The 72,089-nt window shown below is 39.5% G+C and overlaps 3 protein-coding genes across 6 annotated transcripts; all 3 read right to left on the reverse strand.

The window, feature by feature from the left end:
- Positions 1-613: 613 nt before the first annotated feature.
- Positions 614-7,746, reverse strand: LOC112196139 (protein PUTATIVE RECOMBINATION INITIATION DEFECT 1). 3 transcript variants are annotated; one of them, XM_024336445.2, is made up of 10 exons: positions 7,089-7,743; positions 6,290-6,399; positions 6,012-6,187; positions 5,068-5,379; positions 3,685-4,648; positions 3,013-3,599; positions 2,885-2,895; positions 2,528-2,805; positions 1,762-2,431; positions 614-1,042 (listed from the first exon to the last, which is right to left on the reverse strand). In XM_024336445.2, exons 1-10 carry the CDS (start codon positions 7,584-7,586, stop codon positions 809-811), a joined length of 3,840 nt encoding a protein of 1,279 aa, XP_024192213.1. In that variant the 5' UTR covers positions 7,587-7,743; the 3' UTR covers positions 614-808. The 3 variants fall into 3 exon arrangements, with proteins under 3 accessions (XP_024192213.1, XP_024192211.1, XP_040373702.1); XM_024336443.2 differs by having other exon boundaries at positions 615-1,042; positions 2,885-3,599; positions 7,089-7,742; XM_040517768.1 differs by lacking the exon at positions 614-1,042 and having other exon boundaries at positions 2,105-2,292; positions 2,376-2,431; positions 2,885-3,599; positions 7,089-7,746.
- Positions 7,747-41,256: 33,510 nt separating this feature from the next.
- Positions 41,257-43,704, reverse strand: LOC112200521 (pentatricopeptide repeat-containing protein At4g14190, chloroplastic). Of its 2 annotated transcripts, none has more exons than XM_024341558.2 (3): positions 43,300-43,704; positions 41,880-43,056; positions 41,257-41,380 (listed from the first exon to the last, which is right to left on the reverse strand). In XM_024341558.2, the coding sequence occupies exons 1-2, from the start codon at positions 43,681-43,683 to the stop codon at positions 41,881-41,883; spliced, it is 1,560 nt and encodes a 519-aa protein (XP_024197326.1). In that variant the 5' UTR covers positions 43,684-43,704; the 3' UTR covers positions 41,257-41,380; position 41,880. The 2 variants fall into 2 exon arrangements, with proteins under 2 accessions (XP_024197326.1, XP_040373252.1); XM_040517318.1 differs by having other exon boundaries at positions 41,266-41,307.
- A 1,696-nt stretch (positions 43,705-45,400) lies between these two features.
- LOC112196367 lies at positions 45,401-51,472 on the reverse strand. The gene is made up of 5 exons (XM_024336689.2): positions 51,313-51,472; positions 50,971-51,165; positions 50,509-50,745; positions 46,822-49,647; positions 45,401-46,333 (listed from the first exon to the last, which is right to left on the reverse strand). Exons 1-5 carry the CDS (start codon positions 51,347-51,349, stop codon positions 45,666-45,668), a joined length of 3,963 nt encoding a protein of 1,320 aa, XP_024192457.1. The 5' UTR covers positions 51,350-51,472; the 3' UTR covers positions 45,401-45,665.
- Between the last annotated feature and the right edge of the window lie 20,617 nt (positions 51,473-72,089).

Genomic DNA, 72,089 nt, shown 5'->3' on the forward strand with positions numbered 1-72,089 from the left:
TTCAAATATTTTTAAATTTTAAATAGTAATATTAAATTTATATCTTAATATCTCATAAGATATTAATAAAATATTAAAATAACATGATCTACATGAAGAGTATCACCAAAAATAAAATTACATTATCAAAAATAAAATTATGAAGACTGCCTCTTAGATTTCTGCAAAAAAGTAATATTAGAAATCTTTAATATTTTATATTTTATATTTTATATTTTTAAAAAATAATAAGATATTAATAAAAAATAATATTTTTTTATTACTAAAACGGGTCGGATCATTAACGGATCGGATCGACCTAAATCCAAATCCGATCCGTTTATTAAACGGGTTAACGGATTCGGATTATTAACGGATCAACGGATCAAAATGTTCGATCCAAACCCGTTTAATAGCTACGGATCTGGAGCGGGTCCGGATCAAAATCCGGTCCATTTACAGGTCTATCTAATTGTCTATACTATTTTTTTTTTTTGCTCCATATATAAAGGCCATCCATACCCAAAAAACAAAGTCAACTAATAGGTGATAGAACACATACTAAAATTTAGGACCAAACTATGTCATGTTATGTCATGTTGCTTGCACACTTTTGAGGAGCTATTGGTCTATTTCATTGCCAAATATGCATATTTTGTTCACATACACTTTTGAGGAGTGAGGACCACTTATATATATTTTCAGTTTGAAGCTTTTTGTGCATTAGATATTCACAAAGGATGCATACTTGCTAGTGCCTCACTCTGCACCACAACTGATCCCAATAAGTATAGATACAACCAGAGGAAGCTGAATTAATACAATGATCTTAGATTCCATCCTGTACCGTTAAAGTTCTAAAGAAAAGCTCTATTTCTTCTAACAATCTCTTATTCCCAAGATGTGATCCCCCAGAATCCTTATCTAAAGATGACTCTGATGACATCAAACGAATGAGATACTCACAAACTTGTCCCAAATCATCCAGGTTGCTGATCACCACTCTATGCTCTTGCGCAACATCATCCTTGGTGTTGTCAGTGTACTTTTGTTTTCTGCACACCTGCATAATCAAAATAACTTCATCATCTCTCTTTTCACCACACTACCTGGCTGTCATTCAACTCCCAAATCATCAAATGACATTGAAATGAATGAACCTATCACCCACTTGTCATACTAAAACTAATTGGACAGAAGTATAATGACTCATTATTTTTGTGTGCAGTGTAAAAAGATGATAATAATAATAATAGTAAGGAGAATGAAATTCACACTGCCTAGTTTGCAATCCACACTCTTTTCCTTTTTTGGTTGAACTTCTTACAAAAAGACAAAATTTAAGTTAAAAAGGAAACAGTAATATAAAAAGCAAACCTTCATTTGGTTCTCTACTTCTCTTCAAGTGGCCCCCTTGTAAACTATATTGGCAATCTTAGTGGGTAAGGGAAAATCTAAGGTTGCATTTGGGTAGTGGAATTTTAAGTAGTTGAATTTTATCAGAGCTTTTCGTCATGGATTTATAAATTTGAAGTTTTCATTTGTATCCAGTCCAGATTTACATTTACTACTTAAAATACAGATGCATTTCAATTGCTCGAGGAAGACTGTGATTTCAATTTCACTCCCTAAATCACTGAAGTAAACAATTTTCTTTCAGCAATTGATGTAGACACATTTCAAACTAAGCAGCCAAATCTTAATCCCTGATTTTAAATCCACATATTCAAAATTTCAAACAAAACGTAAGAGAACAGAAAGAGCATGGTTAGGAATGGTCACCTGGAGCAACTGATTTAAGCTAGCAATTTGTTCCATCTTTAAGAACTCTGAGTTCAATAGAGCTCGAAATAATAGGACAATTTCTGTGCTCAAATTATTAGCCGCAAGGTTTTGAATTATGCTAGATATGCAAGTATCATCAAATACGGATCTCATCCACTTAGGAATCTTCTGCAGTTTTAACAGAGCAACTGCAACATGAATTGCAGGCTTGTGAAGATTAATGAAAGATTTTGACGCCAGGCACGGGACAGCTAAAGACATTGCGAGCTCTTCCGCAACCATCCTACTCCAAGTATTCTTTGCATCCACACTTGTCTCATGCATGTCCGGCAATTCCCACCCCATGATCATTGACAGGCACAGGCCACAATTCATAGCCACTCTGAGGTCACTGTAGAAAACTAAGCCTTCTAATACAGCCATTACAGAACTTAGGTACTTCGTGGCACATAGCAACTCCTCCCCTGTTCTATTCCTCTGCTCAGATATTCTGGTGAACAACTCCAACAGGCAGTATGAAGCAGCAAGCTTGACCACAGGAGATCCAAAATGCATTAGCCTGCACAGGTCATGGCAGTAGATGCCAATAAAGGAAAATGACTGCATCCTACCTGAGGGATCTAAGAAAACTTTCCAGTCCATAATCCCTGGTACAACAATGTGCAAACTGAAAGAAATAATAATATAGAAAACGAACGTTACTTTTTAAAACAACATTGTGCAAACTGAAAGAAATAATCAAAATTTAGTAGAAGAGACTGACCTTCTTAAAGTGAAGTAATTTAGAAGAAGCACAAATATCAAAATTTCTCCAGAGCTTGTTCCTTCATCATGGTCAACCAATGCTGGCCCCTTAAGACATGCTGCATGAACTGCACTGTTGATTGTAGAGACTAGAGAACTACTGAAAATGATGGTTTTTGAAGCTTCTGTGAGCACTGCATTAGCAGAATGGTGCAAAATCAAGCAAAGTATGCCAATCACCAAGAGACATTCATGATTCCACATGTCTGCAGCTTTTGTGGTGATACTGTTTATCAACTACAAAAGAAGGTAAATTATCTGATTAAATTCCTGTGGCAGCAAACAAACTAGAGTTAGAAAAAGTTAAGTTAGTCACCTTCACAATCACTGCAAGCCAACTTTCATCATCAGAAAGAGTATCATGTTGCACCGAGCATAGAATTTTAAAAATAAGAACCAACATAACTGCGTATATCTGTGGGGACTGTGTATAGGAGGACTCACAATAAAGAGTACGAGCTGCATTTCCAATACCAAGAAAGCATAACTGGTCTGAAATGGTTGGATATATGTCGACAATTGTTGCCATGAGATTGACTACAGAAATTATCTCTTGCTCTTGACCTTCTGTTTGAACAAGCTCTGTCAATAAGCACACCAAAATTGTGGCGCCATAACTATGTTCTTCTACTATTAACTCTGCAATTGCATTAACATTTAATATATGACTATTCTTTCCATGGGCAGTGCTTTCAGAGCCATTTGATGTATTCCTTCTGCAAAATTTCAGAAGCTGATAAGATAATGAGTTTCTCAATTTCTCTTGTTGAAAGAACCATTTCAATGATATTGGATGAATTCCTGCAGAAGACAAATCCCATTCATTTTCAGTTACTATCTGAAACAGGATTCTTTCAGCTTCTGGACTATAGGGGATTTGGTAGCTAACCTCAGCAAGACCCCTATAAAGGCCGTAAAGAAACAACAGCATCATCACTGTGAACGAATCAGTGGCTCCACTTTGGAGATCACTACTGTTGACCAAAATATATTGCTCCAGAGAGGCTAAAACCATCTTATCATCTGCAAGTCTGGGGAAGAAAATATTTAAGATGTGAAGAAAAAAAACGCCACTATTGTTAAATGTACTGTCAAACAATTAAAAGAGCGAGTTACCTTTCATCATGTAAAGAACTGATGTATAAGATCAGCAAAATGGCAGATTGACAAGAAGATAATTCCAAATTATGGGTGTTCCTTTGACCGAGTAGAAAAAGCAAATCAATGGGATCAGATGGCAGATATGTAGTAGCATCCCTAATGGGTTGCCCAGTATCAGTTCCCAAAAGCACATCCACCAGTGAACTGAGCATCAGATACACCCTCCACTTCATTTTCTCAGTAGGGAATAAGCCTAGACATCCAAATGACAACGTGAACCAAGTGCTCGAAAGTAGCGTCATTGCAAATTCTCTGGCTTGGTTATCAGAATCCTGAAGCAGTATCGAATGAAAAGTTTCCAGTACTCCAAGGATAGTTTCCTCTTCCATTTCACTTAAGGTGGTTACCAGCCAAGGCAACAAATGTTTTGTACACAAACTCAAAATCAAATTTCGTAGTTCTATTTTAGAGGAGTCAGTAGAATTTTCTTCATGACTATACATGTATGCCTCTTTAAGTAGGTACAAGGAATGCAGAAGTTGACCGGGATGTTTGTTGGATGTACTTAGACAAGCTAAGACAGCATATTCTAATGATTCTTTAATTGATGGTGCTAGATTCAAACTCACATGAAAAGATGGAGTTCTTATGATAGCTACAAGGACTGAACAGGTCATTATAAATGTCTCCTCAAGCATGCCCATATCCCCATCAGTATGTTGTTTAAGCATCTTTGTTAAAACAGGAACTAGTTCCTCTATATGAGAGGAGGATAGCATTCCGGGGCAATCAGAAATGCAGCTCAAAATAAGCTTCAGAGTTTGATTTTGAACCGGATGGAAAGGAACTTCAGCTACATAATGTAGTACTGGAACCAGAATTGCAAACCCAACAACAAGCCTCTGTTTGAAAGCTTGCTCAGCTTTTGATAAAATATCAAGTACCTGAAGGCAAGATTTGACAGCCGGATCCTTGCATTCTGTTTATCGACAAAGATTATTAGCTGAAAACTAGTATGCTGCAGAAGCACTTGATTTTTCAATAATTTTTACAACAGGTACAGAAAACATAGAATCTAAATGATGAGGTAGGGATTTGCGAAGTTGTCATGACAGATTGATAAATGGTAGTCGCAGTTAAGCCTTGCAAGAATACATTCAGTGACCAATTAAAAGCTAAAGCTATCTGGACTGGCAAGCTGCAAAAATTTTAGAGATTTAAGTAATTCATTTTGATTAATGATAGTCTTTAACCCCCTACTTCAAAGTTCAAACCAATAATTTATTGTTACTTGATGGCTGCTTATGCTCTAAAGCTACTCTAACAGCTCAACAGATATCAAGCAAAGGATAGCTCTTATTATTTATTATTATTGTTTTGCAAAGATACTTTACTAACCTGACAATCTCAGTATTTCAAACACATAATCTGCAATGCTTTCTTCAACTAGTACTTGGATTTCTCTGGATGAAGTGCCTTCACAGGACATATAGTGAAAGAGTAAATCTAGTGTGCTGATCTGGACTTGGCTGTCTGTTGAAAGAAGTGGGCCTTTGATGGCCTCAGTAAATAATATGTTCAGAGGATGCATATCTTTTCCATCTTCTGTTGCTTGCCCAAAGCTATCTCCTTCAGATGAACTCATGCTGTTTAAATCAAGGGCATATGCAGTCCCAAAAAGCCCTCTCCGAGCCAAGACCGTCAAAAGAGCTAGACAAGTGTATGGAAATTGTTAGCTTAGATGATGCAGGACCCATACTGACGCTGGAAGCAACAATACAGTGCATGTAAAATGATGAGTATTCCCTGCTGTATCAGAGTGACTTCCCCAAAGAGATATGCATGGCTTGAGAGGTTAAATCTTATAATTGCAACTAGGCAACAGGCAGTAAATCACAATAAAGCTTCCTCCGAGCTGCAACAACTTTCACCGTACAATACCAAAAAAAAAAAAGGACAGTAAAAATGTAGATTCTTAGTCTTTTATCATAATGTGAACAAGTTCTTGGAATTCATTAAGCTAAGATTTGAAGGATCATTCTTATGTAAACCGAACTCGACTATTGATGATAGAAATTGGATGGACCTTGACGTTCCCAGTTATGGTCAATAAGAAACAATAGTATTGTAGATTGTGGAGTTCCATGTTCTTTTGCAACATTCTTGCCTACATGATGATACATTTATGTGCCCATAACCAATGCATAATTAAAAAAAAAAAAATGAAAAAACAGACAAACTTGGAGGTCTCATGAACTATGCTTTAGATAAGGGGTAAGCAAACAGAAGAACCCAACTTTTGAGGAACAAATATAAAAGTATAAAAGAGGTTGAAAACAAACCTATACAATTCAAGCGGACATCATCACTTTGGGTCTTCATGAGGGCCTCCAGAGACAGGCGCACTAACTTGGGGCAAAAGGAAAATAAAAGATCAGATCCATCAGCATCCTCTGATGCATAGTGGAGAGCAGATACTTTGTACAGAAGAAACAGGATTTCTCCCCGAATCTCTTCACTGTGTCAAAGGAACAAAGTAGTGGTGAATTATAATTTGGTAACAGCATGGAAAAAAAAAAAAGAGGAAAATTTTCTCTTCCCATTGTTCTTCATTAGTTACCTTGGTAATTGAAGACCTGAAACAAGATTTGTAATGAGGCCATTTTTGTCTCTAATGTGAGCAAAAGGATTACTCTGCTGACAGTTTAAGAGAACTCCTAAGCAGTGAAGCTGCATTTTAAGAATAACCAAATTATAACGACAAAATGTTTCAAGTACATAAGATGTAAGTTTCACAAGAAATAGGTGAAAAAATTTGTTCCCAGAACCCTGTGGATGTATACACGAACCATTCCATTGCATAAACGTCCACTCACCCCCTTTGTTCCTTCTCAGAAATCTTCTCAAAGACAATGAGAACTTGTGATATACATGGGTAAAATACGAACCAAATCACAAGGATCAAGCTTCACATTTTGTCATGCCTCAAAAGTAAATAAACTAGACCATCCTCCATGTGACCATTGATAGATAATTCTTACCCTCAGAACTCAACCTGAGTTGTCAATGCAAATATCTATAGTCCAAACCCTCTATAGTGTCATTTTCATTGAAATCCAGAGAATATTTGCAGAAAAAGATCTACTAATTCATATTTAAGAGAAGCAGACAAAGCAATACCAACTCATCAAGCATAGAACCAAAACCAGGAAATTTCAGGATGGTGGTCCAGTCTAGGCCTCTATTATCCATGAGAAACACCAGAACCAAGTATGAATCATCCAATTCAAACACTGTTTATTACCGGAATCGAAAACTCTATCCATTTTTCTCAGGAAGCAAACACAATTTAAGGCATTAACAAGACCTCGAAATCAATTCTACTATGCAAAAACAAAGGGAGAATCGGATAGTACTACCGTGTAAACCTGACGGCGACTCCAAGCCAAGGCGCCGGAAGAGAGGCGATCGGAAAGCCGAGCGACGAACTCAGCAGCCAGTGAGGGATCGCCGGAATCGCAGAGACCGGAGACGAGATCCACGACTTGTCGTGCGATGCGGTCGTCGTCGAAGGAGGTTAGGGTTTGGACGAGCGGGGAGACGAGGAGGTGAGAGTGGAAGGTGAGGAGGGAGCGGAGGAAGGGAGGGTCGGAGAGGGCCTGGGAGAGCTGGGAGAGAGCGTAGGACACGTGGACGGTGGGAGATTGAGGGTTTGAGATGAGATTGGAGAAGCAGAGGAGGCAAATGGAGCCGCCTTGCTTGGTTTGGAGGACGAGACTGGAGCGGTGGCCCTGGGAGCAAGTCGTCGGCGGCGATGTTGAATTCGAAGCGTAATTGTCACCGGAGTCTTCATCTTCTTCTGGTTCTGGTACGCAGTAGTGTTGGAGGTTGTGTGACTGAGAATCGTCGAAGTACATTGTTGCCGATCTGAGGCGGAGGAGGTGTTTTGAACTTTGGCGCCACACAATTTGGGGGGTTTTTTGTCTTGAGAGGGAATATAACGGTGGATGAAGCAGTAATCTTTTTTGGGTTTGTTTAAAAATTACAACACGAATGCCACCACTGGTATCACCGCAAGTGGTTGTGTTGGTAAGAGCGTGTGGAACTCCCACATCAGGTTTGAATTTCACTGACATTGGTTGGAGTTATAATCTCAGTCTACTCTTAGTGGACATGGAGGAGGAAACATTTTGACATGACTCCGGCACTATTCAGTCTCTGAACATAGAAAGACTTTGAAGATACCGTATAATCTCGATAAAAAAATAAAAATAAAATTAAACCGGGAACTTTAGAAATCGAACTAAAAGTTGGAGCAATAGACAAAGGAGGCTAGCTATAATCTTAAAAATTAGTCATCAAGTTGTTGTGGCCAAAAGAGACTTGAGCATTTGTCGTGAAATTAGTCTATTAAAGAATATGGTTAAACACAACCACTGCAAGTGACCTAGTGATTCTTGCCTAGTTGAGTGTGCTTCCCAACCTAGGTTCGAACTCTGAAGCTGTCAAAGTGGTCAGGCACTGTGCTGCAATATTAGAGCATTTCACATGTGCCGAAGGGGTTTATCTTGGGTCTAAGAAGCCTTTGGATTTTCCTTGACAAAGTCAAAATATTTATATATATATATATATATATGTGTGTGTGTGTGTGTGTGTGGTTAAACACGATTGCTTCAATCTCTATGGAGTGGGACTTCCTATCCCCAACCGTCTGCCTATGCCCTTTTGGGAGGAGGTATGTACTATCTAATTAATTGAACCATGTTGTAGAGAAACTGAATTTGAGAGGAATTTGCTGTGTATTCTCATTGATAATAGGGGCCTCTTTATATAGAGGATTACAATGCATAGAATCTCAATCATACAAGGAAAGTAATTCTACATTGATTAGGATTCTAGATCATTTTAATTAAATCCTATTACCACTAGGTCAAGTAACCTAGAGTTTGGGCTAAACACAAATTAGGTTTTCCTTGAACACTCCCCCCTGTGTTGCCCAAACGCGGTGCTTCTCTCGTTGCCTCGTTAAAAACCTTGCTGAGTAACAAAAACCCAGTGGGACAAAAATAATCTCGGTCGAAGGGGAAAAAGAGCACAACACACCCTTCACGATTCGAGACGAACATGTAGACATCTCCCCCCTGATGTCTGCACCTCCCCCTGATGACTACGATCATGGGAGTTCAGATAATTTCCGCAAGCCAATTCTTGCGACATGTTTCTCGAACGTGGAATTGGGCAATGACTTAGTAAACAAGTCTGCCTCACTATCCTCAGATTGAACCTAGTTCACTTTGATCTCGAGGAGTGTCTATTGTTGCTGATTAAGCTTGGTTTTGTCGCTTTTGATGTAGCCTTGCCTCATTTGTTCAAAACAAGCAGCATTATCCTAAATGCTCGTAGGCTCATCTGTGGTAGACTTCAAACCACAATTGCTTCGAACATGCGTAATGATGGATCCAATCCATATACATTCATGAACCACTTCGTGAAGAGCAATGATCTCTGCATTGTTCGAAGATATAGCGACTAGGGTCTATTATGTAGACCTCCAAGATGTCACGGTCTTTTCCCATGGTGAACACTTAACCGGATTGGGAATGACCATTGTGTGGGTCAGAGAGATACCCAACATCAGCAAAACCTTCCAAAACACATGTCGTTTTGGGATGGGGATAGAGAACGCAGGCCAGCGTTGGCGGCGTTTCTGGTGTGTGATGGGTCCGAATCCATCATCTCTCTATGGGGATAGAACAAGCCCATATCATTTATACATCTCAAGTATCGAAATATATCTTTTACACTAATCCAATGGCGTTGCGTTGGGGCAGAGCTATATCTAGCTAACAAGTTCACAACATATGAGATGTCCGGTCCTGTGCATTAAGATAAGTACAAAAATGCGCCTATTGTACTAAGTAAGGCACTTCTGCCTCTAGCACATCTTCGTCATCATCCTTTCGACGAAGAGGATCCTTTTTAGGATTTAGACTATGGACGATCATGGGGGTGCTTGAAGGCTTGACCTTGTCAAAATGCCTAAGCATCTACCAACACGATGCTCAAGTTCTAAACCGAGACATAATCGTGTTCTCCCAAAATCCTTCATCTCAAACTCAGATTTCAAGTGTTCAGCGGTTTCCCTTAACTCTTTAAGGGATTCTAATGAAGATCATGTCCAACATGACTCGCGATAGAATTCGAAACTTGTTATAGAAACGCGTGGGCATATCCCTTCCCAATCAAGTAGTCACTTTAGTGAGCGTTTCAATCTTATTGTAAACGCGCTCCGTGGTCTAGAGCCTCTTGACTTGGGTAAATGAAGTTCACCATGAACCTTCATGTATATTCCGTATCTAGATCCCCATAGAGATACGTAGTGACCACATTTGTAAGCTGCATGTTCAGTTATTCGGAAACTACCAAACTGACAGGGTAGTGGAGTGCAATGACATCCATTACGAGAGAATATGTCTCATCGTAGTCGATTCCAGGGCGTTTTGTGAGAAGCCTTGCGCCATAAGGCGAGATTACCATCTCTTTTTCTCACTAGGCTTTCTAACGAAGACCCATTAGTCAACAGGTTTTATGTTAGGAGGTGTTGGCATCTCTAGCTCGAAAACCTTCCTCTTCGTTAGAGAATCCATCTTAACCTGGATCGCATCTTTCCATTTAGGCCAAATCTCTCTACGTTGGCATTCATTCATCAACGGAGCGTGGTTCGATATCATCTGACTCAACAAACTCATGCGCAACAAAATACGCAACTACATCACCAATTATGATGGAGTTTCTATCCCACGTCTCATGTACACTAGTGTAAGTTTCATAGAGCTCTATATTCTCAGGAATAGGTTCTGACGTTGAGGCGTCCCCCAACGATAACCATAACCTGGAAGATACTCATGAGATGGATTTTGAGTGTCGATGATCAAAGGATTGGAATGTGCCAAAGTATCCTTCGAACCCACAGACCTCCCAAGCATCCTAGCTGGGGCCATGGCCTGTAACGCTAGAGTGCCACTCTCTTTGGCGTTGGCGCCATGCCTACCTCCGTGTAGGGTGGCGCTATGTCCTCTCATAGGGACGTCCTTCCTTGCAGGCATGTTTGCAGCATATTTGTGTGATCTCGTCACTTTAATAGGGATCGAGATGAGACATAGTGGGGACAGGCCACGACAATTTCTGTCGTTCCTGTTGAACATTCATGTTCTTATCTCCCCCGAACGACTGGAAGATTGTCTCATCAAAGTGACATCCGCAAATCTAGCGGTAAGGAGATCGCCTAGCAAGGGCATTAAGTGGCGGACGATGGTTGGAATCTCAAATCTAACTTAGTTGCCCATTCGTCTGTAAGAACCTATCATAGCGCGCTGTGGCGGCGTAATGGGCACATAAATAGCTCACTCAAATGTGCGTAAGTGCAAAATACGTGTACCCAGTCACTAGCTGTAACGCATAGGGACATTGAGTGGCGGTAGGTCGTAGACGAATTAGCATAGCTGCATGCGATATTGCATCACCCCAAGCGGATGTAAGAAGATTGGTGCGCATTACCAATGTTCGAACTACCATCGTAGTCGTTTCCGCGAGACCAATTGGGTGTGTACATGGGAATGTGATGTCCAACATCAAGCCCATTGCAATATCCATCGAAAGTCTTTCGATGTAAACTCTCTAGCATAGTCAAATCCAATTGACTGAATAGGATGATCTGGGGAGTGAGCCCATTGTCATATGATATGAGCTAGGAGTGTAGCGTAAGCACCATTTATAGGTGGACAATGGCACAACACGTGACCAGCGTGTTTGCGTGTCAACCAATATCATGAGATATTTAAGCGTCCGCAAGTTGGTTGAATCAATCCACAAAATCCCTACGGATTATTTGTAAGAACAGAATGAGTATTGTCATATCCTTTGCAGAGGACGGTCTCAGTCCTAATTTCCCTAAGGAACGGGCTTTGTAAAGATGTCCGTGTGAAGTCTTTGTAGACGGATCATCATATCATGACTAGGATGATCGATCCTGTCGTGACAAAGCCAATATGTGTCTAAATCCGAGAGATCTTCTCTCATAACTTTTATTGGATTAATAGCTCGAATAGTGACATAGAGTCCACTAGAGAGACACATAAACTTATCTAAGATGCGTCTTTGTTCGCAATCATTAAAGGTATTGCAAATGAACTCATTTCCGTTCTCCACATGCATTTTCGCATGGAATTCGTTGGCTATTCATAGGGTACGATTTGCCCTAAGAGCGTAGAGAGTTTCTGTGACAACTGTAATCAAGGTGCCATTTGGCAAGTGGAACTTGGGTTATTCCATGTCCTTGAATTAATATTGATGGCCTAGCCATCGTAGTCACAAAGTCATATGCTCAGAATCAAAATGGAGTCATAATGAAAAGAACTCGAAATTTTATTCATAAGCCAACGGAGTACATCATTGTTTCTATGATCAAAGAAAATCTAATCCAATAAAAAGTAATATGGCAATCACCTACATCTCTTGGAAAATAAAAAGACTTAATCAAAATCGCCAGTTTCTGGGTCTTGATCCTTGTAGTCTTCCACCCTTAGATCTAGATCGCCATCTTGATCTTCTTGTGCCATGTAATTTGCTTCCCTTGCTTCACGATAAGTCTTGTATGCATTTGCAACATTCTGGGGTACGGTACATGTTTTGGCCCAATGTTTAGTTGATCCACATCGAAAACAAACATTTTTATGGTCAGGCTCCCTTGATCGAGGCGCCATTGGGGCGCGATTTGGACGACCTATCCTCTTGGTGGCGTTACCACCATGGTCGGAGGCTCCGCCTCTCTCTCTCTTCACACGTTGACCTCCACGGTTCCGTGCACGCCTCTCTTGGCGATTTCCTTCCTCTTTAGGGCGAACATATGGACCAGAATGTCTAGAATAGTCCATATCCTTAGGGTTTCGCTCCTTGCGTCCTCCATTGGGAGCGCGACTATAGTTAGACTCCGGAATAGGCTTAGTTCCCACGGGTCTAGCATTATAGTTCTTCACAAGGATATTATCGTGCTTTTCAGCTACGTTCATGGCGCCAATGAGCTCATGAAACCTTGTGATACGTCCTGCATTTACATCAATCCGATAATTCTTTGAAATCATCAGTGCAGAGACGGGGAAGGTAGAGAGAGTCTTCTTGATCAACATCGTATCAGTTATGGCTGGGCCACAAAACTCCATCAGGGACTTGATACGAAGAGCTTCCGAGTTATAATCAAGCACAGACTTGAAATCACAAAAGCGGAGGCTATGCCATCGCACTTCTAAATCAAGAAGCAGGGGAAGCAGGGAGTCACGAACGTTGCCAAATCGCTGCTCAAGTTCTACCCATAGCTTTCTTGGGTCTTCCTCATTGAGGTATTCATTTTGGAGCGCGTCATTCATGTACCTTGTCATGAGAATTATGGCTTTAGCTTGCTTTGCTTCAAAAGCAGTAGCTTGCTCAATGGAGACCACGTTCTGACTAGGCTCTTGGATGGCTTCCAGAAGTCCATCAGCCTTAAGATGTTGGCACACATCTCGGACCCACCTATGGTATCCTGCGCCAGTTGTCTCTAGTGGAACAAAGTTCAACTTGTTCAGGTAACTCATCCTGAAAAACAATTAGGGTTAGTTTTGGAGCAAAAAGGCTACCACAAAAAACTATTAAATTTCTGAGCGTAGTCGCTTCCAAGAAATTAGGAATTTTCTGAGCGTAGTCGCTTCCAAGAAAATCTGATTCCAAGAGGGGTTTTGGATTAGATCGAAACAACGATGTATGTGGTCGATCGTTTTTTTCTCAACAAAATCTAAGTTTGGAGGACTCTACAAGCTCCAAGCTTGGAGTGAGCACAAACCCCCACAGTTCGGCCTTTGGTCTCCCCTATGTAGAGAAAGGGGGGTAGAAGAAGGGATGTCAGAAGTCCCTGAGAAAAGAAGAAGAAATTAAAAAAAATTCAAAAACGGGAACTTTTAGAAAAGTTTACCTTAAAAGATGGCTGGAAAAGTCGTCGCCGGAAGTTACTGTAGCTGACCGGAAAAATCGCCGGAAAAGTGCCGAAAAAATGGCCTGAAGTTGGCCGGAAAAGTCGCCGGCGATCGTTGACCGGAGGGTTGACCGGCGTTGACTGTGGTTGACCGGCTTGCTGACGTGGCACTGGTGGCTGACTGGATGCCTGCGTGGTGCTGACGTGGCAGAGCTGTTTGCGGCTTGGCTGGGGCCTGCTGCACGTGGGCTCAACTATTGGGCTGCAGCAATTGGGCTTGGGCTACAGCAAGTGGGCTGCACAGGAGGTCCACCCCCCCCCCCCCCCTTTTTTTTTTTCTTTCTTTCTTTCTTTCTTTCTTTCTGCCGGTTCAGGTTAGGAAGATTCCGGTGGTGAAACTTCCGGTTCCGGGTTTCTGGGGTGGAGATGTTGCAGGGGGTCGAGTATGGCTGCAGGAGGTGGTGAGGAAGGCTTTGAACCAGGCAGAGGGACTTTTGCTACTTCCGGTGGCCGGTTCGGTGGTTTGCCGGCCGGTTCAGGGGGTGGGGCCGCCGGTTCAGGACTCCTGGAGTTGAGATCTTCAAGGTGGGCGGCGGTGGTTTCTGGGATTTGAAGGCTACGAATTTAAGATTTCAGGGTTAGGGCTCGTGCTGATAACATGTTGTAGAGAAACTGAATTTGAGAGGAATTTGCTGTGTATTCTCATTGATAATAGGGGCCTCTTTATATAGAGGATTACAATGCATAGAATCTCAATCATACAAGGAAAGTAATTCTACATTGATTAGGATTCTAGATCCTTTTAATTAAATCCTATTACCACTAAGTCAAGTAACCTAGAGTTTGGGCTAAACACAAATTAGGTTTTCCTTGAACAAACCACCAATTATCATTTTCTATATACAAGTGTTATAAAAAAAGGAACAATTACTATGTTCCTTCCATAAAACTTGAAATTGACACTAATTATCTGGATTAAAAGCTTTTTCAACATGCTGTGACCAAATGTTAAAGCCTATTTCTACAAACTACAAAGTAAACCAGCTTTCAATCCCCAAAGCTTCTACTTGAAGGATCAGGCCCGACCCTGAGATGAGGCCCAAGAGACAACTCACTCCAGTCCAAAATATTATTTTTACACCTTGTTAAGATGTTACATATATATACATATTTTTACATCCAGTTAGGCTGTTATAAAAGAGAAATTTTAAATACACACCATAACTACTTAGTGCACATCTCTATTATTTTATATTACACTTTAGATTTAATGACTACAACAGACATATCTATGTATTAGAAAAAGAAGAAAAAATAGTCATCCTTTCAAAAAAAAAAAAGTCATATTTTCCTTATATTATTCTATTTATGTATAAATACTTAGATCAACACAATAAATGTGAGCCCCGGAAAATTCAAAGGTATTGGTGAGATCGTTTAAGGAATTAAATTTTCGATCTCGATGGTTATTTAAATATTCGAGAATAATTTTTGAAATTTTCACAAGGTGAAATTCTTGATTTAAGGGTTTGAGAGTAAAGTACATGATACGACGAGTTTGTGGGAATTTACGGGGAATTTTTTGGATACCCTAGCTAATTTCTACGGATTTTGGAATTTTAAGGATGAAAGAAATTATTAAAGGAAATAGAAAATCATGTGGAGTGATCTAAGCCGTTCAGGATCTCAGCCCTTGGATTCAAGTTGGGTTTGGCTATAAATAGCCTTTGATCAGATCGAACGATTCAGAAGAATCAAGAAGAAACCAGGCCTCTCGACTTGCGAAGGAGATCGGCGACCCGAAAAAGACTACCCGACCGGAACTTCAGCTTCTGATCATATCACGACAACTGACCACCGGCGTTTGCTTCATCTCGATGACATCGACTCACCTCTGGCCACGAATCGTCCATGCACAGACTGTGGAGAGAGATTCGAAGCTTGGAAGCTAGAAGCTTTTCCGGTGTTCCTCTGCTTTTCTGGCGACTTCGGCATAGTTTAGGTCGTCTGAGGTATGAAACATAATCCTCTCAGTGAGCGCTACGTATGGGTATATCTATTTTTCGATTTTGGTTGGGTTTTGATGGATTGACGTTTTAGATGCCATCGGCCCCCTCTGAGACCCCAGACCATGGCAGCGATTTCAAGCTTCTGGGTTGTTTCTGTTGGGTGTGTGGATCCGATTCCACATAGGATAAGGATTTGTTAATCCTTGATCAAAGAGGAGTTTTGATTGTTTCCTACCTGCTTACATAATCCTACTTGGTAATGGTTTCTATGTCTATTAGGAATAGGTTTCCAATGTCTTATAGGGTCTGGTTAGATATCTATAAATAAGGGCATAGAATGTAGTAGTAGATCAAGTCTTTGAAGCATTAAACAGAGAGAGCAAGTGAGGTCTTGAGAGTTGGTGAGAACTTCTTGTGAGAGATTCTTGTATTCTTGTTCGTGTATTCTTCTTCTTCTATAGTGAAACCCAAGCAGCCCAGGGATGTAGGCAAAGTTCTTTGCTGAATCTCTTTAATAAGTTCGTGTTTGTTTTCTCGATCGTTTATCTATATTGTTTTGCACTTGTCTGCTTCCGCAAGAGGAATTTTAGGTCAAATTCTTAACAAAGTGGTATCAGAGCTTAGGCTCTAGAGTGGAAACAATGAGCATAGAAGACATTGAGAAGAGGGTTGATAAGTTCGATGGTAATGACTTTAGCCTATGAAGGTCACAAATCGAGGACTACTTGAATATGAAGAAGCTTGCTAAGACTTTAGAGGGCAAGCTCCCAAAAGATATGAAGGAGGAAGAATTTGTCAAGATGGATAGGATGACCTTTGGAGCCGTTCGACTATCGCTTTCGAATGATGTACAGCAATTTGTTATCGAGGAGACTACGTTGAAGGGGATGATGGATAGTTTGTCCAACATGTATGAGAAGCCAAACGTCGTTCAACAGTTGTACTTGATGAGGCGGCTGTTCACTTTGAAGATGGGTAAGGGTATATCTGTTCGCCAGCAAGTTAGGATTGTTGGTGATATTATCGAGCAACTAGCATCGGTGGATGTTAAATTCGACGAACACATCAAAGCTTTGGTGTTGTTGACTTCCATGCCTTCGGATTGGGATGTGACTATGAACTAGATTTGTAGTGGAGCTGGGACTACGAAGAAGCTGAAGTTTAATGATGTGCGTGACCTTCTTCTGAATGAAGAGATGCGAAGACAAAATAACCTTGAAGATCCTTCAAGTTTTGCGCTCTCTATAGAAAATAGAGGTAGAACGTTCAACAAGAACTCAAACAACAATCGTGGAAGGTCCAAGTCTAGGGCACCTAGAAAAGGCCGAAGCGTGTCCAAGTCAGGAAAGTGGTTCGATGTGTGTTGGCATTGTAGGAAATCTGGACATGTCAAGAGAGACTGTAACCAGTGGAAGGAGATAATGAAGATGGCAAACACAACTGAGTTTGATTCAGATGCACTTGTACTAAGCGTTACTGAAGCACCATTGGAGTCATGGATCATAGACTCTGGAGCATCATTTCACTCAACTTCACAACAAGAGCTCATGGTGAATTACCGACATGGTAATTTTGGCAAAGTGTTTCTTGCTAATGGTGGAGCCTTGGAGATTGTGGGAAGGGGTGATGTGAAGATTTCGCTAACAAATGGTGGAACATGGACCTTGACCAATGTTAGACACATACCACAATTGAAGAGGAATTTGATCTATGTGGGTCAGTTGGATGATGAAGGATGTCGCACTACCTTTGAGAAAGGTACGTGGAAGGTGTGTAAAGGGGCTATGGTGTTAGCTCGTGGAATCAAGACAGAGACACTTTATATGACCTTGAATATTGTTGCTATTGTTGAGAATAATGAAGGCACTGCAATCGTTGAGAAAAATGAAGATGCATACTTATGGCATCGTAGACTTGGGCACATCAGTGAGAAAGGTATGGATGTACTTCAGTCAAAGGGTAAACTACATGGTGTGGACTCAGTGAAGATTGGGCTTTGTGAAGATTTCATATTTGGGAAGCAAAAGGTTGTTAGTTTCTCAAAGGGTGGCAAGGCACCAAAAGATACAAAACTAGAGTTGGTTCATACTGACGTGTGGGGACCTACACCGGAGCTTTCGTTAGGTGGCTCAAAGTACTATGTGACTTATATTGATGACTCCACAAGGAAAGTATGGGTTTATTTCTTGAAAAATAAATGGGAAGTATTTGATACTTTCAAGAAGTGGACGGCGATCGTAGAGAATGAGACCGGGTCGAAGATCAAATGTCTGAGGTCGGATAATGGAGTGAATACTGTGGTAATGATTTCAAAGAGTATTGTGCAGAGAATGGGATTAGGATGGAGAAGACAATTCCTGAAACTCCACAGCAGAATGGAGTGGCTGAACGCATGAATAGGACTCTGAATGAGCGCACAAGGAGTATGAGGATACACGCAGGATTGCCAGACATGTTTTGGGCTGATGCGGTTAATACTACTACTTATTTAATTAACCGTGGACCATCAGTACCATTGAATCATCTCCTACCTGAGGAAAAATGAAGTGAAAAAGAGATAGGCCTATCTCATTCAAGAGTGTTTGGTTGCGTGGCATATGTTCACATTGAGTCCGGTGCGAGAAGCAAGTTGGATCCCAAGTCTCAAAAGTGCATATTCATAGGCTATGGCGGTGACGAGCTTGGCTATAGGTTTTGGGATATGCAGAATAAGAAAATTGTAAGGAGCAGGAATGTCATCTTTAATGAAGAGGTGATGTACAAGAATAGGCAAGCTGCAGAGCCTAAAAGTCCTGTAAGAAAAGATTGGCAGTTTGCAAGGTTGGAAGAATTGTCCAATGAAGATGTGTCTACGGGAAATCTTAGGGAGGAATGACAACAACAAGAAGCTCCTGAGGTTGCACAACCTGAAAACAAGTTCCTAGTGATGAGCCAGTGACACCTCCTTTTGTGCCAAGAGTATCATCAAGAAGTACTAAAGGAATACCAGCTGATAAATACTCGCTTTGTGCTAACTATTTGCTGTTAACTGACTGTGGTGAACCCGTGAATTATAAGGAGGCAATGCAACATAAAGATTCTGCTAAGTGGGAGGGTGCCATGCAAGATGAGATGGACTCTCTCATGTCCAACAATACTTGGGAGTTAGCTAAGTTACCAACAGGTAAGAAAGCATTGCATAATAAGTGGATTTACAAGATTAAGCAAAAAGTTGATGGGAGCAAACGTTACAAGGCAAGGTTGGTTGTGAAAGGTTTTCAGCAAAGGGAGGGAATTGATTTTGATGAGATCTTTTCACCGGTTGTGAAACATACCACAATCCGGGTGGTGCTTGGTTTAGTGAAAGCTGAAGGTCTGTATTTGGAGCAGCTAGTCGTCAAGACTGCTTTTCTTCATGGTGATTTGAAGGAGGTCATATACATGAAGCAACCACAAGGTTTTATAGCACATGGTAAGGATGACTTGGTATGCAAACTGCAAAAGAGCCTTTATGGCTTGAAACAAGCCCCAAGACAGTGGTACAAGAAGTTTGATGCTTTCATGTGTGGGAGTGGTTACACAAGATGTCAATCCGATCACTGTTGTTACTTCAAGAGGTTTGACAAATCTTATATCATTCTTTTACTGTATGTGGATGATATGTTGATAGCTGGAGAAGACTTCAATGAGATTGAGAAGTTGAAGAGAGAGATGTCAAACCAGTTCGCGATGAAGGATTTGGGTGAGGCGAAGAAAATCTTAGGTATAAAGATTATCCATGATAAAGTGGCTGGTACTCTGAAGCTTTCACAAGCGGAGTATGTTGAGAAGGTGGTTAAGCGATTCAATATGGATGAATCAAAGGATGTACGAACACCATTGGCGGCTCACTTTAAATTGTCCAAGGAACAATCACCCAAGAGAGAAAAAGAGAGAATATATGAAGAATGTACCTTATGCATCTGCAGTTGGATGCTTAATGTATGCTATGGTGTGTACTAGACTCGATATTGCTCATACAGTTAGAGCTGTGAGTAGGTACACGAGTAATCCAGGAAAGCAACATTGGGAGGCTGTGAAGTGGATCATGAGTATCTTCGGGGTACTATTGATATGTCTCTTTGTTTCAAGAGATGTAGTGCTGAACTACAAGGATATGTTGATGCAGACTAGGCAGGAGATCATGATACTTGTCGGAGTACTATTGGTTATGTGTATACTGTGGGTGGTGCTGCCATATCTTGGGTCATAAATTTGCAAGGGCAAGTGGCCCTGTCTACAACAAAGTCCAAGTATGTAGCAGTCTCAAAGGCTGGTAAGGAGATGGTGTGGCTAAAGGGTCTGTTGGAGGAATTGGGTAAAAAGCAAGAGAATTGTGCATTGCACAGTGATAGTCAAAGTGCAATTCACTTGGCAAAGAACCCTGCTTTTCATTCAAGGACTAAACACATTCCTATGAAGTATCTCTACATATGAGAACTCGTGGAGAATGGACTGCTGCAATTGTTGAAGATTCAAGGAAGTGAGAATCATGCTGATATGTTGACTAAGTCTGTGTCAATAAGTAAATTGAAGCTGTGCTTGGCTTCAGTTGGTCTCAAAGTTTGAAGAAGGAGATGTTGGCTGTGATAATGGGTTTTGTGTTGGCTATGATTGAAGAATATTGAAGAATGTTAGCTACTGGCGTAATCGGCTCCAAGTGGAAGATTGTTGGGTGTGTGGATCTGATTCCACATAGGATAAGGATTTGTTAATCCTTGATCAAATAGGAGTTTTGATTGTTTCCTACCTTCTTACATAATCCTACTTGGTAATGGTTTCTATGTCTATTGGGAATAGGTTTTCAATGTCTTATAGGGTCTGGTTAGATATCTATAAATAGAGGCATAGGTTGTAGTAGTAGATCAAGTCTTTGAAGCATTAAACAGAGAGAGCAAGTGAGGTCTTGACAGTTGGTGAGAACTTCTTGTGAGAGATTCTTGTATTCTTGTTCATGTATTCTTCTTCTTCTATAGTGAAACCCAAGCAGCCCGGGGACGTAGGCAAAGTTCTTTGCTGAACCTCGTTAACAAGTTCGTGTTTGTTTTCTCGATCGTTTATCTATATTGTTTTACACTTGTCTGCTTCCGCAAGAGGAATTTTAGGTCAAATTCCTAACAGTTTCCTATGTCTTGGAGCACCATTTGAGGTTCGGGGGAGCTAAGTTTGGCTTCTAATAATGCTCGGGTCCTTGCTGTACTTCAAACTGAAGGAGAGGACTAGGATGCGCTCTGCCCTCTGTTCGAAATTCACCAAGCACAGTGGCTACAAGTTTGCTTGCTCACAATGTCTGTTAGCTCAGATTAAGCCACTCTGATTGTCAAAGGTAAAATTATAGTTCTTGGGGTGAAACTGTGCTTTTGGTGAATTATTGTCGAATGGTTGGATGGGAGTTGAATTGGATGTTTGATTTAGAATTGGTTTATACTTATGTGTTGGTTGGGAATTGAATGATGCTATGATTGTGATTTTGGACCAAGCACATGTTGTGATGTTTGCTGGGATTATAGTTCAATCCTCGCCTGTGTTAGTTTTGAATGGTGAAGTTGTTCTTGTTACTACTTAATTGTGGAAAGAAATTGGGTCGGGAAGACACCACATGTAACAAATAAAAAGAGATAGGTATTATTAAGGAAATGCTCAACCCAGGATTTGAAGAAAATGGTATTAGTACTATTTTCGGTAAGAATCCGGAGTTAATGGGTGCCCTTAGCAATTTTGGGCACACTTAATGAAAAATGGAAGGAAGTCAAAATGGTTAATTTTGTGATTGGTCAACTTGGTCAAACTTTGGTCAATCCTGGTCAAACCAGGAAAAGTGGGTTGGACGATTAGATAATCGTCGAGATTTTAATTAAGTGTTTAACGAACCATTAACGATTATTATGTCGGAATCTCTGACTCCAGTTACTTGAGGAACGGAATGTTCGTGAATTTTGGAATCCGGGTAGGGGATTCGGGGCCTTTCTCTGTTAGTAGTATTCCTGTTTTATATAAAGTGATGCATGATGCATGTTAAATTATATGGTATGGTTATGTTTAAATGCAATGCATACTAACCATTTCGTGAGAGATATCGTTGATGGCTTGAGAATGAAAGGGGCACTGACTTCCTTGGGTTTGATCCCCTAAACCTCCGGAGGGTTAGCTACACCGGTCGAACGGTGCACGATCGTAATGACGACCCGATTCCGTGTGTGTAGCTAAGTAGCGGACGCTCTCGCTACGCTTACCTAGTTATGAATTGATTTGAGGTAAGGTTGTGTAGTTGGTCTATGGGACCGGCCATCAGGTATTGTTTTGGGCCCGTATTTACTTGAAGTTCATGCATCAGATTTTATATTGGAAAATCATTTAAGTTTGTCTTTCTTAAAGAAAATGCATTTACATCTGTTTTATACTGGCACCACAAAAGTTTATTTAAAGGTTTTCAAATCTAGCCGGGGTGAAGCCCCTGTTGAGCAGCGAGGATGAAAATTCACCCCTACAATAGTGTGGATGCAGGTACTGTAATGTCCCGTATCTTAAATTAACCGTTTACCAGTCATTTGGACGGTAAACGACAATTACTTCAACTTTTTACTCTGTTTTGATATTTTTAGTGGCCCTAAAAGTTGACTTTTTGTTCGGGTCAAAATTTGAGAAAATCTCCTTCATGAAAGTTGTAGAGAGCATTAAACCGAGCGCGTGCATATGTGGTACATAAAAATCGGAATTCATATGCAAAAATTATGCCTTAAAATGTGGAAATTACTGTTCACGGTAACTTTCTATATATAGAAAGTTACTGTGGTAGATTTTCATTTCTGGAAACCTACCCCGACTTTCTCTCTCTTCCTCTCCCTCTTTCCCCCACGTCGGCCTCTCTCCTTCTCCCCTTCGTTTTGCCGCCTTCCGGCCACTAAACGGCGAACCCCAGCGACGGTCGACTCATCTCCTTCCCCCCTACACGCCTGTGGTCGTGGGTCGTCATGATTTGGCCAGAAAAGTGAGATATCTGGCTGAGATGATTACTGTAGCAGATCGAAGTTTCTGGTGATTACTTCCGATTCCGGCCATCTCCGGCCACAAAACCAGGCATAGTAGAAGCGCCTCGAGCCATTTGTCATTTCCCCTCAAGCTTCTAGCTTGAGCGAATCGAAGAAATTTCAAATCCTAGGGTTCTTGAATTTTCTGGAAATTTTTCACCGGCCAAATTGGAGCTCTTCCAGGGTGACGTATTGAGTTACTACTTAGTGAAGGAGCCCTAATGCTTGGTCGCCTAAATAGTACTGTGAGTGGACTTTTGTTTTCAAATAATGATGCATGCATTTATTTCTTAAAGTAATGCTCTAGTTATTCATCATATTACATTTTGAGCATATAATTGTTTTCGGATTTTGATTTTGATTTATCTCGAGGAATTACTTTCATTTATGAGTTTCATGAAGTGATTATGAATTATTCCGGTTGTGATTTTCAGATATTAATTTTGTTATGTCCGGATTCAAAATTATGATTTATGTTGTTTTTCAACAAAGTATTTTTCATGGTATTTTCTAAAATGGAATATTAGTTCATTATTGAACTTCCTTGCTTATTCATCATTGACCCGAGACTATTTTGGCGTGTGGGACACGCCGTTGATTTATTGTTATTCTTATTTATTTATCGACTTTTGGTTTTGGCATTGGGAATGACTTGATGATGATTTCGGAATTGGTTTTGTTTCGCTTTACGGAGATTATGTTTTATTATTATTTCTTGCCTATTTATTTTGAACTTGAGATTATCTTGGCGTGTGGGACACGTCATTGGAAATTCATTTGCAAGAGATGGGGAAGCCTTATGTATTTATGGATTTACTTGGTTTTCGGATTTATTTTGCCATACTTTGGGTGATTATTTATCATGCTAGCATTGATATGTCCGCCTTTGTGGCGAGGTGATGGGATCACCGAAGCCCGTCAGCCTTTGTGGCGCTGGTTACTGTCTTTGTGACAGTAATGCTGAAGCCCAGTATCCTAATCGCTACACTTAGTGGCGTGTGGGTATATAACGGGAGTATATGGGAGTACTTTAGCCTGCGAGGCTCATTCGTATGGCTATCTTCTTCCCCTACTTTTATATTATTTCTGGGCTAGCGGGGTCTAGTCCGATGATATGATACTCAGCGGGTTTGATTTACCGTTTCCAGTTTCCTGTTTCCTGAATTTAAGAAATAAAATTTTATAAACGTTGCATGCATCGAGGTTTTATAAATTTAAATAAGTGGGAAAGTATCAAAGCTTATTTAATTTAAACTATCTTGATTATTTATTTTGTCCACTCACACTAACGTATTTTAAATTACTTTCCCCTGGGCCCTTCGGTTTCAAATGCCCAGTTTGCAGGCTACGTTAGTTGAGGTCGGGCGTACATAGAGTCGAGGCATAGCCAACAGCATTGCTTCCGCGTACTCATTCTATTTTGGGCTAAATACAAATTATTACCCTGTGCTTTAGATCCAAAATCAATTCAGTCCCTGAACTTCTAATTTCATCAAAAACACCCATGCACTTTCAATTTTGATCTAATAGGTCCAATTTATTAGTTTTTCAACAATTGAGTTATTTAACTTGTTAACGTGGCTCATATATGGCCTATGTTTTATGATGTGGTGTCGAGGTGGTCTGCATAGTCAATTTAGGAGTAAGTCCTACTATTAAAAATAAATAGTTTTTCAACAAATAATCCAACTATAACTTGAACCCATAACAGAATATTAACGAATTGGACCTATTAGATCAAAATTGAAAGTGCAGGGGTGTTTTGATGAAATTAAAAGTCCAGGGACTGAATTGATTTTAGACCTAAACCACAAGGTACTAACTAGAATTTAGCCCTTCTATTTTTGTTTTCTTTGTTACCTAGTGGATTAGTATTGCTCTGATAACCTGTGGGATTATTATTGTTTTTGGGATGAGACTGATATTTGTGAAATTGAAGTTGTGATTTGGGGAGCAGGGTGGCTCCAGGAGAATAAGGATGGATTGCTTACAAGTGTAAATGTTTTTCTACAGGTTTTGGGTAGTCCATTTTTAGGGGAAGTTCCGCCAAATTTTTGGTAGAATTTCTTCTAAGGTGGGCCCCGCATGGCCACTTCGGATTTCAGGGTGAAATCCGGGGCGGGTCCTGTCAGGTACTGTGCACTGGTGACAAGATTGACGGATGGAGCCGGTGTGCGGAGTCAACTTCGGTAAATGGTTGTAATGGGAACAGTTTCCGAAGTTTAATTCCATTTCTTGATTGTTTAGTGTTATCTCAGAAGTAGTTGATTAATCATTTATTCTAAATTCAATACTCGGATATATCGATTATTTCTTGACTCCTTGTTAACTCAAGCTTTAGACGAACAAATATTTGAAATAAAAGTTTTAAAGTTTTCACCTCAATATTATTTTAAAAGTTTTCCCTTGAATTTTGGCACCAATAAAAAAAATTCACCATGCATGGGCATGGGCATGTTGATGATTTTTGGTATAGTAGGAATTGGTGTTGGCCACCGACCACGGACCACCGTGGAAGCACCCAGTTGAAATAAATTTCTTCTTCTTTATTTATTGAAAACGCGTAAATAACTAAATATTCTCAAAAAAAAAAAGAAAAAAAAAAAAAGAACTACATATGGAATTGTATTTAATTAAATAATCGAGTCCGCAAGTAACTAGGAATCCCAATGTCGGTGGGATATGGGAATCCGAATGTCGGTGGGATATGGGAATCCGAATGCAATTTGGAAACCATCATTTCTATCTATATATAGCCCCATTTTATACCGAGAGAGCGTAATATCCAGTTACATCAGTCTTCATCTTTCTTAGTTTCTCTACTTATATTCTTGTTCAAACTAATCAAGATTGAACATGGCCATGAGAATAGCCAGTGACTATTGGGAAGTGGTGGGCGACGCTCTCTGTGACGTATGTGTCAACCCAGATTTTGTGGACGTCGTTTCTGAACCAGAAAACGAGGTGCTATTCACCACCAAGTTCTTGATCGATATCCAGGCGGTGATCAGACGCGTCACCTCCTGCGATGCCGAACGACTCTCAGACTTGGACGACGTCATCAGCCGCACGAGTGTGACTGAGGCCTCAATTGAACTCTACTCTTCTAACTCAGACGAAGAAGCTGCAGTCTCCAACGCACTCCGAGAGCTGAAGGTACCACTGAATGAACGTGTCCCCATGGTGCGGAGAATAATGTACAAAGCCTGCGAGATAGAAAATGAGAATAGGTGTTATGGAACCAGAAAGATTGCTCATATGTCGGTGAAGATCGATCTTATTGTTGTTGATGATGATGGTGGCGACACAGATGAGGATGGTATTGTGCAGTGCTGTCTTGTTGGATCACATCCTTACCCGGATCCTTCCATGGTAGAGCAGCTACAGAAAACTGGGGTTTGCCCTATGTGTGATGATGATAGGGAAGTGTACTGCTTGAAAAAGATGGAGAATGAGGGGATTCTATAAGGTTTCCAATTCTATAGGGATTCTAGCAAACTTGATAAACAAGAACTAATTGATCATTCTTTGTGATAGATATGGGATTGAACTAACTAGCTTGGTTTGTAATAATTGTATTTTGTTGTGATTAATCTGATTCTTCCAGTTATAATGTATTTTTTCGATTTATTTTCTTGAATCTTTGTTTCTCTATGTAGTCATACACAATTGAATACCGATACTACAATGCAAAGGAAAAATGGGGTAACTGCAAGTTTGGTCAATTGAGTGAATTATTGTAGCTCCTTCCTCTAAGGAGGTGTTGATACCGAAAAAAAAATCAAAAGGCCATAAAAGAAAAAAACATGAGTGCTTTTGATTAAAAATAAAATGAAAATAATAATTATTAAAAAAAGGAAAAGAAGCACGTTGCCTCTTGAGCTAGCATTTTACACATTATCTACCTTCTAGTTTTGTTCAAATTCTACAACAAAACTATTGAAAGAAGTTGAAAACAAGTTGAAGTGCACACGTACGTTCAAATAGAAATGGGAGTGTAGAGCCATAACAGATACCACCTCTTTATGTGGATTATTATTGTTTCCTATCTATCTCTAAAAGAAAGGAAGTATACAGCTAGCTAAAATATATCTTGCCTGTGCAAGTTGGTGCCAAGGTGGTGTTTGAGACTGATTCAAATTCAAAGTCACATCTATCACTCCTATAAAAGATACTATACATCAAAAAGACGTAGGAGGAAGGACAATAGAAAGAGACCAGGAAGAAGCAGAGGGAGAGAAGCCTAGAGAGGAAGAAAGCAAGGAAGAAGAGGGTGAGACTTTCCACCACCGATGTGCACCTTTTCCTTTGCTGTTCTCAATTGATGCAGGTCTCCAGCGATACCGTAGGGTATCAATATCACATATGCTCCGACACCGCGTGCCTTAGGGTGCCGATACTGTCGTTGAGCTCCAGCACGGCATGCCTTAGGGTGCCGTATTATCCTCACAGCGTGCCTTAGGGTGCCGATGTCGTCCAGCTCCACCACGGCGTGCCTTAGGGTGCCGTATCATCCTCAAGCTCCGACACGGCGTACCTTAGGGTGTCGTATCGTCGTCGAGCTCCGGCGATACCTTCAGGCACCATGTTGGCCCTCCAAATACCAGCGATGGCCGTTGGTCTTTAAAATCCTAGCAGCGGTTCCTTGTTCTTTAAAGTTCCAGCAGCACCACAAAACTCTTCTGCTCAAAATTGCCTTGACAAAAATCTGCAACAAATCCGCAAGGAATGTCAGTCAAACAGAGTTCAAAAGCACCCATCTCTTCCAATCTTCACCGACAGCGAGGAGGGAAAAAAAAAACAAAAGCATAAAGCTTTCTTGTCAAAACAGCTTGCTGTTATCATATTGCGTCCTAAAAAAATCTGGGCAAAAGAGTCCCTGAAACTTTGACTCTGCTGTCTTGATCTCTAAAACAATCCTGGTGGGTTTTCTCTCAAAATAAAAGTTAACATATGACCAAAAAGCTAGAACAATGCAGTTCAACCTGCCTATTGAAAGATGACGACAAAAATCACCTCTTGGGGAAGATAGTCCAAGACAAGGGGGAAGCTTATTTAAACATGTCTTTGTTACTGCCATGAGTGAAATTAAAAGCAATTGATAAGATAAGAGCCATTATATTTGGCTACTTGTGGTGGTGGCGTTATCAGACAGTTGATGGTGCAAATGCAATGCAATGTCATGTTCATAAAGACCAAAGGCATTGTTTGTATTTAATTAAATAATCGAGTCCGCAAGTAACTAGGAATCCCAATGTCGGTGGGATATGGGAATCCGAATGCAATTTGGAAACCATCATTTCTATCTATATATAGCCCCCATTTTATACCGAGAGAGCATAATATCCAGTTACATCAGTCTTCATCTTTCTTAGTTTCTCTACTTATATTCTTGTTCAAACTAATCAAGATTGAACATGGCCATGAGAATAGCCAGTGACTATTGGGAAGTGGTGGGCGACGCTCTCTGTGACGTATGTGTCAACCCAGATATTGTGGACGTCGTTTCTGAACCAGAAAACGAGGTGCTATGCACCACCAAGTTCTTGATCAATTTCCTGGTGGTGATCAGACGCGTCACCTCCTGCGATGCCGAACGACTCTCAGACTTGGACGACGTCATCAGCCGCACGAGTGTGACTGAGGCCTCAATCGAACTCGACTCTTATAACTCAGACAAAGCAGCTGCCGTCTCCGACGCGCTCCGAGAGCTGAAAGTACCACTGAATGAACGTGTCCCCATGGTGCAGAGAATAATGTACAAAGCCTGCGAGATAGAAAATGAGAATAGGTGTTATGGAAGCAGAAAGATTGCTCATATGTCGGTGAAGATCGATCTTATTGTTGTTGATGATGATGGTGGCGACACAGATGAGGATGGTATTGTGGAGTGCTGTCTTGATGGATCACATCCTTACCCGGATCCTTCCATGGTAGAGCAGCTACAGAAAACTGGGGTTTGCCCTATGTGTGATGATGATAGGGAAGTGTACTGCTTGACAAAGATGGAGAATGAGGGGATTCTATAAGGTTTCCAATTCTATAGGGATTCTAGCAAACTTGATAAACAAGAACTAATTGATCATTCTTTGTGATAGATATAGGATTGAACTAACTAGCTTGGTTTGTAATAATTGTATTTTGTTGTGATTAATCTGATTCTTCCAGTTATAATGTATTTTTTCGATTTATTTTCTTGAATCTTTGTTTCTCTATGTAGTCATACACAATTGAATACCGATACTACAATGCAAAGGAAAAATGGGGTAACTGCAAGTTTGGTCAATTGAGTGAATTATTGTAGCTCCTTCCTCTAAGGAGGAAGTGGATTTTTTTTTTTTAATCAAGCCCACGAGGCGAAATTGTATATTCATCACAAACCAGAATAGGCCGTTACATACCATTCCGCTGTTATTTAAGGACATAGACAGACAAGAAGGTAGTGGACCAGTGGTAGTACCGATAGTGGTACGTAGAAATAGACCCACTCATTATACATTCAAAACATAGAGATAGCGGAGATTCTCCTTTGGTACTACGCTGGAGGCGCTAGAGATCTAGGTTCCTAATACAAGGAAATTATTGAATTTAGACAAAACTAAAAACATAGGGTTAGGCCAAGGACAAAGCCCGAGTCCAAATTAAAAGCCCAATGGGTAGCTCAAAAGGAGAAAGCCCGAACCCCAAGGCCCAGTAGGATTTGGAACAAGCCCAAAAACGACATCATCCATAGGCGTCCGCTCGCGCAGCAACGCCTGCCACCACCAGTCCACCATATTCATGCTGCGCTGACACACACCCCAACCAAGCCGCATTGGCCCGACCCAGCATACGACATACCATCGCACTTGGCATACTTCGCTGCGCACCCCTCCAGAAACGAAAGTCGCTGCCCGAAGCATCCAGATAATGACCGCCGCATAGCTCCTCAATTAAGTGAACAACTCTGACTGATTTAGTTTTTTTTTTTTTTTTTAGTAAACTTCAAGAAATTTATTGATTAAGGCAATCGATTACAATCCGATGCTATAGCATCCAGAATACTTGCTGGAGCTTGGTCTATCCATACAAGAGAAGTATTGCATTCATAAGCAATGGCTGCTAACCTATGTGTCACAAAATTGACAGTTCTAGGAGCAAAGGAGAATTTCAAATTATGCACAAACTTACTACGTACACTGTTGTATATCGAGCAGCAGGTTTGCATTTTTATTTAGGTCAAAGTCCTCCTCTTCAATTTGTTGGATCGCAACTTGACAGTCACTTTCAAGGCATACATCATGGAGGCCTCTTTGCTTTAGAAAGTCCAGGCCTTCTCTAATTGCTAACAATTCCAATTGCTTTGGAGATGAGACATGCTGCACATACTTAGAGAAAGCAGCCACAAAAGAACCATCACTTCGTCTAATTACTCCACCAATACCTCCAATATCGTTAGAAGGCAAGAAAGCTCCATCAACATTGATTTTGAGTTGATTGCTAGATGGTGGAGTCCAATGTTTACCCGGTTTGGCAACTTTTTCATGCAACTGAGTCTTCTACGCTTGTAGAAATTATTCATACCAAGTGCATGTGGTAACTACAATCTCATAAGCACTTGTGAAAGTATTGTTCCACAACTTACTGTTTCTATTTTTCCAGAGAGCCCAAATTAGCATAAGTAGCTTCTCCCATTTTTCTCTATTTAGATGGTGACCCTGATACAAAAGCCATTCTTTGAAACTTCCTGGCAGACAACCAGCAATTGGAATATTTGCTGCTTCAATGGCCTCTTGCGCAACAGGGCAGTGACACAACACATGGCTGTTTGTTTCCAACGCCTCACTACATAGTAAGCAATTGAAGGGACCAGTATACCCCTTGTAACTCAAACTTTCTTGAGTAGGCAAGATATTGTTTGCAGCCATCCATAAGCAGATTTTCACTTTCCCAGGAATCTTTGTGTTCCATATTTTCTTCCAAAGAGCCTCATATGGATTTCCCGATGAGGTAGAAGTTAGGAACTCTCCCATAACCTGCTGTCGAGCAATCCAATATGCTGACTTTACAGTATATCTTCCATTCTTCTCTGGCTGCCATCTATATCGATCTGCACCTGCACCTGCACTTCTACTTAATGGAATGCTGAGAATTTTTGTAGCTACTTCAGGTAGGAAAGTAGCATGCACAACATTCTGATTCCAACTTCGGGTTTCCCTATCGATTAACTCAGCTACCTTATTGATGGTAGTATGAAGCGGCTTCTGAATGAGGTAACAAGGACAGTCAAAAATCCAGCTGTCCTTCCATACATCTACATGTTCTCCAATCCCCACTTTCCATTAAATACTAGCTGCCAAGACAGAACGACTCTCTAATATGCTCCTCCATGAAAAAGAGGGGGCATCTTTAAGTTCTGCCTCCCAAAAAGAGTGGTTTGGAAAGTATTTGGCCTTGTAAACTTGTGCAATCAGTGACTGAGGATTTGAGATTAACCTCCATGCCTGTTTAGCTAACATAGCTAAATTGTATGCATAGAGATTTTTAAAACCAAGTCCTCCTTATTTTGTCATGCAAAGCTTGCTCTAACTTTTCCAATGAATTTTCCTTCTCTGATCAGTGTCCCCCCAAAAAAATTGTGCACACAGTTGATGAATATCATCACACAATGTCTTTGGAAGAAGATAGCAATTCATAGCATAAGATGGCATGGTTTGTGCTATAGCTTTAATTATAATTTCCTTACCTACAGAACTGAGGATTTTTTATTTCCATCCCAAGAGCTTTTTTGTCAATCTCTCTTTGATGTATGAAAAGATCACAGTCTTTGATTTGCCTACTCGTAGTGGTAACCCCTAGTATCTATCATGCTCTTCCACTCGTTGAACTTCTAGCAAGCCAGCTAGCTTATCTTGCAACTCTGGATGCACATTTCGACTGAAAACAACACTACACTTTTGATAATTAACCTTTTGTCCTGATGCCAGCTCATATGTGTTAGAATATGTCTCAAGACAATACATTCTGATTCAGTTGCAACTCCAAAAATCAAGTTGTCATCTGCAAAAAATAAATGGTGTAATGTGATGCCCCGGAAATTCGTATTTATTTCCGAGGATTTTCCGGAATTAGTTTTATAACTATTGGACGGTTTCGTGGCTCGTGGATGGAGCGGAAGTGTTTCGGGCGAATAATTAATTGAAGAATATGGTTTTAGGGGGGTTGCCAAAGGTTGACTTTTTATTCGTTGGGATTCTCTGAAAACTTCCTTCACGAAAGTTGTAGAGCGCGTCGATACGAGTTCGTGGACATGTGGAACTTGTAAATCGGAGTTCGTATGAGGAAGTTGTGGCTATTGGAAAAAGTTTCCGTTTTAGTATATAAAGGGAAAATCAGAAAATTATTTCATTTTCCTCATTTCCATTTCCGGAAGATATTTTCCTCTCTCTCTTCTCTCTCGTCCACACCTTCTGAGTCGAAGTTTTTCGACTGACCCGACCCGAACCCGGCATTCCGACCCGACTTTTCCGGCGAGCTCCGGCCATCTCCGGCGACGAAACTTTCCAGACGGGATCGTCTCCGCCGTCTGGTGGTCCCTGTGGTGTTCTCTAGCGACGAGATCCACCGTGTACGGCCCTGCAAGGCTGTACAGTTAGCGTTTTCGGACCCGGCCGGAAAACACAACTCCGACGTCGGCAAGGCTTTGAGTTTTCTTGGTTGAGCTCAGAACAGCCTCGCCGATCGATCCTTGGTGGTTGTTTGGATCGATTCACGTGAAACTTCGATCAACTCGAATTGGATTACTGTTCACGGCTTGTGAGGTAGTTTTCGATCCCTTAAGCTTGTTTTCTGACTTCGATCCAGTTATGAAAGTTCACAAGCATGCTTAGATGAAGCTTTTTGATGTTGGGAGTTTTGTGAAATATTGAGTTTTTGGCCGGCGGCGGTGCACCACCGTCTGTGGTGGCGTTCCGGCGGTGTTCCGGCCACTTAAGGAATTGGTTTTGGTATTATATATGTTCTACTCGTTGATACGAGCGTTTCGATATATAATATGCAAATTTTGGAGTTCGTATGGAATTGTTATGATTTTTGCAGTTTCATACCGATCGATTTATTCGATCCTTGAGGATTCGAGCGTCCGATCGACTTGTGGTTTGGTCACATCGATCGTGGACGTATTCCGGGGACTTTGGGAGGCCTCGGATATGGTTTCGCCTCATTTGGCGTCACCTTGGGAATTTTGGTTCGATTTAGGGTTTCGAACCCCTTGTGATTCGTTGACTGAATGAGAGCTGTAATTCCTTAGGTACGTGACGTAGTACTCCTTGGACGGCTATTTTGTGGATTGGCTGCCTTGTCCTGAATTGAAGACGCAGCGGGAGTTTCGAGGTGAGTAATCTCACAAGGTTCATTTGTGAACGAATTACATTTATCGTTTGTTGGGGAAATCTCACGATAATTGTTATGAGTGTGATCGATATGTGTTATGAGCAGGATCGATGTTTGTTATGAGTATAATCGATATTTGTTATGAACAGGATTGATATTTGTTATGAGCAGGATCAACATTTGTTATGAATATGATCGATATTTGTTATGAGCATGACTACCCTATTGTCTTGGAGTTATTAGGTTAACTACGACTATAGTTGGTATTAGTGGCATTTCTGAGTGGATGACTATGTGTGTCTATATATATATTATGGGGTATATATATATATACATATATATTCATGTATTAGTGACTTCGTGGTGAATCTTTGTGATGATTGTCATGAGAAGCTTATGTAGGAATATTTGTGTAATGAATCGATGACATCAGTATGGTGAATCTTTGTGATGATTGTCATGTAAAGCTTGTATAGAAATATCTGTGTAACTTGTGTAGGAATATGAGTAGGATGGTTGAAATCTATGTGATGATCGCTATCTATGTGATGACCAGCGAAATCTATGTGATGATCGCTATCTATGTGATGACCAACGAAATCTATGTGATGATCGCTATCTGTGCGATGAGTGGCGATATCTGCGTGGCGATGAGTGGCGATATCTGCGTGAATCTATGTGATGATCCTTGAAATCTAGGTGATGATCAGTTGGACGATGAATATCTGGGTGATGATCGGTGGAAATCTAGGTGATGATCACTGTGATGATTGCTCGGTAGCGGAGCTGAATTGTTATTAAGTTAACAAAGATCGAGAGGACTGTTGTGATGGTTGGGGCTACCTACAGACGTCAGAGTGTGGGACTTCGATGACTACTTTGATTTGAATTGCTTGACTTAATGTGACCTCCTGAACTAAATTATATGCAGGGGTTACTATGATTTGTTTGGCTTGTTTTGATATGTGATTGCCTTGTTTCTTCTTGATTGTATTGATTGATGGTTTGATTTATCTTAAGAGCATAGTGGTGACGAATTGTACTCTGTGTTAAGGATAGGAAGGTGACTCTTTGATTTTCACCTTTGATGTCATGTTGATGACAAAAGCTCCTAGGGGGGAAATGGGAAACGAGTGTGATTATGAAATTCGCCGTAGTGCGTTAGGATGGCGTCAAACATTGCTTGAGGAAGTCTTGTTTGACCGGAATTTGTGTAATTGGATGCTAGGATTGAGGTTATGAGCAGGAGGCTTTTGTGAAATTTGTGTAATTGGTTTTGAGTTACTCATACGAGCTTCATAAGCTTACCGGGTTTTGTTGTGTGGAAACCCGGTGCACTATTCAATGGAATGGTGTAGGGGTTAATCCTGCAGGTCAGGGAAATCGTGGCTGAAGCTGAGGTGGCGCTTTTGCAGCTTTACGGTAGGAAGCCATCTTTGTGACTTTACCGTTGATAAAAAAACTTTCGTTGTATAGTTAACTCTGAGCAGCATTTACATTTTATTTTGTTGTTGACAATTTAATTCGTAAGCATTGTAATATATAACTCTATGGAGCGAGTGTATGTTAACTTTGGGGGTTCAGGGCATCAGTATGTACTTGGTTAAAAGGAAAAAGATTCCAGGTATTTTGTATTGATGACTGAACGTTCACGCATGTATAATTATGGGATTATATATATTGATTTTCTTGTGTGTAAAATCAGGGGCGTGACATGTAAAGTAGAAGCCCCATGACACATTTTGAGCGCTTTTAGATGAGGCCTCTCCACTGCCTGCAAGATGAGTGCTGATAATCCTTCTGCACACAAAATAAATAGGTAAGGTGATAGAGGGTTACCTTGCCTAATGCCTCTGGTAGGAGCAATTGCTTCAGAAGGTTGTCCATTAACCAAAATAGAATACTGAACAGATGCTACACACTTCATAGTGATGTTGATCCACTACTCCTGAAACCCTAGCTTTGTTAACATTGCTCTCAAGAAATCCCATTCAAGTCTACGATTTGTAAACATTGCTCTCAAGAAATCCCATTCAAGTCTATCATAAGCCTTGCTTATGTCTAGCTTAAGTGATAAGAAACCCTCTTCTTGTCTAAGTAGTTTATGCATGAAATGAGCTACCTCGGTGGCCACTAATGTATTATATGTAATCAACCGTCCCGGTACATATGCGCTTTGCGACGGAGAGATGATGGAAGACAATATTTGTTTCAACCGATTGGCAATAACTTTGGAGCTGATTCTGTATAGTACATTGCATAACCGATTGGCAATAACCAATTGGCAATATTTGTTTAGTATATTTGTTTCAACCGATTGACAATAACCGATTTGCCTCCGTTGCTTCAGAAATTTTTGGGATGAGACACAGATGAGTGAAGTTTGCTGACTACTGCAATTCTCCTGTCTTTAAAAAAGTCTTCACTCCTAGACATACATCAGTAGATAGAATGCTCCAATATTTCTTAAAGAAAAAACGGGGGACATGCCATCAGGTCTAGGGCTTTTGGAAGGATGCATTTGGAATAGAGCATCTTTTATTTCCTTCTCAACCAAGATTCGAAAAATCACTAGGCGCTAGTCGGGCGGTGGGTAGGGGAGGAGCGCCCAGGCGGCCAGGCGGTTTTGTATTTTTTAATTTTAATTTTATTTTTATAGGTTTTATATTTATGTAATTGAAAATGTATGCACTTAAAAGAGTAATAAAATTGCATATAGAATATTCAAATGTTAAAAGAGTCCTAAATAAGCATACATAAAACAATTGCAAGCCTAAGCCTCTAACTCTTCTTCTCCATATCCTCCGGAAGATGCCATCGAGGAAGCCCTATTAATAAACAAACAATGAACAAATACAATTTAGCTTCAAATTTTCAATGCTTCATTACAAATTACAAACTACAAAGTGGCAGAATGCATTAACATGGCACAATAGTGGCAGAAACTAAAATATGAACACGTAGCAACACAGAAAAACCCACCACAGCAAGTAGAGTGTATGATAGTTGTAGGATTGTGGTGTGTACACCTTGATAAAAGCTTAAGGCCCTCAATAAGGCAAGCAGTTCATGTTCTGAACTTTGAGGCAGAATTGCCAAATCTTCCTACAAATATGCATGTTCCTACGTATCAGGTACCTACACCGTCAGTCAGGTCCGGTGAACCGCTCATAACTACAAGTCTTTGAAGAAGGGAGTTGAACAATATAGGAGCACCATCCAATTTTGCAAATTTGTATACAGAATTATAGATCATTCTTTGGTCTGCTATTTATTTTAAGAGACCTGATTGTTTGTATGCCCTTTATGCTTGAAAATTACTCATTTCATTTCATCAGTTAAACTTTATTCACAACATTCTCCCTTAAAATGCAGACATCTCTTCCTCTATGCTTCCTTAAGAGCATCATATATGCATTCCTATGGCCAATCCAGTGCAAAACAAAGCTTTAGACGAAAGTTATTATCTAGTACAACACTGTTCTCAACATAGGGTTTAGTGAGCTCCCAATTCATATATGGAGTAACTTTAACATCAACAGCTTCTAGAACTTGAAATATAGCATTTAGATTTGTGCCCAAAGAGGTATAGATACCTTTGAAATGTTGCACTAGAATGCTTTGTACTGCTTCAGGTTCAGTTTGCCACATACCTGCTTCATTGTTTAAGCCTTTGATCCTGTTTTTGTTTCTTATATTTGATGCCTTGCGATAGAAAAAGGCTGTATTTTTATCCCCATCCTTCATCCAAAACGTCTTGGATCTCTGTCTCCAATACTTTTCTTCCTGTGCAAGTAACGCACTATATCAAACATGCAGCTGCTTTTGTTCATCATACTGTTGAGGAGTGTATGGATGGGACATGATGTTCTTCATCTTCTCCTGTAGTATCCTCATCTCTACTTTATTTTGTGAAACATCTTTCTTGTGCCATTTATACAACTGAGTACTAGTAGTAGTGATCTTTGTCTCCAGTTGTTTCATTGCATTCCCTGTTAGAGGTTGTGCCCAACATTGCCTAATAATGTCAATACACTGGGGATATTGGTGCCAAAATTCCTCAATGTACGTAAATTCCTCACTGGGGATATTGGGGATATTGGTGCCAAGATTATGACAAAAATTACAACGCTGCTTAATGACCTATGTTTCGTAATTAAAATTGTTTCTTCATTGTCTGACTCATTATCTATTTCTCATAATCCCAAATGTACGTAATAATAATATTGTGTGCTGAACATGGAATATGATAACATTTTATAATATTGCCTAATATATGTCATATGATAACATTTTACAATGTTAAATAAATTTCATGTAAACCTCAAATTATGACAAAAATTACAACGCTGCTTAATGACCTATGTTTCGTAATTAAAATTGTTTCTTCATTGTCTGACTCATTATCTATTTCTCATAATCCCAAATGTACGTAATAATAATATTGTGTGCTGAACACCCAAAGCTACAAAATTTATCCTATGTTTTTTATTTTTACCCTACCCAGCAAACGTTTATGCTACCAGAAAACTTCAAATCAGCCACAAAGGAACTTCTTTTCGGGTTCATCTGCGCGCATCCACAAATAATAGTTTCTTGCTCCTTTCGATTTTGTCTATCTCATTCATCTACAAAACACAATAGACAATGTGTAATTTTGTATTTGGTGTGCTATCTTTGTCGGTAGAATTATACCTTCAACTTATGATATTAATTACTTTGATCATGCCCATAAAGCATTGGGTTATGCATGTTATATATCAAGACCAGCCCTCAATATGCTTCGGATTAAAGGATTATGTTAGAGGTAATAATCTCAAAAGAAAAAAATGGAAGAAAATAAATATCAAAGAGAAAATATGAACGTTGGCCAAAGTGATGTCAACTTTTGGTCTTCAGGAGATCCTTTCAAATACAAACAGATTTCTCCTGTCTACATTGTCTCAAACTGATCTGGAGATGGAAACTTGTTTGTTGGGTTTTGTATGGTTGACTTGTATAGCTATGCTGGGTATATTAACTCAAGGGTGAAGTTTTTTTTTTATTGGTCTGAATTTCACAAGGGTAAAGTTGAAAAATTCGAGAATTTTTTTTTTAAAACAAAATATAGAGAAATTTTGATAAGTTTTAAATACACACCCCTAATTACTTAATACACACTCCTTACTCAATACACCTACCATTTAATTTCTCATTCTAATATTTTACTAAATACACAACCCCAATTACCTAAAATATCCTTAAACTAAAAAACCATGAAATATACTATTATTTAACTACATTAAGATTACTATTTAATTTGATTAGTATATATTAACATATTAGTGTTTATTTGACCATATTAATTACTTGTGTTAGTCATTGGGAAATCCATAAGGATTCATTATTGTTCCCTTCATATAGATGCTTAGAAATAGGTTTTGTATTATTTGAGTTAGCATCCACCAAACACCATATTGATCAAGTGTAAAATTCTGAGTCGAACATTCAACCAAAACTGTATCAATAGTTTCTCCACAATGGCGGACCTATGAAATTAATGTCATTGGATGGTCAAACAAATTAACAATTACAAAATTTTATACCTATGATGTTTTATATTAGATAATAAATTGACTAATCATAATTTTTAGAAAAAAAAATGAACTAAAAGTGCGAGTAAAGCGATTTGTTTTAAAAATTTAATGCCATTGATTTTAAAATTCTAAATTATATGGTTTCTCACCCCATTTAATTACAATTTATTTAAGAAAAATTTAAATTAGATGGTTTCTAACTTTATACTGGTTTTAAATGAGGATGCATGTGTAGATATTTATTGTATTTATAATTATAGAATCATATAAGGAAGATATTGTTGTAAATATTATTATCTATGTGGATGTCCATGTAAATACTCATTAGTTATGTATTTTGACGTAAACCCTACCTCTATATAAAGGAGGCTAATGTGACTAAATGAGAACACTTCTACTTCTCCCCAAACTATTCTCTCTTCATCTTCTTCCTACTTTATAACACGTTATCAGCACGCTTGCTCTTATTTTTTCTCCTAAACCCTATGATGATTTATGAGTTTTTTGGTGCAACTTTGTTGTTTTTGACCATAACTTATAATCTACGGGTTAAAATATTTAAGGTTCTATATGATGACACAACCACTATAGTTTCATCAAATACCTCGATTATTTATTTTTATTGATTTGGATCTCTTTACATGCTGCACCTGTAATCTATTTTTTCTACTGTTCCATATACCTTGTTCATACAACGATTTCGTTGCCAAGCATATGTTTAATCATACATGCAAGTTGAATGATTCATATTTATATACAATTTCTAATTAAATATTATTTATTTATTATTCTATTTGTTTGTTTCATTAATAGCTATACCATACCATAGTTACATAATCATGGAACTTACAAATTCGTTTTGAGATTAGGTTTCCTCTGATCATAAGCCCCAGAAGCCCACGCATGTTTGGGCATAATTGATTTTCGCAGTTTATTTTAATCTCAAGTATGTGACTGTACACACACTTATGCCGGTGAAATTTTTTTTTTTGGATCTGCACCATAACTTTAGGCTTATCTCTGTTGATGCCAATTTTTTCGATTGTTTTTCACCAAGTATAAACTTTGGGTAATCCAGGTTATAAGAATTTCCAAAAATCCAGTCTTTCAATTGAAAGAATTTCAGGTATGTATTTATCTATTTTGACCATTTGATTCACCTTCTTCTTTCATTCAATTTGGAAAATTTATATGGTGAACTCACACCTATATCTACTTGTGAATTTTCTAATCAGAGTAGATTGAGACCTGACGTCTCTTGATTCGATTATAGAGGGCCTGGAGTTCCTCAAGAGTTACATATTCAAAATTGTGACATGAAATTTTCTCAAAGCTTCACAAGGGTCAGAAGTTCCTTAGAATTATACAATGATCAAAACATAAATATGATGCAAATAGACATATATATGATGCAACAATAAATATGAAGAGAGCATGGCATTCTTAGTTAAGATTTTCCTAAAACTTGTTCCAAAAGTACTTTACCATTTTAACTAGTCAACCAGAATTTCAAGGTTTAAGCTCTGGAATCTATTTCTCAAACAGAGAACTGATGCTAAGGTGAAATTCACAACCAGTGATGCTTAGTGTCATCCCCTTGACTTGTTGCACTACTCCAAAAGATTTCTCATTTGGAGAAATACACAATGATCAGTCTATTTATACCAGTCATCATACATGAAAAGAGTTCCAATTATTTTCCACTGACCAAAAAGATATTAATCTTTTGAAAGTTAGGAAAAAAAGAAGTGTCTAGTTTTGTGACAAAAACACCACCTTAGCAATAAATATTAGGTGTTCAAGAGGACTCGAGGCATAATGACCTGTATGTAGTTGAAACTGAAGGCACTGTAAATGCAACAATGACTTCTGCAGAAATCTATATGCTACAGTTAACAAGAAGAAGAACCCTTTTTTGCTTTTCAGTTAAGAGGAATCAGTGACAAATCTTCATTCTGAGGTTACATTTATATGGCAGAAGAGGGGTTACAATCCTGTTCAAGTGTTTAAATCTTCATAACTTTTTGCTTTACAATTCTAGCATTGGGAAGGCCATAATCTTTATAGAGAAGGAAGGCAAGTTGCTTACTTGTTTTTATCTATAAACAATCTCCAAACTTATTAAACAATGCATAACTATACACTGATTTCGACTCCATGCTACAACAATTTCAAAATATAAAAAAGCGGGAAAGAAAAGAAATGGAACCCATCCTATAACTAAAATTCATGAAGTTATCAAAAAGTTTATTAAGCATAACATTGTAGTCCTCAGTCCTTCTCTAGCAAACAAAACAAATATGGCATAATACCCACAACCTTCATCGTTTTCTTACAAGCCAAATAACTAACTAACTATATATATATATATATATATATATATATATATATATATATATATTCATAATATCAAGAATCTTAACTTTTTCTAAGCCACGAGCAGCAAATTCAATAATTCTATCGAAATTTAGTTCAACCATTTAAAGCATCAAATAGAAACCATTACAAACAGATAAAATTGTTAACATTTCCTTATAATAACATGTATATATTTAGGTGATATAAGAGTGATTGTAACTTACAAGAGATTACTGCGAATGTCTCTGGGTTAGATAAGCGGCGACCTCCTTCATCTGCATAAAATTGCAGCCAGTAGTCCCAAATTGAGCCTTCCTTTGTGCCAAACTTATGAGCATCACTATATAGCTTTATTCCAAGAAAGACCAGTTGTCATGATAAATTGATTTATGCAGAATTTATTCCACCACCTATTCAACTTTCAACAACAATAGTAGGAGGATATCAAATATGCAATCAAGGCAGAAAGAAGCTGTATATTGTGGGATACATTAAAAAAGAATGGCATATGTCAATTCTGCTTCCAGTAATGTATACTGTTAGCTCATTGTTACAGGTGTGGAGTTTAAAACCTGCTGCAGTGGTACCTCCAGCAGAGTTGGATTATACTCGATATACCTAGATAGTGTCTGCTATAGTTGTCATAAGCCACCATTAAAATTAGTACTCCAAATAGATGAGAAAAAATGAAATTAGGCAGCAAATTCTCCTCCACACAATGGCAACAGACAGGAGAGAGAAGCTGTTCAATTAATCAAATCCATCATGAGGTTCTTTCAAGCATTTCTGTACAAATGTCTGTCCTTTAATCAGTACACTAGCAAAAACAGTATCTCTGATGCACTACCTTATCTTGACTTCATTAAGTCCCTCTTACTGAGGTTACACTGATTGTCTTTGAACACTGAATCAATGAGATCTTGGTAAGTCCATGTTTTCTTTTCTCTAACTTCAGGTTCAAGAGAGGAGTATGCTGCTTCACAGTTCCTGAGGAAATGCCCCTTCCCAAATGTAGTAATAACAAGAGGATCGGTGTTCATTTCAACTGCTTTGTAAAGAAAACCCTGCTTCCTCCATGCATCTAAAATCGCAGACCCATCATAGCCAATCCTAATTGCATCAAATAGAATTCCAACAGTGATCATATCGGGCTCCACACCATGGGTTAGTGATTGGGAGAACATGATTCTCAGGCGGGTGAAATCTTTCATCTTCAAATAAGCTAGCATTATTATGTTTCCCACCGTTGCATTCCATGGGACACCTTTTTCTTCCATCTCTAGAATGACGGAATCCATACCTCTTCGACTCAAAATACCAGCATGAGAAAGGAGACGCACACACCAAACGAGATCAGTCTGACCAAATCTCGGAGAAAGATCAACTCCCAAGATCTCTAATCTGGAAAACATATAGTTCTCAATATAAACTTCTGCAACTTTCTTAATCAAATCCTCCTTTAAAATTGCTCTCGAGTTCAAAACTCTTCTATAAAACACTTCCATCTTCTCCAAGATCCCAAATTTTGCATAAACTTCCAGCATTGCAATCAAAGTAGGAGCCTGCAAATCCATTCTTTTTGAAACCATGGATTGATATACTCTTTCCATCCTTTTCAGTAACCCTCCACGTGCAAACTCTCGAATAAGCAAATTATAGGTAATCTGGTCTGGTGAACAGCCATTTAATCTCATTTTCTTCAGACACATACCCATCTCATCATACATTCTATATTTTCCATAAGCTTCAATGAGCCCATCATAAGTATCAGTGTCTGGGGCCAAATTCGTTTCTTTCATCTCGTTAAGGAAGAGTTCAGCATCATCAAAGTTTCCATTTCTCGAAAGACCGTGAATAATTGAATTATATACTTCCACAGACAGCCTAAGACCATGAGTCTTCATATCCTGAAAGCACAGCACCGCCTCTTCAATCAGGTCCTCCTCAACTAACAATCCTATTATCTTGCTGTAGTTGAATTCATTAATCCGCGATTTCTCAATGTTCCTCCATATATCAAATAACTGTTTAAAAGATTCCAGAATCACAATTTCAATGAGAATCACAAGTAACCAAAACCAATTTCCATGAAATAACCCAAAACAGATATCTGAATATTTCTACTAAATGTTATTTCTTGGCAACCAACTATCAAGACAGTCTACTTGTGTAAAGATAAAAGTAAATATGCAAAAACTGTAAATTTTCAACAATCAACAGAATCTCACAGAGCTTTTAACCGAGTAGAGATAGAGAGAGAAAAACACCTGCAAGATTTCCTTGGGCCTGGAAGCATGTATGAGGAATCTGATGACAGCCCAGAATTGGTCTCTGGTCCAATCACCATCACCTCTAAGCACTTGCAAAGGGCAACACTCCTTCTCCATGAGAATCTCCAGTAAGGCTTTGAGCTTGTGGTATTCATGGGAATGGAGGGTGGCGTGCTTTGGGGAACTGGTGTTATGCGGTGGTAGTGGTGGTGAGAAGAACTGGGCATGGCAACGAGAAAGAGTAGAGGGGAGGGATTTGGTTTTGGTTTTGGTGGAGGGTTTTGCGGTTTGGGTTTTGGGGAAGAGGACGGTGTTGTGTTTGAAGCTCCATGTATGGGCTATCTTGCAATGGCTACACGGGAAGTTCACCACGCTCTCCATATGAGTCTCCTGGGAATTTTGAAAACTAATCCATTTCTCAACAAATAAACACATTTAAACAAAGGCGGTCAATTCTGATACGACCCGATAACATGATTCGAAATCTGCACGAAATAAAGCGGGTTGAACCCGCACGATTAAAAAACGAGTCTGCGGTGGGTCAACCCGCCATGACCCATTTAATAAATGGGTCGGCCACGGGTCAACTCGCTAACACGAAGTGAAACCGTATAACCCGATTATGTTATACTTCTTCTTGAAATTTTAGACGTTAGGAGTATTTGATCATAAGATTAGACAATTTGAAATATTTTGCTTTATAATTATTGAATTTAATTATTTATGAATATATATATATATATATAATTATTTATATTCTTCGTCTTGTAGAGTTTTTAGTGAATTTAATCAATTTATGCATTTTTTTTAGTTAAATTGGTCGCATTGTTAACCCTTAAATGAGTCATTTTATCTAACACGACACGACATATTTGTTAAATTGGTTAAGCGGGTTGGAAACGGATAACCCGTTTAATAAATAGGTTGGGTTTGAGTTTAAATTTTTGACATGATTATTAAATGAGTTGGGTTTGAGTTTGTATCTTGCCACACGACAAATACCTTGACCCGACACGAACCCAATCCGACACGACCCATTGACAGCCCTAATTTAAACCATCATTGTCCAAAATAAAATAAATACAATAATAATAGATAAAAAAAACACACACACACATTTATTTTTTTGGCAATGAAAATAAAAAAACAAAAAAAAAACATGAAACATTGAGGTTTAAACCCATACAAGATAGATGCTTCTATTGATAATCTTCTGGTTGAAAGTGATTCAGAAATATTGGTTCACATGATGCAGAACGGAGTTGATGAGCTCCACCCTCTCAAATATATTTAGATAGCTCTACGTTTTATCGGGCAAAGTTTGCTGGGTTTAGCATATGTTACATATATAGGGAGATGAATATGGTTGTTGACGCTTTTATCCAAGACCAGTGTAGATTCTAAACTTGGAATTGAGTTCATGGAGCAACCTACTTGACAAGTTACTCTGTTGACGATGGATGAATTGTGTGAAATTCTCACAATGAAAAGAGTTTGTAATAGTGTTAGGAGTTGGTTTTTTTATTTTTTGGGCCTCTCGGTCAATTAAAATAAAGAAAAAGTCTAAGTTTATTTTCAACACATATCATGACTCTTGAGATTTGTGTATTATCAGTAATCGGAAGTAAGGCAACTATTGTGGTTAGATTTTGAACACTATTGACGTATGTACTATAATTACAGGTTTCACTTAGAGACATGAGTAATTAATCTTTCCTGATTGAAGTGGGTTAGTGAAGTTACGCAGTCATTCTCATCTATGTGCCACAACCGTTTATCCACCCCAAGTATTTTTTTCATGTGACTTATAAGTTTTAAATTGCAAATTGTTTAGTTTACTTATTTATATTTGCTAAATGTATTTTGACGTAAAATTTCTTTATAACTCAAAAAAAAAAAAAAAAAAAAACTATCTCATATGTTCTCTACTGAAAATTTATGAGATGTTCGATAGTCCTCTCGCCAGAGAGAGAGAGAGATGATTTCAAATCCAAATTCACCTCAAAATAAAAAGTTATACAAGCAGATTTAGGGGTTCTAAATCCAAACCCACACTCCCAAAATCTCTATATCCAAACAGGCTAGACATTAAAAAAAAAAATGTAATAATCGAGGTTCATTTCCATCCAGATTAATATATGCAGTGCATCCGTTAACTAATGAACTTTTTGCATAGAATTTACAACAAAATCTCTATAAATCCAACTCATAACCATACCAACAACTAGCTAGATCGGTATAAAGTAAATTCACAAACCGGATTGACAATATCTAGCAACTTCACCAGCACAAACTTCAACCTAAGTAGAACCCTAAAGCTCTGCCCCACATTTCAAATATGCTAAACTAAGACACCATGGATGCTAATTTACAGAAGCGCAGCACACAAATTGTGCCCAGGATCTCCCCTTTACCTTCCTCTTCTCACTCTTGGTGTCTGAAGGATATCTGGCCGGCGAGTTCCATTCTTTTGCAGTCTCTTTCTTTGCAGCCTGACCAGTTGGCGATTCAGGATTCAGAATCGAACTCACTGTTGTTGTTACAGGACCACTGACCATTGCAGCTTTATCATCTTTCTGAGGAGCAGGAGCAGGAGCAAGACTTTCTTTTTGGTTCAGTGGCTTTCCGTTGCTTTCACTCGAGGCCTCCCCCAAAAGGTTTTTCAAAGGAGTGTGTTGCTTCCCAGTGCTCCTGTTTGTCACCTTGGCAATGATCTCTTCGTTCTTCTTTCTCCCCGGTGACTCATTCACAACATGAGTCATAGAAGGAAACCACCCAGTTTGCAAAGATGCAGGTTTTGGCTGTTCTGGGTTCTGTACTGCAGTCAGGATTTCAGAACCAGTAGCTTTTTGATCATCCCCACCTAGGGGTTCAACCAATGTCATAAAAGATGGTGCCTCAAACATATCAGTTTTGCCCGAGTATTGACTCTCACATTCAACTTTTGACTTCTTCAAGTCAGAGTTTTCGCCTAATGAAGATTGGGAATGCGTATGTGGCACAGTTTCAGCATCAGACTGCATGGAAAGAACTGATACACGCACCAACAGCAAATAGATTGAGGTTAGACAACTGCAACATTTCTTCGTGCATAGGCATCAAACAACATATCTATGCATAGTAGCATCACAAAAGGAGAGAATGGACTAGGAAAAAAAAAAAAAGAGCTTCTGTGTAATTGTAAATGATCCACCAGAGGATACTGTTACTCAAGGAAAATCAAAGCAAGATCACCAAAAAGTTGTTGAATGATTTTGGATCCTCTCGATTTATGGGTTACCTAACATACATAAAATTAATCATACATACATAACTCCATATATATTCTAAATTTTCTACTACCAGGGATGACATAATCAAATTAAAAGATAAAATTCACTTGTTTATAAACCCATCTTCTGTAAAATATGTGCAAGATTACTGATTTCAGTCATAGTAGGGTAAGTACAGTGTAATAGTTTAGGCCAAATGAGAAAAAAATCTGTGTGACAAAAGTTCATTGAGGAGACAAATATATACCTGAGAAAGATCCCCAGTTGGCTTCCAGACTGTCAGTTGGGCTATTTGAGTCCACATCAATTGCAGTTGAGCTTGGCTGTTGTCTGACAAGGTTATTATCGCCTTCCTCTAACAAAGATTGAGAAGTAATCCCAGAAGCAACCGCATGGACCTCTTGGGAGCTGCTATCTTCAGAGGCAATGAAACTTTGAACAGAAGATTCGGTATCTAAAGCAGAAAACCCTGGTTCTTTCTTCCCATGGTCCTCCGAACTCTTCTGGAACGATTCAACATTCTGACCATGATCTGACCCAGCAGCAACACCGGCATCAAATTCTTTCAGGATTTTGTCATTGCAAGCAATCTCATTTTCTAACACATCTTGCTGAGCATCTGATAGAATTTTTCCTGCAACTTTGCTAGAATTCGAACCGCTATCTAAATCTCTGCCACTGGTTTCAACCAGCTCCATCCTAGAACCATTGGCTGCATCTTCAACAATAGCTTTTGAACCAGTTAGATTGGCAGAAGACTCGGGGGTCAATTCTGACTTCACCAGAATATTTTCTTCAACTGATCCTTCCATGCTTTCATTTCCAGATATAACAAATTTCTCAATTTCACCCTCATCACGATCAGCAGAGCCATCAACATCAGGCAACTTTCCCGCTGGATGAACTTGAGAGTCGGAGAGGGTAATGATGGATTCCAAATTAGTGGTAGAGTCCTCCACAAAGGTTTTTTCTGTAGATCTTTTACTTATTTCTTCACCAGATGATGCATACTTTTCAGCTCTCTCATGATCACCATCATACCCAGTTACATCACACTTTTCGGTTTTATCCTTCTCACAATCACCAGCAGCATCACCACTTTCATGTAGATTGGTTACTGGATTAACTTGGAGTTCAGATAGACAACTAACAGATTCCAAATTACTTGCAGGATCTGTGGAAAAATTCTCTGCAACTCCTTTGCTTTTGTCATCCCCACATAAGTTAGAGGTTTCAGCGTTTTCATTGTAACCAGCATCTCCAATTTTATTACACTTTTCAATTACGCCCTTCTCATACTCACTGGCATCATCGACTTTGTGTAAGTTAGCTGCTGGATAAATTTGGTTTTCATAATGATCAGCTGATTGAACAGTACCTATAGGAGTTGCCACAAGATTTACTTCTGCGGGTCCTTTTCTGCTGTAGTCTCCAGATTCTCCACTCCCATCACAGTTTCCATCTTTTTCATTATCGACTGGACCAACTGAGTGGGTGGTTTCATCTATACCAGCATCACCAGCAGCAAGGTTCACCTGTAAAGACTCATTGGACTTCTCATAAGACACCTGTCCTTCAGCAGATTGAACAGTAGCTATAGGATTTGCCACAAGATTTTCTTCTGCAGTTACTTTTCTGCTGTGGTCTCCAGACTCTCCACTCCCGTCACAGTTTCTCATAAGATTATGAGATTCCTGACCGGACTCATTGGACTTCTCATAAGATTCCTGTCCTTCAGCAGATTGAACAGTAGCTATAGGATTTGACACAAGATTTTCTTCTGCAGTTACTTTTCTGCTGTGGTCTCCAGACTCTCCAGTCCCATCACAGTTTCCATCTCTTTCATTATTCTCTGGACCAACTGAGTGGGTTGTTTGACCTATACCAGCATCACTGGCAGCAAAGTTCACCTGTAAAGACTCATTGGACTTATCATAAGATTCCTGTCCTTCACGTAAACCAACCATATAGGTTTTAGCTATCTGAGGCATCACAGCATCTGCATGGGCTCCTATTTCATCTGAACTTTGGTTTTTAAACATCTTGATCTCGGTCTCAGACATATTGGCTTCATCTTCAACAGGCACACTTTTAATCATTGGCTTGCTGCTGCCGAGATCCGGTTCAAGGCTAGCTTCCAAATCATGCATATCAGAAGAGACAACACTGCCTCCACTTAGATGACTTGACTGGAAAATGTTCAGACTCTCGTTGAAAACAGGTTGTTTGACATCATTTTCCTTATCATCAAACTGTTCCAATGAGTCCAAGAAAGTAACTTGGTCTAATTGCTTTCCTTTATGGTTTCTGAAATCTTCAAGCATCAGCACAGGATCATCTACCACATGTATGTCATCAGGCACAGAAAGCACATGTACATGTGCATTTGCATTCTCTTCCTCCTTCCCATTACGACTCTCTATCACTTTATCAGGACTGAGATACTGTATTCCATCTGTATTATCCACCTTCTTTTCAGCAGTATCAACAAAAGTATTCACATGTGCAACAGATTCTACTTCAGGTGGGACATCAATTTGTGGAATATGCATATCAAACCCATCAGTATGCTCCTTCTCTGATGGAACAAGTTCATCATCTCGCACATATTCTGAAGTCATTTCATTTGATCCTTCTAACTTAGAGCCACCCTCAACTGTTTCACCAGCAACTTTATTGGGTAAGATCATGTTCCTAACTAGATTAGTTACTGTAATTCCCGTCACTTCAGCATCCTGATCAACAGATGTTAAGCAGCTCTCAATCATGCTGTCAGTGGCACCAGTCTTTTTAATAGCGTCTGATGCATCTGTCACCATTTCATATTTAATGGGGTGTAAACCATTGCTATCACCAAGAAGCACATTTGATTCTTCAGTTCTACCATCTGAAATAGAAGTAGTCCCTGAACTGATGTTCCTATCCAGATTAGTTGCTGTAATTCCTGTCACTTCAGCTTCCTGGTCAACAGATGTTAAGCAGCTCTCAATCATGCTGTCAGTCACATCGGTCTTCTTCATATCTTCTGATGCATCTGTCACCATTTCATATTTATTGGGGTTTGATTTGTCTTCTGAAAAGTAATTCCACTATGAATGAGAAAAATGGGGAATAAAAACATACAACAAGCGGAGCAGACAAAATCATTGCCACGAAATGTGTAGAATAGTAAACATATAATTATATGCCTACCAAGAAGAATATACATATCATTTAACAGACATCAGAAGGAATAATCCATTAAAACTTCTTTGCATTACTTTAGCTGTCAGGACTGGAGAACTATTATACAGCCTACTTTAACTAGTACATTAACAACTCTGTAAAATCATGCAAATGTGCAAACATTCTGACTAATTACACATGGTCCCTTCACTTACCAGTGTGCCCTGGATTAATCTTTAGTTGTGACATAACACTACAGAGGTAAGTATCTGCCATAACTATAGATATTCTAAATGTAGAATGTCGATCATAATTCTAAAATGCATTCATTGCATAGACCTTCCATAATTAGACTATAGACTATCTGAAATTTTGAAACCAACTGGCTCAACTTAATATCCTAATCAAGATAAAAAAACAGTGAATATCCTCCTTGTAGTGAGCTACATAACCCAAATCCCAACGATAAATTTAAAACTACCCAGCAATACCTTTTTAGCACGATAAGTGAAGTTATCTTCTCATACTTAATGCGATCAACTTTGAAGGCCAATGGCTTTAATAATTCTAAGTCATTTTAATTTATATTCGAGTGTGCACATCAAGAAAATATAAGGTATCAAGTAGCAACAAGCAAGTCTTTTTTAGGATAAGCAGACCAATCAAAACATATTGAAAAATAATTGAATCACAAATCTAATATCATTTCTCTTTTCTCAAAGACACATGAAGATATCTAACATCAGTTGTTATTTCATTGGAAGGTTACCTGTCGTTCCCCCATCATTGTGGAACGGAATGGCATTCAAATCACTCTTGGCACCCCTTTCTACATTACGTGCTGATCCCGGGGCATCCTCCAACCCTTCTCCGGTCCATGCAGCAGAACCGCTATCTGAAAACTCTTGAACAGCATCTGAGAACACCCCATCATCTGATTTAATAGATCCTTGCCCGATTCCGCCACTACCCCTCTCATAAACGCTCCTTTCCACGACTTTCGGACCTTAAACACAAAATTCACCACCATAAACACCTCTTATCCAAGATCTATCAAAGCAAACAAACAAGCAAAAACCTATCTATCCCTATGCTTCAACTTCACATATTCATTTCCTTCCTACGCACTTCAACAGTATACTCATACTCACACTAATCTCTCGGCAATGCCAAAACAAAAAATCGAAACAGAGCAAATAAAACACAGCGGAAACGGGAATAACAAACTCACCGGGGGTTTTGGGATCCTCATCAGAGTGCTGCTCATCATCAGAGACACTCAACTGTGCACTCCCCTCGGCGCCAGCCACCTTATAACCCTCAACGGTTCCGCAAATCTTCTTATGCGCGCGTCTGTGTCTAGCACTCGGGTGCGGATTCGGAAAAGGCCACCCGCATTTGTGACACACATGGTGACTCTCGTGCCCTAAAAAGAAACAAAACAAAACCCCCCAAAATTCGTTAGAAACCAAACAAAAAGCAAAAGAAAACAAAAGCAAGATTCAGAAAGAAAAAAATCGGGAGGCGGCGCGGGAACCCTAGAAAGAGAGGGATCAAGAATCGGGAGGCGAACCTGAACTGTGGGCTCGCCTGAGATCTTGGTGATCCATTAGGTTAAAAGAGTGTGAGGAGGTGGAAGAGGGAGGAGAGTGAAGAAGGGTTAGGAGGAGAATAAAATAGAATAAATGGTGAAGCAAAGAAGAAGCAAGGGAAGGGAAGACGAAAAAAAGTCTACGGATCAAGTCTTTTTCTTTTCTGGGTGTGTGCGTGTGAGTGGGATCGTACGGAACAGTGTGTGTGTGTGTGAATGACGGCTTAACTAGTATTCCATGTGGGAAGGAAATCACCTGTCCCCGAATCCCCTATCCCAATTCTGTCCCTCAATTAATATTTTGCCACCTGTCTCTGCTAAGTCCTAACTTGACACACTAACTCTGTTAACTCACACTCTAACTCTGCGTTTGACCCAGAAAAGAGAAAAGAAAACTGAATTAGCTTTGCAAGAATTAGATTGAAAGAACAATTAAACATAATAGTGAGTTGTTTAACTTGTTGCTGGTGTGTACTTTGCTAGCTGAGTTGGGTGGGTGATCTGGGTCACCTGGATTGCATCTCAATTCCCTTATTTCTTCAGTTCTTCACTTGATTTTTATTGCCTGATGAACTCAAAACGCAGATCAATTCCAGTTTCTCTGGGTCACTGTTTTCTCTTTTGTTTTCGATGATTCGTGAGTTCGTTCATCCAAGCGAGACACTAATCCAATTCTTTTGCTCTATTTGGGTTTCTGGGCTTTAATAGATCAATTGGATGGGAATTACTTTCTGGGTTCCAATTAGATAAGTTGCACTAGAAAGAAAATTTGATCTGGCTTCTGGGTTCTTCCATGTCAAATGAAATTTCTGAAGGGGATATCTATAGATCCCCATTCCACATTCAACGATCTGCCAATCATACCCATAAACTTGGGAATTTCTGATTTAACTTCTGGGTTCTTACATAACCATAAACTTGAATTACAAAAATCTGCAATCAACAGAAATTTTTGATGAAATAAAAGTGGGTTTCTACAATTCATGGTGAGGAACTGGAGTATGGGAAATCTGAGATATGTTTGATTAGAGAGAAGGTCAGGGACGAACTCCGTTTGGAAAACTATGGCGGAAGCTATAGTTATCGCTGATGCGAAGGGGGGGGGGGCGGAATCAATAGTCCAATTTTTTTAACTGAAAATTATGCAAGTTAACAGTGTTAATCTTCTGTTAATGGGAAGACAGATGGCAAAGTATCACTGGTGGGACAGAATAGGGACATATGAATTGGGGACAGGTGATATCAATCCTTCCATGTGAGGGTTTTTACCTCTGTTTATTACTTTTAAATAAATAGAACGGTTTGGATTAATACTTATCTACTTTAGGGGGCATCGTGTTATGCTGTTATTATGGTCGAGCAGTCGTTTCACGTGACAGTGCGGATGTCTAATGACACGATAATGCGAGGTGTATGGTCAGGGTAGAGAGTTTATACCATTCACGACTTTTTATTAAGCAATCACGTCATTTAAGTGGCACAGTTACCTCACTGAATATACTATCGTTCTTGAAAATTTTTCTAATATATTTTGGTATAAGGTTAAGTTAGGTGAGATTAATAGAAATATGACGCATCACTATATCTTTGCCAACGCCAGATAAATTTGAATATTATTATATTAAAAAATTTCCCCATTGAATATTGTATCTTTGCCCCACTAAATATACTAATATATTTTGATATAAGGTTTGATTGGGTGAGATTAATAAAAACATGACGCACCAGCATATGACCATATCTTTGCCAACAGCAGATAAATTTAAATATTACTCTAACAATAAAAGATATTGTAAATTTTTCACCTTTCCGACTCTCTTTTATCAAATTATTATATAGTTTATTTTTCATTGGTCGGTATTGTCATGCGCTTAGTACAATGATCATATCCTAAATTCTTCTCTTATGTTCACTAATTTTGTATATATTTGTGTAGAGATTTGCTCTTCGGGAAGAGTCACCCAAACTCTTCCAGAGAGTAAGTCGAAAGATTTATCTCTCCTAGTGGTACAGACTGCTACTAGCTAGCCATAGGAATTTTACCATGCTGGATTTCAATCTCTTTTGGTACTACTGTATATGAATTTTTTATTTATTTAATTATTGAAATATTATTTTCTTAGAAGGAAAAAAAAAAATGTGTGACGCTTTACTTTTTTCCATAAAATGCACCGACAATTTTTTCCTAGAAAATGCATTAGGAACACAATTTTTAGATTGGGGTGTAATCGATATGGGAAAGCCACCTTTTCCTAGTTTAACAATCCAAAACAAATAGAATAGTGTGTCACTCACTAAAAAAATATTATGGTGTCTTTTCTTTTATAAAAAAAAAATTGGAAAAAGAAAAGATTATGGTCTTTCCCTGGCTAATTAAAAAGTCTATAAACAGACGTAGTGAATCTTAAGAGCAAGCCGTCCAAGTCTTGGTTGATTTGGTTGAATTGACTAACCACTCACCGTTACAACAGTTTTCTTTTTCTTTAATTGACCAGTAGCATATTGTGTCTGACCCGTCTGTGACGCAACTAAGAGTACAGCCAATTGAATGCGTCTTCATGACTTTGACCCACAAAATGAAACAATACGCTTCTAGAAACCATACACGTGGCATCACCTACTTTTTCCGAGTCCAATGCCCCACATGCGCTTAAAAACACGACAGCGAAATCCACTCCCTACAAAACGACGGCAACATCCACGCATTGATGTCGGCGTTTTTTTGTTTTTGTATCTTGGTAATGGTAATGTAGTGATGTAACCGCAAGTCCTTTAACCACTCCATTAACTGCAAAACACAAAAACAAAGCATCCATCTACGCAACACGACAAGAAAAGGTTAATCTATATTTAGATGATCCAACACCATCTTTAAATGTGATGATGATAATGACTCCTTAGTGGGATCCATTGTCAACAAGGTGTTTACTGCTACATTTTATGTTTGTTTGTTCATGTTATTTCGTGATGGACTAATTTCAGTTTACCCCCAGAGGTTAGGGGTCGTCATCATATTAGTCCCTCGAGTTTCAATTTAATCAGTAACATCCTTGTACTCTCCAAATTCATCAGCCGTGTCCAATTTCTACTATTCCGTCCAATTTGAACTGTTAAGTCTGACTTTTGAGGGCTAAAATGGTCATTTCAATACAAAAAACAAAAAAACAAAAAGATTTTTTTTTCTTTTTTTTCTTTTTTGTTTTTTGCATTTTTTTCTGTTTTTTTTTTTCATTAAATTTTTTTTCTTTTTCTTCGCTTATTATTGTTATTATTTTTTTTTTATAATTTTGTCTTCAACCTATACACCACAAGTTATAATAGGTTTATAAAAAAAAAAAACTCTATGTGGTCAAAAAGCTGCTCGCTGGTCTACGATATTTGTGATATATCTCCGATAAAGCAAAGAATTTTAGGATATATCTGTAAAATATAATAGGTGTATAAAGTGAAGAATTTCAGGATATATCCCCAATAAAGTAAATAAATATCTATAAAATATGATTAAAAAAATAAATACATATATTTCTTCACTTGATTGGGGATATATCCTAAAATTCTTCGCTTTATCGGAGATGTTCCACAAATATCGTAGACCAGCGAGCGAAGAATTTTAGGATATATCCCCAATAAAGTGAAGAAATATTTGTAATCATATTTTACAAATATTTTTTCACTTTATTGCGGATATATCCTATTATTCTTCACTTTATAAACCTATTATATTTTATAGATATATTTTACAAATATATCCTAAAATTTTTCACTGGCTGGTTACAAATAAACCCTATAATAGGTTTATAAAAACAAAAAAAAAAAAATACTCTAGGTGGTTAAAAAGTCGCTCGCTGGTCTACGATATTTGTGATATATCTCCGATAAAGAGAAAAATTTTAGGATATATTTGTAAAATATATCTATAAAATATAATAGGTTTATAAAGTGAAGAATAATAGGATATATCCCCAATAAAGTGAAGAAATATTTGTAAAATATGATTAAAAAAATAAATACAAATATTTCTTCACTTTATTGGGGATATATCCTAAAATTCTTCACTTGCTGATCTACTATATATGTGGAACATCTCTGATAAAGCGAAGAATTTTAGGATATATCCCCAATAAAGTGAAGAAATATATGTATTTATTTTTTTAATCATATTTTATAGATATTTCTTCACTTTATTGGGGATATATCCTAAAATTCTTCACTTTATAAACCTATTATATTTTACAGATATATCCTAAAATTCTTTGCTTTATCGGAGATATATCACAAATATCGTAGACCAGCGAGTGGCTTTTTGACCACCTAGAGTTTTTTTTTTTTTATATAAACCTATTATAACTTGTGGTGTATAGGTTGAAGACAAAATTATAAAAAATAATAATAACAATAATAAGCAAAGAAAAAGGAAAATAAAAAAATTGAAAAAAAAAAGAGAAAAAAAATGCAAAAAAAAAAATTGTCTGGAAATGACCATTTTAGCCCTCAAAAGTCAGACTTAACGATCTAAATTGGATGGAATAGTAGAAATTGGACACGGCTGATGAATTTGGAGAGTACAAGGGTGTTACTGATTAAATTGAAACTTGAGGGACTAACATGATGACGACCCCTAACCTCAGGGGGGTAAATCGAAATTAGTCCTTTCGTGATTACCACACCATATGTTTGATGAAAATTTGATTCATTATTTTGATTAATTTTGGTATTTAAATTCTAAATTTAAATAGATTTTAGATATCACTCAGTAATGTCAAACTACAAAAATTTTGTCAAAATTTCAGAGAAATTTAAACTCTTTGTGTAAATTAATTTTCATGTATAGTCTCTTAACAAATATTCTTTAAAGAGAGTTTCTATTGGGACCTCCAAATCTGCTCATTTGACCTCACTCTATTATGAATTATTAAATGACATATATAACCTACTATAAAATGACTATTAAGGACAATAATTATACCCAAAAAATGGTTATATTTATTTTCTCTAGATTTTCCAATTCAATAATATTAGATTGCATTCTTTATTATTTTCCCTATCTATTTTCATTTTCTAATTTCACTACATACTCATTAAAGCATATATATATATATATATATATATATATATATTTATTAAGAAATAAAACTATGTTTAAAATAAAAATATATGATATGCATATTCAACGCATATTGGTCATGAAGAACAAAATAAATTGTATTATGCCCTAAATCTAAATCTATCTATTATATTTGTAATAAGAAGAAGAAGAAAAAAAGAGCTAGCAAATAAAAATAAATAAAAAATATTTAAATAATTAATCATGAGTACAAAAAATAGAGAAACATTAAGAAAAAATTATTAATATTTTTTTTTTGCACAGCTAAAAAAGAAAAAGTAAATAAATAAAAAATCACATAATAGTTCATGTTATTTTATTTTTATTAATTTTTAAAACTCAATACCTTGTGTTTGACTTTTTTTTTATTGGATAAGAGATTTATGTTGTCTGATTAAGGAATGGAGATGTAATTAAGATTTATAGAGTAATTAAATCATTGAAATGACTAAGTTTTTTATTACAAAGATCTTAGTTTGTTTGTAAATTAATTATATGAGCGAGGTTATTTGAGGAACTTTAGTGAGGTTTAATGAGTAAATTTAATATTTGAAAATTTGATAGGAGGTGTAAAAAGAATAGAGGTCAAGTGAGTAAATTTGAAAGTTCCAATAGAAAAACTCTTCTTTAAACTATTTTAACTAGCCTAATATTGCTCTCATCTTGGAGGCTGATAACTGTGAGACTATTGAACTTAGGCCTCATCAAAAAGCTCGCGGATCAAGTGGGCCGAAGGAGGCCCGCCGGCGTCAAAAAGCCCTCCATAGGCCCGGCCCGGTGGGTAGAGGGCCGGGCTTGGTTTAAGGGTTTGAACCTCGGCCCTGCCCATAGACCCTGCCAGCCAAAAGCCTGTTAGACCCGACCCGTAGAACCCCGTTAAGCCCGACCCATAAAAACCTGCAAACAAAAAATATTATATAAATAACACATAAACTGTTTTGCAGAACACCTAACTTCGCTGAATTACTGGGAACTACTCGGATGGAATTAGGAGTTGTACCCTATATGCACGGAAAGCCCCATCTGTCTAGTTTCTAAGGAATTTTATGGTTTACTATTCTGACTTTCCTAAAAGGAGTTATGACGATTTAAGTGAATGCAGTTCTGCTTGGACGGGAATCTGCAACATCTTTTACAAGTTCATGTCTAGAACCGAACTTCGCTGAATTACTAGAAACTGTTCGGATGGAATTAGGAGATGTACCCTATATGCACGGAAAGCCCCATGTGTCTGGTTTCTGAAGAATTTTACGATTTGCAATTCCGACTTTTCTAGAAGGAGTTATGACAATTTAAGTGAAGGCAGTTCAGCTTGGACGAGAATCTGCAACATCTTTTACAAGTTTATGTCTAGAAGGCCCAGCACATATATTTGAAAATCTTCAGTGTGCCACATCATCATTATAGAAGATCCAGGACTTTTAGACATGTTTATATGTGTGTGTGTGTGTGTGTGTTTATATGTGTGTGTGCGTGTGTGTCTTTTGTGTGAGTGTGAATTTGTTGTAATTTGGCTTATGAAGAAATTGGACGTTCTCATACTTCTATATAGAATATGTACATATATATTATACATGTCATGACTACGGTTGACCGATTCGATCGGATTTTTAAATATGGTGAAATTAGCGAAATTTTTTACCACACTGATAATTTATTATAACAATCTCATCCAACGGTCGATTTTTCCATTTTATTTGAATTGACAGAGGTTGCCCATTGGAGTGTATATTATATAAATATAGGTTTATAAGAGTAACTAAGTTTGACCTAGCTAATTGAATTCGAAACAAGAACCAAATTGGCTGAATTTTCTACAACCACCATAAAACATTACAATCTCTCCATCGAGCGGTTGGTTTATCCGAATTCATTTTCCATTTCATGGTTGTTTTAGAATGAATCTCAACAATTTAAATGCAATGTATAAATCAATACAACTTTAGGAGGCAAATTGGTATAGACCAACGTCTTTGTAATTAAAATTGAAGTTTCTATCTTATGTTCACGCACATCCATCGATGGAATATTTACAGACGTGATGTGAAAAAATAAGCACATTTCACGGACGTCATGCCATCGGTCTACTAATGTCACACCCTGAATTTTGAAATAAGGATTCAAATCCGGAACATGACTAATAACAATACAAATAACGTTCTGAATTTTTCTCTCAGAAACAACCACTAGTTACACCTCTTGATATTACATAAACCAAATCCTCAAGCTACTTATTACAGCACACTCTCACCAAATCAAATTGTAAAACTCAATGAGTATAATTCTACTCACAAAACAAATGCTGTAAATCTAATACTAATTCTCTAAACTGCACGATCACTGCCCTGATTCTCCTGACCTGTGAGATTACCCGCTACACAATTTGAATCGTGTACCGGGATTGCAACAACACAAACCCGGTGAGCTTGATAGCCCGTATGAGTAAACAAGAAAGAACTGTTGATTTTATTAAATTACAATTCTTATAACTCAAGTAAACAATCAACAAATATTGCAGCATTAATATGTGAAATAACATTAAAGTAACACATGCTTGATTTTCTTTTCACTAACACCTTCACATATTCAAAATATATCATAGATAGATATTTGATCAATTTCACTAACACCTTCACATATTCAAAATATATCATAGATAAATATTTGATCAATTTAACATAAGTCGTTTTAGTGAATTTTCAGATTAACTGGTAACAAATCACAAATCCACGTGTTAGGGTCCGACGTACTATACCCAAAACACGGGAAAACCAGGTTGACTGGTATCAAATCATAAATCCACGTACTAGGGACCGACATACTATTCCCAAAGTACGGGTAAGCCGCAGCATACCAAGTACACAACCAAGACATGTATACTCAAAGTAAGCACCCTTCCTAAGAGTATAATAGTGCACTATCTGAAGGGACTAGGGCCCACAGCTTAACAACCACGAAGCATAACCACGAAACATAACCACGAAGCACCACGAAGCACATTTACCAGTAATTCACTTAAGCACGGGGTTGTTGTAATCACCCGGCTTCATAATTATATTTTTCAGACATAATCAAATTCACAACATACAATCTTTATAAGTTTTAGATTGTATAAATGTATATGTACACCCATATAAAAGACATATTATTTCAAGACAAATCTTTACTTCTTAAAATAATTTCCACATATTCATAATTGGCCATATAAAATAGCTTTCACATCACATGATCAACATTTCATTATTCAACAATTAAATGGGAGATTAATAGCTTGAATAATATCCAATCCATTCTCAATCATTTCATCATATCAATCACACGCCAATCAACATATATATTTCACGTAAATATATATATACGTAATCATCCGCTCAGGAATGACCACTAATACCAACTATAGTTCAAGTATAAAAACTGTGAAATTCATTTGTATAATAAAATCATTTTACTTACCTATGGACCGTAGTTGATCAAGTCCATATGATTTAAAACAAATATTTATTCCATAAATATTTTCACTCAATTACGACAAAAATAAAGTAATTAAATTTATTCAGTTCGTAATATGAAACACGTGAGGTTTACTCACCTCTAATCCAGCTGCGTCTTCTAAAAAGTCAAATATAACGATATTCCAAACGCTCGTCAACTCAAACCGTCAAGTACCTAATCAAGTATGGTCTTTGCTTAGTAAACGAAACACGAAATAAACTTAAACGACGATCCAAGGGTCAGATTCTAAAATAAAGACGATCCAACGGTCGGATTCGAAAATAAAGATGATCCAACGGTCGGATCTGAAAATAAAGATGATCCAACGGTCGGATCGAAATTATATGATGATCCAACGGTCGGATCCTCACGGATCGCCCTTAGGATCATCCTCCAAAATTATCACGAAGATCCAACAGTCAGATCTTCCTGAATCGTCCTTATAAACATCTCCACAAAATTTCATGAAAATCCGACGGTCAGATTCTCACGAATCGCCTTCCGAATCACTATTTCACAATTATACGAAGATCCAAAGGTCGGATCTTCGCCCGTGACCTCACAAAGTCACCGGGACAGTCATACGATCAACATATTAAAATTTGAAGTAAAACCGATGGTCTGATCTTCACAGATCGTAAACCGAAGATAAAACGTAAAAACGTTAAAACGTAAATCCACTATTTATCAATTTTTTATAAAATAACCTTGTAATATATCAAAACGCTCGTATGGATGCGTAGATCATCGTCCAGAATATTATATAAACTCAAATAAAGGTCCGACGCGCCGCCACAAGCGGTGGTCAGACGGCGGTCAACGCGTCGGTCAACACGGCGGTCAACCACCTCTGATGCAAAAGTCGTCAACTAAAAACTTCTTCAAAATGAAGGGTTGATGAACTTTCATACCTGGAGCTAAGTCTGGTTCGGCCTAGATTGTCCTAGATCAAGCTTTGAAGTTTGGATCAATCTGGTGCGTCTGATCTGATTCCAGATTGAATCAGGGACGTCGAAATCTTAGACTCGTGATCTTTCACTCCACACTCAAAATCGTCGAGCAAGGAGGATATGAGGATGATCAGGGGGAGGAGGAGATCACGAAAATGGGAAGGATCGGCCCGTGAAACGCCGGCGTCAAGGTTTTCCGGCCGGGTCGGGTTTCGATCCGGGTCTGGGGGCAGCGGCGGAGCAAGGCGGTGGCACCAGGCGGCTGGGCGGCTCGATCCGAGTGTAGGGAGGGCCGGGTCAGAGGCCGGAGGACGCCGGAGGCCGGAGATATTTCCGGGTCGGGTCGAGCGGTTCGGCCGCATAGGGAGGAGAGAGAACGGAGAGTTTGGGGGACCAAATTGCAAGTTTGAGAAAATTTCGTCCTTCCGAAAAAAAATCAGGTTTTCCACCTATTTATAGAAAAATCCCAATTTTCAAATATTCATAACTTAATCATACGAACTCCGAATATTGCGTTCCACATATACACGCGATTGTATCGACGAGCTCTACAACTTTCATGAAGGAAGTTTTCCAAAATTTTGAACGTATAAAAAAGTCACTTTTTGAGACCCCCTAAATAACGTTCGTTTTCGAAAATTAAATCGTTCGAACTAATTCCACATCTTCTCCAAGCTCGTACTCGCTCCAAATACCACGAAATCAATTCTAAAAATCCACGGATTTTAATTTGGATTTTTCGGGGTATTACAACTAAGAAGACATACAAGTGACGACGGTTGACCAATTCGATCAGATTCGAAATATGGTGAAATTGGCTAAACTGTTTACCACACTCATAATTTATTGTAATAATCGTATCCAACGATTAGTTTTTCCATCTTCTTTGAATTGATAGAGTTTTCTCTTTAGAGTGTATGATATATAAATATAGGTTTGTAAGGGTAACTAAGTTTAACCTAGTTGATCGAATTTGAAACGAGAACCAAATTGGCTAAAATTTTTACAACCACCATAAAACATTACAATCTCTCCATCGAGCGGTTGGTTTCCCCAAATTCATTTTCCACTTCATGCATGGTTGCTTTAGAATGAACCTCAACAATTTAAATGCAATGTATAAGTTATACAACTTTAGGAGACAAATTAGTATAGACCAACGTATTTGTAATTAAAATTGAAATTTTTATCTTATGTCCACGCACATCCATCGATGAAATATTTACAAACGTGATGTAAAAAAAAAAAGCACGTTTCGCGGTTGTCAAGTCATCGGTCATCCAAGAAAACATACAATTGACTTTGGTTGACCAATCCGATCGGGTCGAAACTATGGTGAAATTGACTAAATTTTTAACCACATGCATAATTTATTGTAATAATCACATCCAACGGTCGGTTTTCCCATTTTCTTTGAATTGACAGAGGTTGCTATTTGGAATGTATGATATATAAATATAGATTTATAAAAAAAATTAATGTCTTCAAATATTTATTATAAATAAAGCCCACAAGGCCTGCTCTGAAAAAGCCCGCAAGGCCTGGCTCGAAAAAGCCAGCAAGGTCCGCTTTATATGGACATGCTTGGATCTTTCGATTTACAATAAAGCTCGGCTCGGCTCGGCCTGCCATTATTTAAAAATATAGTAAGGCCCGACCCAAGCTCGCTATGAATGGGCCGAGCCGGGTTAGGCCCGGCTAGTTAACGAGGCCTTATTGAACCATTTAAGTATTGCCTAGACTATGGTTTGCAAACTGAGATCAATGTTATTTAAATTAATCATTGCCCGTGAGTTTTATTTTATTTTTTTTATCATAGGCTAAAGAAGTAAGACTACATAAGACTTAAGTATTATATACCAAAATAAAATTATGCCTATATGCCACCAATATGTGACCACCTCACCCCATAGCTTAAGCAGTTGGACCTAGTGACCCACCACCATCTATGCGTTTGTCTAACTAATACGAAGAAACTCGTCAACACCTTTTTATAAAATAGATCAACACAAGAAAGGTATAACTAGACCGCATTTTACTCAAGTGATGCGGTCACTTAACCTGCGGTCACTTAACCAACTAGATCAGAAACAATAACTAGACCGCAAATCAACCATCCTTATTCATAAATCTACAGTTCTCACTCGTAAATCCACAGCCGTGAAATCCAAACCCAAAAAAAATGTAGTTGTTGATACCAAAAGATGCCCCAAATCTATTGAAGGCAAGACCAAATACAGCACCTCCTCTCCCTTCATCTAGACTTGACATTAGAGGATCCACAGTAAAATTCCTATAAATTTATATGGTATGGACCAAAAAAAGTAATTTTAGAGGGGTTATTTATATATTGATCAATCAATAATTTATTGGTGGATAAATATTTATTAATTTAAAAAGAGTCTATGTTTTATTTCATCTATAATATATATTTGTCGCTAATAACAAAAGTACTATCCAGAGAGAGTTTTTGTTTTTGTGACCTATAAGGCGGCCTCCGGTTGAAACTTTATTCTCGTTCGGCGGCACCCGGATGTCGGGGCTGGTCTCCGGCCTCACCGTCATCATAGGGTTTGCTGCCGGACAGGAGTCCTACTGTCCATGGGGTTGTCGAAGGAATTTTGCTCAGGTTCTGTCTGTGCGTTCGGCTGGGATGGTCGCGAAGGAGGGAACGTGCTTTGCAGTCAGGTTTGTCGATCCCCGATGCTGGGTTTTGTTGGATTGATGGTGGAGTGCGGTTGCAACTCCTGGCTCAGGGATGGATGTTCTGTGCTGATGCAGGTCACGGCGACGGTGTAGACTCGGGACGACTTCGATCGCTAGGATGGTTGTTCTGTGCTAAAACAGGGCGTGGTAGTGGTGGGGCAGATGGGGAAGACGTAGGTCGGGCGGAGCTTGGCTGGACGATGATGTACGATGGGGATGTGAGAGACGGGGGACTGGCCCGAACCAGCATGACGGGCCTGGAGCCTTTTCCCTTGGTGGACTACCCTATTGGGCCATGAACTGTTGGGCTGGGGTTCTACCCTAATCCATTGCTATTTGAGCTAGGGTTTAGGCCCTTGGCCCAACTCTATGTTTTTAGTTTTTATCTAAATTCCATAATTTCCTTGTATTAGAAACTTAGATCTCTAGTGCCTCCGGCGTAGTACCAAAGGATGATCTCCTCTATCTCTATGATCTGAAATGTATAATGAGTGGGTCTATTTCTACATACCATTGTGGGTACTACCACTACTTTCTTGTCTGTCTATGTCCTTAAATGACAACGGAAGAGTATGTAACGGCTTATTCTGGCTTGTGATGAATGTACTATTTCGCCCCGTGGGCTTGATTCAAAAAAAAAAAATATATATATATATATATTTGTCGCTAATGCAAGGCCACAAAGATATTAGATACTTTGAGGATTTTAAATTTTAAGCATACGTTTTTTTTTTTTTTGATGAAACTTTCATTAGGAGAACCCTTTAAGTGGGTGGATTACAATCAAAGTTGTAGGCGTCTAGAATGGCGTCCAGAATGCACTAGAATGGCGTCCAGAATGCATTCTGGTACCTCATTAAACCAAAAGGAACTAGAGTTAGCCTCATAAGCAATGTTGGCTAGCCTATGCACTACTCCATTGCAAGTTCTAGAAATATAGCAGACGGTTACATTAGGTAAAGATGTCAGGACTAGTTTGATATCGTCTACAAGATTACCTTTAGCCAAGGCTTCATGATGGGGTTGGCAATGTTCTGTTGTGCCTGTAGGCAATCAGTCTCAATAATAACATTACTAGCGTTTAAGGTCTCGAGCACTAGTACCCCACTATCACACTCACTACCTGGATTAACCAAAGCGTCACCTCGGTTACGCAATCACTAATTACTCTCATTTATTGAGAAGCGACGGGCGTGCTAAATAGACGTGCGCTAACACGCCAACCCAATAAGCAGCCAACACGCGTCTGACATTGTCAAGGGTAACGCTTATCCAGACCAAACGTCATAAAAATTCAAACTCTAAGGGAGAACTTCTGCACTAAGCGAAACACCGCTAGCGGAATTTCTCACCATCAGATTCCAAGGGAGAAAGTCTCCACTAAGCGAAACACATTTAGCAGAACTTCTCACCTTCAGATCCCAAGGGAGAAAGTCTCGGCTAAGCGAAACACAGCTAGCGGAACTTCTCACCTTCAGATCCCAAGGGAGAAAGTCTCGGCTAAGCGAAACACAGCTAGCGGAACTTCTCACCTTCAGATCCCAAGGGAGAAAGTCTCGGCTAAGCGAAACACAGCTAGCGGAACTTCTCACCTTCAGATCCCAAGGGAGAAAGTCTCGGCTAAGCGAAACAAAGCTAACAGAACTTCTTCTCACTTTCAAACTCTAAGAGAGAAATTCTCCGCTAAGCAAAACACCGCTAGCGGAACTTTTCACCTTCAAACTCCACGGGAGAAAGTTACTGCTAAGCGAACACCGCTAGCGGAACTTCTCACCTTCAGATCCCAAGGGAGAAAGTCTCGGCTAAGCGAAACAAAGCTAACGGAACTTCTTCTCACTTTCAAACTCTAAGAGAGAAATTCTCCGCTAAGCAAAACACCGCTAGCGGAACTTTTCACCTTCAAACTCCACGGGAGAAAGTTACTGCTAAGCGAACACCGCTAGCGGAACTTCTCACCTTCAAACTCTATGGGAGAAAATCTCCGCTAAGTGAAACACTACCATCCGGCCTTCTCACATCCGATGATGAAACCCCTCCCAATATCGTCAATGACTGCTACGCGGCGTTGCAGGCAAGATTCTACTCCTCCATGAAAGAGTAAAGGGACAGGTCAACACAAGTCTCCGACGGCCTTGATCAGGAATTTGACCCCCAACGCTAAGGTATCAAAGATTAAGCTCGCTATCTAACACCTACTGCTCAACGCAACTCCCCACATTAAACAAATATCCAGCCAAACAGAGACCTATCTTATCCGGGGAGTGGGGGACTCCCTGGGGGGCCTAGCAAGGGCCCACCTTAAAGGGTTCAAAGCATTTTCTCAAAACAAATCCATGGTTGACAATGCACTGACGCTAATTATGCTCGGCAAGACTAGCAGAAACAACGCTTCAGAACTGCTAGACAACTCCCCAACCAAGACAGCCCTCCTTGACTGGGGACTTGTACTTACATAAGCATTTGCCTAACCATAATTATCTATAATGAGCTACGCTCATACCATCACCAGTGGTACCAACAACTAGCAAAGGTGTTGCCTACGGAAACACCACCAAGCAAGCTATCATCCGAGCACTGACTCAGCCCAAGACCACCGCTAACGCACCGCACCAAGACCCGCGCCTAGGTCACCTCGCTGAAGCATCAAAAGATGGGACCTAAAGTGTATCAGTCCCATATCGAAAACAAGAAAGAGATCAGTCTCTCCCTCACCTATAAAAGGTCTACTCATCTCTCCTCATTAATTACGCATTTACTACTTACCTAACGTTGTTCTGTCAACATAAATACATTGACTAACTTAGGCATCGGAGTAAAGAAGACCGCTAACCGCGGTCTCCTTCTGACGCCCTTTGTATATTATTTGACAGCCAGTGGAAACATCAAGATCTCTACAAGTAGCTGTCCGCCTCGTGGACCAATGTTAATAGAGATTTGGCTACCGCTGAACTCCAGACATTAACAATATTAACGATAACATTGTCCTTGAAAATGTGTTTTATTGATATGGTTTAATACAACTTGAACATTTTTTATACACATTTCATACAGCTTGAAGTGGCGGGCTAGGGCCCCAAGGGTGATTTGGGACAAAATTAAGTGAAAATGTATTTTGTTGATACAGTTTAATATAACTATGATACCTGTTTGATACAGCTTGATACACCTTCATGTGACGGGCTCTAGACCCGAGAGTAATTTAAGACAAAATTAAGTGAAAATGTGTTTTATTGATATATATATATATATATATATATATATATATATATATATACACACCTTGACGCCGTGGGCCCAGGACATAATGGTGATTTAAGACAAAATTGAGTGCAAATTTGTTTTGTTAATATATATCTTGATACACCCTGACGTGGTGGGCCCGGGCCCCAATGAGGATTTATGATAAAATTGAGTGAAAATTTGTTTGGTTGATACAATTCGATACAGCTAACGTGACCCTCGTCCTAAGTAGACGGTTTTTATATGGAAGAAGGGTAGTTTAGGTAAGTAAGATTATATATAAGGAGTAAAGGGTTTAAAAAGAAATAGGAAAAAAAGGGGATTTAAGAGGAACAATTTTATTTAGAAGGGGTCTTAAAGAAACTGCCCCTTTTACATTTCCAAAAAAAAAAAAAAAAAAACTATCCCTTTTAATTTCCGGACCTTAAGAACAAGTTTATATTTGGGGTTTTTCAAAGTTTTAATTTTTTATATATTTTTTGGGTCAGAATTGATATGCATTAAAAGCCCAAATGGCAAAAGAGGCAACAAACGGGCAACCCAGCCCGTTGACAATAAAGAAGCTCTCTGGAAGGCTCAAAAGACAAAGCCAATACAAACAGATGAGGTCTTGTCTAGATTTTGACTTTGGGAGCTTGCAGTAGATCTCAACTCCATAACAAATAAAACTTATAAGAAATGACTAAGGTGAACATTGAGTTTCAATTTTCAAAGGGTACAATATGTAGGAAAATTAAAATCCCACGTAGCAAAATGTTAAAATAAAAATATTAACCTATAAGTAACTTATTTCCAATAGTATTGAGGCATATTGATTTAAAACTCAATATCTAAATACATGTACGGGCCCATTCGCTACAAACATCCTCTGTTACTCTTACATGGAGGAGGCGCAGCCACATGACCATAACGCCCCTCCGGAGGACTACGTATGGCTGAGCTGGGCCCGCTCGGGGGGACCCTCCTTGTTTTGGGTTTCATGTCCTCGTAATTGTCATGGGCGAGCTTCTTAGACAGATAGCCCTTAGACAGTTTGACCTGCCCCGCAAACGATCTAGTCACTTCGTCACTACCAAAATCCATCAGCAGATCCAGCTCGATCTTCTCTTCTACAACGAGCCAATGACAAAACAATGTTAGTATATATACACACACCCCAATCCTGTCATATATGATTGTTCGTTAATTAAATAATGTATGATTCATTAATGATAGAGATATGGACCAATTACGTACTGGATTTTGAAGATGCTGAAAGTCTGGCAAATGCTACTTCGGAGAAGAAGAGTAGCAATAGGAATAATAAGAGGCTCGAGTAAACAAGAGCACATGGTTTGCTGAGAACCATTTTCTATATATCATATACAGGTGCAAGGATAACCTTGCACTTGCCCAGCCACACTAACTGATTATATATAGAAAACTAGGTAGTATATTGTTAATGCCAAAGTCCAGCGGTAGCCGATCCTTCGTTTTAACGCTGGTCCGGTGGGCGGACCCCTACCCTGAGGATTTGATGATCTCCGTTTGCTGCAACACGAGAGATAGGGCGTTAGAGGGAGACCGCGTTGGGCGGTCTTCACTTCTCCGATGCCTAAGTCAGTCACTGTATATAGGCAGCATAACAATAAATGAGTAGTAAATACATAATTAATGAGGAGAGAGGAGAGAACCTTTTATAGCTGAGGAGAAGGTTAATCTTCTTCTTGTTTTCGATGTGGGACTGATGTGCTTCGATTCCCAGCGTTTGGAGCTTCTGATGCTATCTTGACGTGGCGCGTCAGCGGTGATCTGGGGGCGATCCAGGGCTCGAGCGGTAGCCCGCCTGGCCGTGCCTTGGCAGGTCACTCTTTTGGTGGGAGTCGGTACCTCTGGTGGTACAATGAGCGTGGCTCATTATAGCTAATTATGCTCGTTCGGGCACATGTAGGTACAAGTCCCCCAAGTCCCCAGTCAAGGAGGGCAATCTTGGTTGGGGAGTTGATCAGCGGTGTGAAGCGTTACTTCCGCTAGACTTGCAACAGCATAATTAGCGTCAGTGCGTTGTCAACCATGGTTTTACTTAGCGAATGCTTTATACCCTTTCGGGTGGGCCCCTGCTAGGCCCGCCAGGGAGTCCCCCACTCCCAGCCAAGACGGACCTTCGGATGGTCGGTTAGATTGTTTGTTGAGGGGGAGCTGCACTGAACAAAGGGTGTTGGGTAGCGAGCCCAATCTTAGTACCCAAGTGACGGGGGTCAACGTACCTGATCAGGGTCGTCGTAGACTGTTGACTAGTCCCCGTGTCCCTTAGGGATGATCTGACCATAACGCAGCGTGGCTGTTGTTGTTAGAGTGAGGCGTAGCCTCGGGATTCGCCGCTGGCAGATACCCCGCGCTAGTTGTAGCAGGAAACAATGTCGTGTGGTCGTGTTTGGAGGTGTTTTATTGAGCGGTGTTGGGCTCAACAAAGTACTGGGTTTGCAAGATAGAGGGGGCTCTGCCGGCAGTGTTGCGTGTAACAGAGGCTGTATCTCTTGCGAGTTGATGGGTGGAAGTTCAGCTAGAGGGGATTCGCTTAGCAGGGACTTCGACACCGGGAAGGTGACAAGTGAGAAGTTCCGCTAGCGGGGTTTCGCTCAGCGGGGACTTCGACACTGGGAAGGTGACAAGTGAGAAGTTCTGCTAGCGGGGTTTCGCTCAGTGGGGACTTCGACACTGGGAAGGTGACAAGTGAGAAGTTCTGCTAGCGGAGTTTCGCTCAGTGGGGACTTCGACATTTGGAAGGTGACTAGTGAGAAGTTCAGCTAGCGGTGTTTCGCTCAGCGGGGACTTTAACACTCGGAAGGTGACAAGTGAGAAGTTCCGCTAGCGGGGTTTCGCTCAGCGGGGACTTCGACACTTGGAAGGTGACAAGTGAGAAGTTCCGCTAGCGGGGTTTCGCTCAGCGGGGACTTCGACACTTGGAAGGTGACAAGTGAGAAGTTCCGCTAACTTCGACACTTGGAAGGTGACAAGTGAGAAGTTCCGCTAGCAGGGTTTCACTCCGTGGGGACTTCGACACTTGGAAGGTGACAAGTGAGAAGTTCCGCTAGCTGGGTTTCGCTCCGTGGGGACTTCGACATTTGGAAGGTGACTAGTGAGAAGTTCCACTAGTGGTGTTTCGCTCAGCGGGGACTTCGATACTCGGAAGGTGACAAGTGAGAAGTTCCGCTAGTGGGGTTTCGCTCGGCGGACTTCGACAGTCGGAAAGTGACAAGGGAGAAGTGCCGCTGACGATTGGCGCCTTCTTCCCAAAAGTGGTGGCTTCCATTAGACGCTTCGTCTGATGGCGGTTGACACATGGCGAACCCCTAGAGGGTTAGCGTGCGGAGGCGTGTCTCCTCCGCCTAGCCGTCTCCTCCCCATTAATGCGAACTAATGATGAATCTCGTAACCGAGGTGACGCCTCGGTTAATCCGAAGAGTTAGTGGAATCGTGGGACACGTGTATGGCTGACATTTAATGTCGTTTTTTAGCGGATGGCCTAGAGTTATTTGACTTTGACATAAAAGGGGGGGAAGTTAGTGAGATTTGACATTTTCTCAAAACCTCGACCTCTACTCTTCGTCTTCAAGCTCTGGTCACCTGAGACTCGAGAAGCACATTGCGGCAATTTCGAGGAGTTACCATACCTGGAGAGACGACGACCCCCTGTGTCGAGGATAAGCGCTCACCGGAGATTTTCTTAAGGTTGGTACTCAAACCCTTTTCCCTGTTTCATTGGATGCCTGATATGGCGAGTTTTTAGGTTTTGGGTCTTTCTGTGTGATATGCTTTTCTCCGATGTGTTATGAGGGTGTAGTGGATTTTGGGTATGGGTTATGGTGTTTGTGAGAGGGTTGAGGCTTAGTGATTTGGTTGGTGGCCAAATCTGGGTTGAGTGTGTGTGTTCTTGTTTTGGGTGTGTGCATTTTCTGGGTGACTGTTCTTGATGTTCTTGAGTGTGTGCATTTTCTGGGTGACTGTTCTTGATGTTCTTGGGTACTAACTGATATAGGGATAGGTTAGATCTTGTGTGGGCTAACTGATTTGGGTTTTAGGGTTTTGGGATGGCCGATGTCATAGAGATTTCGAGCAGTGAGGATTCCGGATCTGTAGTGTCCTTCAGCGCGGCGGATAGAAATTTTATTGACTCGTTGCGTCTGTCTGCCCGTGCAGGAATTTCACTGCCAGAACCGCTAGAGGTTGAGCCGCTACAGACCATACCGTGGGACGTAGTTATGGGTCGTGCACCGCGTCCAGAGAGTTCTAGAGAGGGGGAGGCTGCCGCTGCCCACAATATGCACGAAGAGCGTTTAGAAAGCAATAGTGCAGCCAGCGGTTCCGCTGGGGGGGGGGAGGGGAGATGTAGCGGGAGAGGATACTCAGTTGGCGTGGGTGTTTGAGGACGGCTCTCCTGTTGATGAGGTGGGAGGTAGGATGACTGCCGTTGCCGTCAACCGGCTGAAGCGGATGTTCCGGTTGCCCGGCGTGGTGAAGCCGTGTCCGCCGACGGTGGATGAGAAGGCCTCGATCCTGCCAGCGGGCCATGCCGCCGTGCACGAGGCGATATTCCGCCAGGGAGTGACCTTCCCGCTGGTGCCAAACCTTCAAATTTTTGTGTGCGAGTTTGGCGTTGCCTTTGGGCAAATCTGCCCCAACATGTGGCGGTTGATGCTGGCGCTGAACTCTCTATGGAGGTTGTCAGGTTGCGAGGGACCGACTGTGGCGGAGGTGCTGCATTTCTACGAACTGATGTACGTGAATCGCCAAGGTTGCAGAGGGCAGGTAAACCTGAGTCGCCGCCAAGGAGCGCCTAAGTTGATCGAGAACTTGAGGGATTCCATGTCCTACTGGCGGGGTACCTTCTGCGTTGCCACGACGGGGTGGGAGTACCAAGTGGGGTCCAATGAGGGGGAGCCGACGTTTAGAATTAAGTCGGAGTTTCAGCCCATCCGAGGTTGTTTGTCGTCTCCGCTGAACATGACTGGCGGGTTTTTTTTTTTTTTTACATAGCCTTGTACTCTTTACTGACAATGACCATTTTGTGCAGCGGGGTTGCGGTACAACCTGACTCGCGAAGAAGAGTGCTGCGTGGCACGCATCAGAGGTTGCTGGCGGAATCGTAACTTGCTGGACTTTCGTCTTCTTACAGGCTGGGAGTTGTTGGTCGATCAACAACTGACTCGTGCCGTTGGTAAGTACTCTCCGCTATAGCACACCCTTGGTGAGATTGTCCAGTGCTGATCGGTTTGTTGTTTTTTTTT

Source organism: Rosa chinensis, chromosome 4, assembly GCF_002994745.2.
Source record: "Rosa chinensis cultivar Old Blush chromosome 4, RchiOBHm-V2, whole genome shotgun sequence".
Taxonomy (NCBI): Eukaryota; Viridiplantae; Streptophyta; class Magnoliopsida; order Rosales; family Rosaceae; genus Rosa; species Rosa chinensis.

Excerpts from the sequence above, each read along its gene's own strand:
- LOC112196139 (XM_024336443.2), bottom strand. The coding sequence starts at position 7,586 with ATGTACTTCGACGATTCTCAGTCACACAACCTCCAACACTACTGCGTA. Across the intron at positions 6,400-7,088 it reads GTCGCCGTCAGGTTTACACG|CTTCACTGCTTAGGAGTTCT; the intron begins GTAGTACTATCC and ends CTTAAAATGCAG. Across the intron at positions 6,188-6,289 it reads TCAGGTCTTCAATTACCAAG|TGAAGAGATTCGGGGAGAAA; the intron begins GTAACTAATGAA and ends CCTTTGACACAG.
- LOC112200521 (XM_024341558.2), bottom strand. The coding sequence starts at position 43,683 with ATGGAGAGCGTGGTGAACTTCCCGTGTAGCCATTGCAAGATAGCCCAT. Across the intron at positions 43,057-43,299 it reads GGCCCAAGGAAATCTTGCAG|TTATTTGATATATGGAGGAA; the intron begins GTGTTTTTCTCT and ends TCTTTTAAACAG.
- LOC112196367 (XM_024336689.2), bottom strand. The coding sequence starts at position 51,349 with ATGGATCACCAAGATCTCAGGCGAGCCCACAGTTCAG. Across the intron at positions 51,166-51,312 it reads CAGGCGAGCCCACAGTTCAG|GGCACGAGAGTCACCATGTG; the intron begins GTTCGCCTCCCG and ends GTTTCTTTTTAG. Across the intron at positions 49,648-50,508 it reads CAATGATGGGGGAACGACAG|AAGACAAATCAAACCCCAAT; the intron begins GTAACCTTCCAA and ends ATTACTTTTCAG.